The sequence below is a fragment of the Solanum pennellii genome, chromosome 6 (genome assembly GCF_001406875.1).
Source record: "Solanum pennellii chromosome 6, SPENNV200".
Taxonomy (NCBI): domain Eukaryota; kingdom Viridiplantae; phylum Streptophyta; class Magnoliopsida; order Solanales; family Solanaceae; genus Solanum; species Solanum pennellii.
Genome location: NC_028642.1, coordinates 52184480 through 52235123, shown reverse-complemented (window position 1 = coordinate 52235123; position 50644 = coordinate 52184480). Strand labels below are relative to the sequence as shown.

The following is a 50644-nucleotide window of genomic DNA, read 5'->3' as shown; positions in this document are numbered from 1 at the left end:
TCCCATAGTAGTTGTCTTCTTTACTATACCCAACAATTTTTTTAATTTGCTCTCTAAAATTGTTTTAGATTCTTTTTTTCTTTCTATTTTAGTGTTGTTTTGAGAGGAGGAGGAGGGAGGAGACTAGGAGAGGAAAAAAGAAAAATTATAAAATTTGAGTGTTTATATTCATTTTTTTTGACGAAAAATGTGAAATTGAAAATCGTCTTTTTTCATACACTCTATATTTTTTTTGTGCTTTTTTCTTTTCTTTTATTATTTTTCTTTGTTTTTAGTGTTGTTTTGTGGAAAGAGAAGAAGGAGCGATCAAATATGAAATACGGGTGTTGGTATCTATTGACCCTGCAAAAAAGGTAGAGGGATGTGATAGTAAATTTTTAAAAAAGCAATACACTGAAGAAGAAGAAAAATGACTTAAAAATGGATTTGATAAAAAAAAATTAACCTCCATTGAAGGAGTTTAAGCTTGAAAAAGTGGTGGGAGGTGGTGACATGAAAATTAGAGAAGAAGAAAGGAAATAAAATAAAATCATATTTTTCTAAATTGTATCAAATATATTTGTACTTTAGAGAATTATTAATTTATAAAATAAATCGGATCATATATTTATATAGGGGTATTTTGAATATCTTATTATCTTATCTAAATGGGTGATTTTTTTCATTAGCCCAAGTCGGGACTAGAGGAAAATAATATCTTAGAGAGATTATTAATTTATCGAGTATCAATTTAATGAAATTTTACTATAAACAGTTTCGCGTGATTTATGAACGATATTTAGAATCCAAGTTAATTTCCAAAATTTCACTAAGTTAAGCTAAAATTTATACGGGTGCCATCTATGGCTTTAGGAACTCGGTATAATCATGAGTTTTTAATGATGTCTTTTGGTTTGACTAATGTTTCGTCGGTGTTTATTTCAATGAAGGTATGAGAAATAGTTGGAGGCAATGAAGTAGATGGACTTCGATACATTTAGAAATTAGATAGAAGAATAAAATATTTATTTTTAATAGTATTCTGTTAAATAAATAATTCATTTCATTAAGATAAAGAATAAAAAATAGGCACTTTTTTTTAAAAAAAAAAAACAATGTAAGTTGTCATAATTTAAGTGAATTGCTCTATTATCTCATCACTTAAATTGTTATAATATTTTATTTTTTAAAAAGAAATTTTAAAATTAGTTCAAAAATCAAACAAGTAATATGATAACTTTGTGATATTTCAAAATTTGCTACTAACGAAAGTCCAAAAGTTGCCAAGTGGTGGAAAACCTACAAAATATCAAAGACACACCTTTTCGTTTGTCGAACAAAAAAAGAAAAACAATGTAATGTATATCCTCAATTTTCTCCTACTCCAACTCCTAATGGGAACGTGCTCTCTTTCGTGTTCCGACCCTTTATAGCCCCCAAAGGAACAAACCCTTCTTCTTCTTCAGGTTTTAGATCTACCGCGTGTTTTTTTTCCTTAATCGGGTATTTACAAGTCAAGAAACCCCTTTTTCTTCATATTTGTTACCCTTTTATCTTTTGGGTCTACCCCAAAATTCAACTTTCGCTTCTATAAGAGTTCGAATTTCGAATTTCCGATCCGTTTCTTGGTCAATTTCTCCATATTTCCTCTATAAAGATTGAATCTTTGGTCCTTATATCGAACTACCGCAAGAAGTTTTTAAATTCTGTCCTGTTTAAGTGATGGGGGTTTCCAATTGTTCCATTACTTTGCCACCGACCCAGCAGGTTCCACTGCCTAAGGAGTATGGGGTAACGAAACCCTTGTCTCTAGCAGGACCTATGGAGGCTGATATTCAGCGTACCAAAGAGTTGGAAAAGGTTTGATCTTTAAGGTTCCTTTTTGTTTACTATGTTGATTTTTGTGCTTCAGTATACGATGATGATGACTGTGAATTCTAGTTCTTGGGCGGTGCTGGACTTTGTGAAAGCGCTGAGGAGGCTGCTAAGAGAGAAGGAGTTCTCTGCCAGCTAAAGCAGGTAATTTCTCTTTTCCTTTTATGTTTTGGTGATTAAGGAGGAATTCTGGGAGATCAGAAAAATTAGGATGTTGGTTGAGACTCAAGGAATTGAATATGAAGTAACATATGATTATGAGACGGTGGAGTTTCAATGATTCCTGAATACTAAGTGTTCTAATAGTGAAATTGAATTGGTCCAAATGTATATTGAGAATTCATATAGCTGATCTAACTATTTTGTCTCAATTTGCGGTTGTAATTGCTGATGTCTGAACATGGGATGAGTAGGCTGTGAATGGTAACTGCATACACTTTGAATTGGTCAAATATTGGATGGTGGTTTAGATTTCAGCAAAGAGAGAACTGATCATTGCTGTGTTTTTTTGGGAATTTCTTTTATCTTACTGAACTTCGTGAAATAGAAAATAATGTATCCCCATTCACCTGCATTTATTAATTGTTGACCATCCACTTGATGCTTCTTTGTTTTTCCCTGTTTGGATTTCTTAGTCTGATTCGGCACTAGATTATTACTCACTAATTTGCAGTAACATTCGATGTATTAAATGTAACTGTTTTCTAACTCAGCAATGTAATATCTGATCACGAAATATTTTCAGTTTTATCTGCTCCAAAGTTTCCTTCTTTCCAGTTTAGTGGTGGGATTGTTTCCCTGATCTCTCAATGAACAAAATGATGTCATTGCGGATGTCCTTTCATGTTAGGCCGTTCTAGGCTAATAGTTTTTTTTTTGCCTTACTCTGTAGTATTCATAGGTTAATACCAGTGTTTTGGAGGACGAAAGGCAACAAGGATCTTGTGATGCCAGTAAATACCAAAAAATTAGAATAGTTAATTGCATATATAAACAATCAAAATCTCAATAGCAATAACATGTTAGCAAATATTTCAAGTTACAAACTGAAAATAGATAGTACATACTAAAGTCTAGAACTTGAATGAGGAAAAACAGAACAAAAGTCAAAACATCGAGAAAAAACACAGTGGTAAAAGTAACTCTGAGCTCTGAAGAAGAAGAAATATTTATTGGTTGGACTTTGGATTCACCGGAAAAATTTGGCTGGTTCCGGAGAAGTCTTGTTGTGTCGATTGGTTGGAGCATCTGTCGCAGTCTAAGAATGCAACTGGACATATTTGGAAAGAAACCCCTAAAATTACCTTTTAACTTTTAAAACCCTGAATTGGTCGCCTCCTTTAAGAGATTGCAAAAGACTATGTTTTTCTTGCCACGGCATCGCTTTTTGAAGATTACCGCGCCACAAAGCTAATAGGCGATGAATGGCGTGAGACCATCACCTTTAACAACACTTTTTAATACTAAGATGAAGGAAATCAAATGATATTCCTTAGTCGATGGTAAGGAATGAGGATCACGGGGTGGGTGTTGGGGGGGGGGGACTATTTCTCTCCTTTATATTTTTTTGTTTGGGTTAGTAAAATTAAAATAGAATTTTGTTTTCAGTTTACCCCTCAATGTCTTGTGGAAAGAGTGGAAGGAGTAGCCTTAGTTTTTAGCTTGTTATCTTCTTATTTCCTTTGCATTTCAAAATTTTCGTTTTTAGTTTTTTCTCAACCCAGTCTAGTGACATTTTTGGATCTTTACCTTCTCAGATTGTGAAGGACTGGGTGAAAGATCTTACTCGACTGAGAGGGTACAATGATCAGATGGTTGAGGATGCAAATGCTGTCATTTTAACTTTTGGTTCTTATCGACTTGGGGTAAGCAGCTTCTTTCTGAAGTTCCCTTCTTGGACAGTATATGTTTAATGTTTTGCTCAGATATACATAACAAGAAATTTAATTGCAGATCTAGAAATAGTCGGAAAGTTGTTTCACCGTGCCACCTAGCAAAGTCCTTGGTGTTATTATATTATATCACAAGATGTGAAATTAACTGTATGCAAGCATGAAATAGTTGGTTTTAATTGTTAACAGTTTTTGGGTCAGAGTGGTACAAGTATGCCACAAAAACTAGAATAGTGTCCAAAACAAGCTTGCGTCTCTGGTCCTAAATTGATGCAACTCATGCATTATACTTGTTCTTCAGACTTCTGAATTTTGTATTTGTACCAAGCTGATCGTTTTTCACACAATAATATTCCCTTTTGTGACTATTCTCAATTTTCAACCCAAACATAACTTCACTCAGTTGTCCTTATTGTTATTTTTCGTTAAGATAGATTCTTCTACAGGAGCTCTTTGCTCAAAAACACAGTTGGCGCCTGTCATTGGGAGGAGTTTTTTTTTGGGTGGATGGGTGGGTTGGGTGGGTCTGCAGTGCTCTATGCTGTTTGTTTTCTTGAAGCTGCACCTGCTCCCTTAACACATGTAATTACAATTATGTACTATTAAGCTTTACAGTTTGCGGGGAATGACCGATTGTTTGATGTCCCTGAGCAACTCTATTTGACTAATTAAATATGATTTCTTTTTGTAGGTGCATGGTCCTGGAGCTGACATAGATACCTTATGTGTTGGACCATGTTATGTGAACCGAGAGGTCCTTTTGGTTTCTGGTTTTCTTTTCAAGTTTAAGTTGGCCATTTTATATTGCATCTAATATCAACCTTGTTTTCCAGGATGACTTCTTTTTTGTATTGCATAATATTTTGGTGGAGAGGGAAGAAGTTACTGAACTACAACCAGTCCCAGATGCACATGTCCCTGTTATGAAGTTTAAGTTTGATGGGATCTCAATTGATCTTCTTTATGCAAGCATTTCTCTTTTGGTTGTGCCAGATGTAAGTGTTACATCTTTGTGAAAGCTGCCATTTCCTTTTGGCCTCCTCCTTATAAGGGACACCTTTTCTATAGATCAAACTTTGCTTCAGAAGAAATTTATTTTCCCACACCAACATTTTGTTCTGGAAAAAGGCCCTTATTTTTCTTAGACTTCTGCTTGTACTCCGGATGCTAATTCCTTTTCACCTGCAGCAATGTGAATTTCAGCTTAATCCTTTCTGGATTCAGGGCTTTTACATTGTTGAATTTCTTCATTTGTTATATTCATGGTATACCTGACCATTCCTGGAGCTTACCAAGTCATGGGATCCAGACAAGACTGGAATACGTGAATGCTCTATTTTCTCTAAATGGAACTGACATTTAATTTTTGGCATCAATCAGCTGCTTCGACCACTAATTATAGTATGCCTGATGTTTCCTTTTACATCTTCTTGTGACAGGACTTGGACATATCCAGTGAATCCGTGTTCTGCAATGTTGATGAGCCAACTGTAAGGAGCCTTAATGGCTGCAGGGTGGCAGATAAAATCCTTAAAGATGTTCCAAATATTGAGGTGATGGTCCCCAACCAAAAAGGAAACAGAGGGCCAGTAAATTTTTCGATATTCTAGTTCTTGCTAGTAATAACCCATTTGTCTTCTGCAATGCAGTTTTTCCGGATCACACTTCGATGTTTAAAGTTTTGGGCTAAACAGCGTGGTGTTTATTCAAATGTAGGTTCACTTTTCTTTTGGTACTCCCTCCTCTCTGGCTTAATTAATGTTTGCTATTTTCTATGACCTGTTCGTCTTGGATTCTTTTTTAGGTGACTGGATTTCTTGGTGGAGTTAACTGGGCTCTTCTAGTTGCTCGGGTTTGCCAACTTTATCCAAATGCTGTTCCGAGTATGCTGGTTTCTCGTTTTTTCCGCGTATATACACAATGGCGCTGGCCAAATCCTGTGATGCTTTGTCAGATAGAGGATAAAGAATTTGGATTTTCTATCTGGGATCCACGAAAAAATCCTTGGGACCGGACACATCAGATGCCAATTATTACACCTGCCTATCCTTGCATGAACTCTAGCTACAATGTCTCTGCAAGTACTCTTCGTGTTATGACAGAACAATTTGAATTTGGTAACAACATATGTCAGGTATGAATTATTCCCCTCTGTACATTATGTTGTGTAATTAGCTAGTACTGGCTTTTACTCCTTTTTGCTTTTCCATATCAGGAAATTGACCTCAATAAAGCCCGGTGGACTGCATTGTTTGAGCAGTATCCTTTCTTCGAAAGCTACAAGAACTATTTGCAAGTTGACATAGTTGCAGCTGATGTTGATGACTTACTTGTGTGGAGAGGCTGGGTCGAATCTCGGTTAAGGCAGCTTACTTTGATGGTAACATCTATACTTTTTGAAATAAGTGATACTCAGGAGGCTCTGGTTCCTTTGTGTTTGAGCCTCTACAGAAGAAAAAAGAGAAGGTAGCAAGTGAAGCAGATTTTTACCATTTACTTATAATTCTTGTTCTATCCTTGCAGATAGAGCGGGACACATCTGGGAAATTGCAGTGCCATCCTTATCCCCACGAGTATGTGGACCCGTCCAAACAGTGTGCTCATCGTGCTTTTTTCATGGGTTTGCAGAGGAGGCCAGGGGAGTTGGTTCAAGAAGGTCAGCAGTTTGATATTCGTGGGACAGTTGACGAGTTTAGACACCAAGTAAACATGTATATGTATTGGAAACCAGGAATGGAAATGTTTGTGTCCCATGTTCGTAGAAAGCAGATTCCCTCTTATGTTCTATCAGATGGTTATAAACGAAACCAAACACCAAGGCTAATGAGTGGGCAGCTGGGAGAGAAGCCTGTCACTATTATTTTTAGGTCAAGATCCAGAGAAAGAGGAGGTTTGGAAAGGAAAAGAGAGCTTGAAGGTGTGGAAGAGAGTCACCAGAGTTTGGACAAAAGACCATCAATTAGCCCTCCAAGAAGGGAATCACCTTCGCCTGAACTTATTGTTGGTGAGAGAAGTGGCATGTTGTTACAACAGTGTTTCTCGACAGTTACTGGAGGGAAGAGAAAGAGTGAAGAAATTTCAAATAATGTGACGAATGATAAAATGCAGTTTGCTATTCCTGACAAGGATGTTAATATTGAACAAAGGAAGTCACGAAGAGCACAATGTGTGGAAAGTGAAGATGGATGTGTATATCAGTCTAGTGGTGTCACAAACCTTGTTGAAGCTGGTACCTCTAGAGCTCCTGCGCATGAATTGCTCCGACTCGGCCATGATGGTTATGCAGCGGGCAGTACTGGTGGCAACTCTCTCCGTTCCTCTCAGGGTGACTTATACAGAGCAGAGTCCAAGTCTCTTTTGAATAATGTATGTGAAAATGGTTCAAGATTTTTAGAAGATGCGTTGCGGGAGTTAGAGGTTTTGAATCAGTCGATTTTGCCTCTTTTATCTTTCTGACGTCATTGATTTTTATAATTCATACTTCCATTTTTAGCTTTTGCCATAACTTTGACCAGTTCTATTCTTTTTGTGTTTCATGAAGCCAAAAGCTGCTCGTGGAGTTTTAACATCTCCGGATAGCATTGGATCGGAGTCTGTACAAAAATCCTCTACAGGGCATGTTTCACGGTTTGATACTTGGCACTTACTTTTTGTTTTATATATCAGTCCTTTTGTCTTTAAAGGTGCTGTATTTTGGTTCTCTTTTATGGTTTGTCTTGTAGGTTAAGTGTTACATCAACAGCTTGAAAGAAGTGGAGTCGCAGCATTGAGGGATGAAAAGCCAACGCAACATGGTAAGTATGATGTTACTTGTTGGCTGTCATTTCTCTATGTTTTTCTATTCCAGGCAGCTTGCATGTCAAACATTCAGAGGGATATTTTGCGGAGAGTTGGACTCCTGTACATTTCAGTTTATATATAAAAAGAAAAAAACACTCGAAACACTGCTGAAGAAGATTGTTCTTCCTACACTCAATTGATCTTTAGTTCATGGAAAATCTCAATTGTAATCGGCTTATTGGAGAGTTTCAGTCTCTTAATTGTATTTGTATTCCGATGACAATTAATGACACACCATATTTCCCAATTTCCTTTTTTCCTTTGTGCGTGTGAATTAGGGTCATTGGTACTTGATGTTTGTAATAACATCTCCTGTGAAATCCCAGAGTCTATGCTAGGCAGAATATATGCAAATTTTACCACTATCTTATCTTACGAATGTAGAGATGTTTCCTTGGTGGTAATTGATGTCTTTAGGATCATGAAAACTGCTTTTCATTAATTGCTCTTTTATTGTTTGTTAAATTAATAAAATAATTTTCGTTTCATATTAATGCGACTCTATCCAATTTTAGAAACTTGGACGATTTATAGAATCTGAAACACTATTAAATCAATAGATTTATCAATCAGAGAATATAAGACTGAAATTTGAATTAATATATTTGGTTGATGGAACACGCAAAAATTGATGGTGCCTATGAAAGGTCAACTATAAATTGGTTTAGTGTAATTTGTGTGTGGTCAAAGTTATAGAAACTCTTTTCTTCTGGATTAGTTGTTACAAATCTATTGAATTAAGTGAATTATCCATTAAGCTTATCATAAATTTTTTCTTATCATGGATATATCTTTTCAAGGTGATATGATTTTTTTTGGTATAGAAATGTATCTAGTAATGTGACATTAAACATGGTGACCTTTTAGTTGATTTATCTACATATAAATAGAGATATCATTCACCATTGTAACATTTACTTAAATAAGAAGAAAGTCTTCTCCTACAGCTACTTCTCTTGTCTTCTTCCTTTATATTTATATTAGTTCAAGCTTAGATTTTATAACACGTTATCAGCACGAGTCTCTAGCCAATTGAGAATGAGTTTTAGTTTTTCTTTAACTCATGTTTTGGTTGATCTCGTTATGAGAATCAAGATATTATTTGTATAAAATCAGGTATGTATTTTCTAAAATATTTTATGATTTAGAATAAAATAGTATCCAGTCACTCACGATTATCAGGAACCAAAGGCATATACAACTATTTGTTGAATATGACATGCTATACAAATTAAACTTCTTAAATGAAAGAAGGTATATATAAAATTTTAATAGCATGAGTGAGAATATTATTTTGATTGTTTTGAAAGACTCAAAGGGCAAGTCATATTATACTTAGCTCTATTATACCGTTGGTTAAGGTAAGACGACGGATTCAAGTTTCATCGCACCAAAAGGGTAAGACATCAGGTTAAAGTCCGGATGCACCATAATTGAAAAAAAAATGTTTGAGGATAAGATGGTAGATTCATGTTCTATCGCACCAAGAGGGTAAACATCAATTTGAGTTTTGATGCACCATAATTGGGTTCAAGTCCCATAGAATTATGACGTAACACGCTTTATATGGGTAAGACATTGAGTTTGAGTCAATGCACCACATTGATGATAAAATGATGACTAAGGCAAAAAATAATATATTTTTAATGAAAATTCTTGAAATTCGTCTCATGAATTTGCTCCATTCCCTAAAACGAATGTAGTAACAGTATATGATAAGTTTGAAATTTGCCCACCTGCTCCATTCTATCATACGAATTTGGTTGCAGTGAATAATAAGTCTGAAAGATGACAAATGATTGAATGTATGAATAAGGGCGTGGATGAACAAAATTATAAGTCATCAATATGACTAAATGAAGAACACTATGGGTTCTCCAAAGAGTCCTTCAAAAATGTGAAGTTAATTTTTATTATCAAAATGGTATGAAAGGTCATTGGGCTTGCGATCTTGTCGACCCAATATTTGATTAGTTTTATAAATCATCCATCAAAATAAAAGAATATAAATTGGTGGTGCACTTTTTCTTTCAAAGTGATGTTGAGGTGTGTCATGGAAATATGATGAATTTTAAAGCCATGACAATGTGTTTATAATGCAAATTTATGAAGTACATATAAATAATTAGACCATTCATTGAAGAGAATGTGACTTGTGATGAGTAATCGTGAATGCTCGACCATTCTATAAGAGAATGGGTCAAGATGTGATAAAATCATTATGGGTTGGATATATGCCACAACTCACCTCTATGGAAGGTTTGAGAAAAAATGATATATGCCACATCTCATCTCTACGAAAAGTTTGAGAGAAATAAATAAATTTTATTTGTCATGAATGGTCAATGGTCGTGTGCGTTTATACGTCATGGATATTATGGTATGTTTGTTATGAACTACCGAAAGGATAAAAAGAAAGAAATAATTATTGCCTATAAAGGTTGTAGTCATGATCAAATATACTGTGTGACAATACAAATTTGTCATTGGTTGTGTACCTATGGTACAACAAAAGTAAAGCAAGAAGCATGTCTTGATTGTAATAATTTTTGACCATGACAATAACAATATAGTTTTCTCTTTGAAGGAGATGTTCATCATTTGGATGGCGTCATGAAATATGTGATAGTACACGTAAATTAATTACATGCTCTAACGAGTTGTGATATTGCCAGAGAAATAATATTGGGGTACGATTGTAATAAGTCTCAGAAGAAACTTTTTAAGTTTCGAATGAATTGAAAAGAAATATTGAGACTATAAATTATAAAAATGTCAGGATCTGAATTTGTTATTATAGTTGTGTATTTTGATGACTTGAACGTCATTAGCACTCTTAAAGAGCTTTCAAAAGTTGTTGAGTATTTGAAAGGGTGAAAAGGTATTGGTAAGACAGAATGTTGTCTTGACCTGCAGATTGATAAATTGACAAATGAAATATTTGTCCATCAATCAACATACACAGAAAAGTTTTGATGCGATTTTTATATGGATAAATCACATTCATTGAGTACTCCAATGATTATGAGATCGCTTGAAATAAATGATGATTCATTTTGATCTCAAGAGAAGGATGAAGAGCTTCTTGGTGATGAAACTTCATATCTTAGTGCAATCAGGATAGTAATGCATCTTGCTAACAATACTCGACTAGATGTGTGTTTTGCAGTAAATTTACTGACAAGATTCGATTTCTCCCCAACAAAAGGACATTGAAATGGTGTTATGTATATACTTAAATATCTTTGAAGGACCATAGACACTGGTTCATTCTATTCCGAAGAATTCAAGTCAGAGCTGATTGGTTACGCAGATGCAGAATATTTATCTGATCCGCATTTGTTTGCATATGGAGGCACAATAATATCTTGGCGATCAATGAAGTAAATGTTGATATGCAGAAATAAAAGTCCTCCATGAAGCAAGTCAAGAGTGCGTCTGGTTGAGATAAATGACACACCATATTCAAGAAATGTGTGATTTTTCTTTGAAAAAGAATATACCAACCACAATGTACGAAATTGGAGACATCATTGCAAAAAATTAAATGACATTTTAATCAGGGGAGTATAATACGCGTTTAATAGAATTAAATGTCATTAAAGCAATGAGGATATAACAAGTTTTTAAAACTGACTTTCTTGTCGCACTTTTTTTAAAACAAAAAAGAAGCACAATCAAGGAAAATATGAAAAACATTAAAACTGGGGTGGGTGTTCATGCTCCTATGCCCTCAACCGATAGAGATTGATGATTAAATTTTGGTCAACCTCCAAAGTTATCCAACACAACAGAATACACGCTACAAATAACTCTTTTCTTTTCGAAAGGAATTTAAAGAGTTAGATTGACTTATTTTTAATATAAAATAACTTTTACGTATTTAGATAAATTAATTTTTTTTATAACATATATAAAGATAAATATATTAAAATTAAGTCACAAGTTAAAGCTCATATTAATTTATTTCTTTAGTTCAACCATTGAATCATTAATTTTGATTTTAAAAAACTTATTATAATCTTAAATACACTAAAGACTGAATCTTTTTGCAATTAAAGGACTTGATGATGTTGGATTGAAATCCATATGTGTGTGAAGAAGGGTGGGTACTTCATCTGTCTCTGCCGATTTTCCCTCATTCCCTCACCTTTATTAAAATAGTTTCCTCCTTTTTCTCCTTTTTTTCCAATTAATTAATCAAATACATAATCTTGATCTGATCTCATTTATTTATAAAGAAAGAACATTATCATTACTCTAATAACAATCCTTAATTAATCTGTAATTTTATACGATTTCGGATAATAAGGATGAAGAAGGCGACGGTGGGTGCGGTGGTGGTAGGTACAGCTGCGGCGGTAGCTGTGGCGGCGCTCGTCATGCGCCACCGCATGGGTAAATCGAGCAAATGGGCACGTGCCAGGGCAATTCTGAAGGAATTCGAGGAGAAATGTGCCACCCCAGATGCCAAGCTGAAGCAAGTGGCTGATGCTATGACGGTGGAGATGCACGCCGGACTCGCCTCTGAAGGAGGCAGCAAGCTCAAGATGCTTATCAGCTATGTAGACAATCTCCCTACTGGGTTTGTTACTCCTCTCAATTCCTTTATTTATCTTTCTTCAAATAGAATTTAATGTATTTAAAAACTACAATACATCATAATCATTCTTTATGTTTGGTGTTAATTAAAGAAATGATTTCATTTGTTTGATTACGTTTTTCTCTTTATGTGTTATAGATGATGACTGATTGAAATGTTGTAAAAGGTTGATTCTTTATGATATAATTTGTATGTTTAAGCTTGGGAGTTATGCTATGTAGATACCGATTACCTGAATTTGTATTGCCGCGTTCATAAGACCCTCCCCTCTGGTCTTGTTTTGCGTGTTTTCGGTGTTCTAACTAGCTACTCAATCTAGAACAATGTTCGGAAAACTAAGTTTGTTGAATTCATCCGTAGCATCAGAGCTGAATATGGTGCAGTGTATAGGTTGCTGCTCAGTTCGAATGATCTTGTTTTGATTGTATTCCTGAGTCAAATTCATGTTGGATGTACTATATTATGATTATATGGTCTAAAGTAATTTTTTTAATGATCAATGCATTGAAGCTTCATTCCTCTCTCTGTGCTTGTTGGACTGCTCTTTTAGGCAGTGCTAACTTTATTAAGAATTGTTGTAAATAATGCTTGTGGAGAGGAGTGATTTGATTATATTCCATGTAATGACTGTACTATGTCATTGGTAAATGTAAATATTTTAATATTTGTTTCTTTGGTACATTTTGTATTTAGTGATGAAGCAGGAGTCTTTTATGCATTGGATCTTGGTGGAACGAATTTTCGAGTATTGCGGGTACAATTGGGGGGAAAAGATGGTGGGATTATGCATCAAGAATTTGCGGAGGCATCAATTCCTCCAAATTTGATGGTTGGAACTTCAGAAGTAAGTTTTTGTCCACTCAAAATGTTGCTCCCTATTCTGTTATTTAGTTTTGCGTGGATTTTGAACTTTTGAAATTTCATATGTTTCAGGCACTTTTTGACTATATTGCGGCAGAACTTGCAAAATTCGTAGATGAAGAAGGAGAAAAATTTCATCCACCTCCTGGTAGGCAGAGAGAATTAGGCTTCACCTTCTCGTTCCCAATAATGCAGACTTCAATCAATTCTGGAACTCTTATCAGGTGGACGAAAGGTTTCTCCATTGATGACACGGTATCCATTTCCTTCCCAACTACATCTTCTTTGTTGCTTTTCTTAGGCAGTTGAAGTTTGATTTGTCGGAAAGACAACGTTCAGATAATTTCAGTTTGAATCACTCGTATGCTTTTCCTGTTGACCTTTCTTTTGGTTAATGGGTTTGATGATAGAGCGTGACATCAACCATGCTTACCTTTTGATGCCACTGGTTTCTTGTTATTCGAAACATTGAATGTAATGCATTCTTTGATGGTACTCACAGTGTTTCCAATAAAAGAGAAGTAATTTCAAGCAAGTTACAGCAGTTGATTTTACAGCAACTATGTTAATCTATTGTAATTTTATTCTCAGGTTTTTTTTTCTTATTATATTTAATGAACTGAAAAATAAGATCTCACAGTTACTGGATGACAGGTTGGCAAAGATGTTGTTGCAGAACTGACAAAAGCAATGCAAAAACGAGAAATTGATATGAGGGTGTCAGCGCTTGTAAGTTTGCTTGATGTTACTCAGTAATAACACTCTTTTTGAAGGGTGCTTGAATAAATTGTATGTATGTTGCCTAGCTTAGTTGTAAAAGTTTGATTTTGAGTTACTTGTTGATGAAAGGTGAATGATACTGTTGGAACATTGGCTGGTGGTAGATTCACAGATAAGGATGTATCCATTGCTGTGATATTAGGTACTGGGACAAATGCAGCATATGTGGAACGGGCTCAGGCAATTCCCAAATGGCACGGTCCTCTGCCTAAATCTGGAGAAATGGTTTGGAACTTTTCAATGACTATCGATCTTGTTTTGATTCTATTTCACTTGTTTGGTGATCAACCGTGGAATAGTTGTTGAAGTCCTTTCATGTTACTTTCTAGGTGATCAATATGGAATGGGGTAACTTTAGGTCCTCCCATCTTCCCCTGACACAGTATGATAATGCTATGGATACCGATAGTTTAAATCCCGGTGAACAGGTAATTGCTTATCCACTTGTATACCTTTTGTTCATTTAGGCTAATCTCGACTTTGCAATCAACTCGATTAACCTGAGAGAGATCTATTTATCCTCACAGATATTTGAGAAGATATGTTCTGGTATGTACTTGGGAGAAATTTTACGCAGAGTTCTACTTAGAATGGCTGAAGAAGCTGGCATTTTTGGCGAGGAAGTTCCTGCAAAACTCAAGAATTCGTTCATATTGAGGTATTTCTTACTAACTATAGAGTTATTAGTGATCATCTTGTGCAAAACACACTTGTTAAATGCCCAAACAACTGCTAGGTAGTGTTTCTCGGGCCAACAAATTTGCCTACATTCTATTGCTGTTCTGGTTGTCAGTTGATCAAGCTTGAGTATAGTAATATTGCTCATGCATTTATGAGTTTTCATTACATTTTTAATGCTCTATATAATTGCTTTGGCCGCCATACACAACTCACACATCATATCAAATTCATTGTCTGTTATGACTTGCTTGGTAACATGTTTCACTCTCTCCTATTTACTAGCCTATTGTTTATTTTTCGCTTTGGAGTTGCAATAAAAATAATTTCATCCAACAACTAATATGCTACTGAGGAAACATATTTACATACGCCATAGTATATGAGGACCAATCAACTCCAGATAATGGAATTTTGACAAGAAAAAGAGTACTGAACAACTTCACCAAGAAAAAGAGTACTGAACAACTTCACCAAGAAAAAGAGTACTGAACAATGAGAGCTGTCGATATATGACCGTAGTTGAAGCAATTATAACTTGATTGTGTGAATTTCTAGTTCTTAGGCTACTCAGTCTATAAAGAATGTGCTACATTATATCCCTTCTTTAATGACGTTCTTTGCTGTTTTAGCAAATGTGCTACAGTCACACAATCAAGCTATAATTGCTTTAACTAAGGTGATATTGTTCACACCAAAAGTCGAATAGTCGTTTGCTGTCCGCTTGATGTCTGTCATGTTTACCTTTTTATATTCGAGCAGATGCTCTCATAACAGTTGAAAAAAATATACGCAGGACACCTGAAATGTCTGCTATGCATCATGACACATCCTCTGATTTGAGAGTGGTTGGCGACAAGTTGAAGGATATCTTAGAGGTATTTAGCTCTTCCCCTTTATCAATACCTCCTAAGGAAAAAAAGAGAAAGTTATGCCTTTTGATTTGGTGCGGCTATTATTCTTTCTACAAAAGTTTGCACAATATCATTTCTTTGGTCATTGTTTTGGAGCAAATAGAGAAATTGTTTTAATTAGGACTGATGGCGACAAATCAAATTTAAATTTTGGATCTCAAGGAAGTGGAAATCAAACTGTTGATGTTTTTCTCCCTTACAGCAATTAGTTTTACTGTTAGGATTTGATATGATGATACAACCTGAATTGAAACTAGATATTCTGTTCATCCTATTTCAGATATCCAATACCTCCTTGAAGACAAGGAGATTAGTTGTTGAGCTGTGTAATATTGTTGCAACACGTGGCGCCAGACTTGCGGCAGCTGGGATCTTGGGCATTATCAAAAAGATGGGAAAGGATACACCGAGGGAAAGTGGTCCAGAAAAGATTGTGGTAGCCATGGATGGCGGATTGTATGAGCACTATACAGAATACAGTAAGTGCTTGGAAAACACATTGGTTGAATTGCTTGGAAAGGAAATGGCAACAAGCATTGTTTTCAAGCACGCGAATGATGGTTCTGGCATTGGCGCTGCACTCCTCGCGGCCTCCAACTCCGTGTATGTTGAAGACAAGTGAGAGTGATCAAAATGATATTTAGCTAGAGGAAACTCCATTTACCTTTTATATTATGTTTTTCCTCTAGCCTTTTCTTTTTTGGATTCTCTCCTTTTTTGTTCTTCTAACAATTATTTCCAGATTTTGTACTTGTTTTTCTAGGATATTATTCCTGGGAATGCCAACATATTTCTTCTGGAAAAGGGTGCAAAGAAATTATATGGAACTCAGCAACTGCTAATTCTCCCATTTGGTCTTTAGTTTTCCAACTGCAACTAAATTTTGTAGGGTTTAATAAAATGTTGTACTTTTTCATTGCTAGACTTATCTGTTTAACTAACATGTTAGTTTAACCCGCAATCGAACATGGAGGGAGGGTGCTTACTATTTAAGCAACTCTCTCGTATATGTTGTTGCCTCTTCTTCTTTATGGGCCAATTTCAAATCGTCGATCTGCTAAAGCTCCAAAAAAACATACAAGGATAGAGTTACGTAAACCTCATTTCTATCTCAAGTGTTTTGAAGGACCTTGGCTCAAGTACAACAACGATTCTTGTTAGTTTTGACTATTCTTTAGAGGTCCTAAAAACACCTATCGAACCAAAACAAGAACTAATGGTAGGTATTGGTGCTGTCCATTTTGCTACATTTTCCATCTATACTCACAAAATAAAACACAAATTTATATAATTCACAAATTAATATCAAAGAGAAGATTTATTTAATAAATCGACATTTGATATGACAACTTAAATTAGAGTGGAAAAAGTCTTTCACAGTTCATATACACATGGTAATTAATATAACTCAAATTTAATCATGATATATTAATTAGTCTGCATCAAACATCGAAGTAAACGATAGCGGGAGTTGTTATCAATTTATAGATAAATAAAAAAGACAGCGATTGATTAATGGCTGAACCAAATTTATCGTCTCATCTTTAAAAATAAAGTTATAATTTTGTGGTCCTTTGGGGTCTTAAATATGGATGGATTTAGACAACTCTACTTTACTTTATCTTTTTTTAGAGTATGCACCAAAATATATATTAATGTGTAAGCATTACTATTTAGGTTAATAAGATTAGATTACACGATTTTCAATCGTACGCCATCGAAAATTAATAACGAAAGATCAACTAATAATATCTTTAAGGTTTAAGCTTATACTTATAATAGATAATTGACCTGCCATTCTCTCTCTCTCTCTCTTTTTTTTTTAAATTATTATAGAATAATATAAAAATACTTTTTTTTTTTCAAATAGAAGTCCAAATCTACTACTATTATAAGTAAAATATAAGGGGTGATTGCAGTTCAATGAGATCTACAGTATCTGAACCAATTAAAGAAAGATTTTTTTTGAAATTTGAAAAGATAAGCTCTTATCTTTCAAGTCTGAGAAATCGAGAGTTCCACCATAACTAACTTACCATTTTTACTACCTGTAAATTAAAAGTTTATCAGTTCACAATTCTAGCCTTCTAAAATTAGTGTTAAAAATAATTTATGAATATTAGATTATATTTTAAAACTAATAAATTATTTGGACTAAACTTCAATTACCTAGATCTCTAATTTTAATCCAGATCCTAATGAATCGTTTGGTAGCGATAGTAAAAAATAATTCATGTACTAATTTATGTATAAAAGTTATATGTTCTCTGTGCAATAATAATTGTTAATTATTGACTTGACATGTATCTTAATAAATAATAAATAATAGATATAATATTATTGTATTAATCTTTGAATGTATTTCCTATGATTTTTTATTTGTCACATATTTCTATGATAAATTTTTATTTTTAATTATAACTTTTAACGTATTAAAAAAAATCATTTTCTCCATATTTTTATCAATTGTAAATAATTATTCTCTAAATCAGTTTCCAATACCTAATACTAAGAGTCTGTTCAATATTGCTATTAAAAACTGCTTATTTTTAGAAGCGTTTTTCAAAAATAGCTTTTCAGTAAAGTGTTTTTTTAAAAAATAAATAAAAAATAATTTGTGTTTGGCAAATTCATTTGAAAAATGTACTTGATAAGTAATTTGTGTTTGATTAAGTCTTTTAAAAAAAGTACTTTTTTTAGAGTCAAATTACGAAAAATGACAAATATCAATGTGCTTTTAATATTAAGTTTATTTTATAAAGATAAACTATCTTAAACATCTAGTACAAAAAATGTTAATTACTTTTTTAACTTAATTAATTAAAATGTACATATCCAAATTTTCAATCAATCTTATTGAAAAATATTGAAAAGATGAATCATTTTGTTATTCGTTACCTATTTTTTGGATTCAATCTTAATTATTATCCTTTTTTTTTGTTATGATATTCTAAAAATTAAAAATTCAAACTAAAATAAAATAATATGTAAATTAAGAAAAGAAAAATGTACTATTTGTTAATTTTTTTTGGGAGGGTCTATATCTTTAAGTGTTACTTTTTCTCTTATAATCCTACAAATTATTATTATTATTTTATTTTAATTTTGTAAAATTACGAAAAATAGCATACACAATATAAAATAATAATAATAATAAAAAAAATAAAAATTATCATATAAATATTTTAAATATATATATATATTAGATATTGACAGTGTTTAACAATAAATTGTTAAATAGACACCAAAAAGTAAATTATTTCTTAATTTTCAAACTAAATAAGTATTGTTAATAAATTATTTTTAATATAGTGAATAAGTAAAAATGTATAAATGGCTAGTTATTAAGTTATTTATGTATAAACAAATGTAGTATTATTTGTAATTTAGAATTTCACGTAACCGATGCATTTATATGCTAGGGAAAATATATACTATTATTATTTTATATCGAGATAGACGATGTTTTAACTATTACTAAAAAATCAATAATTTATGGAGAATTTAGTTATTTTATTTACAACATATCATGTAAATGCATTCAATTTATATATATGTATTAGTAAGGCAAATTTTGTATAGCATAAATAATCTCATATTAATTTCACGTAGATTTTACACAAATTTTATAATACTAAAAGTTAATTACATCATATCTATATTCTTTTTAAATTATAATTTTTTTCTAAATTTAATAAAAATTAAATCCATTTTAAAACGTTATGATATATCACATTTCAATTTTGAACACATCCTTCTACATTATAATATATCGTGTTTCAATTTTAAATATATCATTCAATAATACATCACGTATATCTTGATACATCACGTAAAATGAAATATCCAATCTATACAACACATAAAATAACGTCTCGATACATCATATGTATTTAAATACATCATGTTAAGTAACGTATCCAACTTGTGTATCACGTAGAGTAAAATATCCAATCTATACGATGCATAAATGATGTATCCAATTTATACATGGCATAAAATAATGTATTCTACTAACTACATACAGTAGAAACTTCTGTAATTTTTTGGAGAATTTTATGAAACATAGTGAAATACGTTATGTATTTAGATATTTTTTTTCTGGGTGAATAATATACATTTTAATGAGCTGCTATATGTGGCTTCAAAACGAGCTACAAAACAACCCCTAATACCATAGGCTGCTGCTCAATTCAAAATCCCCGGATTTGTAGGAAATTTGAAAAAATAAAACTCCTCTATATACCACCTCAAAACAATTAACCAATTAATTATGTCCAAATAATTTGAGTGATTATATAAATGTTTTCACACTTATATATATTTTTACTCCTCGTCTTCCAAAAATATACTTAAAAGATAACAGAGAGATCTGCTCTCTCCCCACCATTTCCTCTGATTTTTTCAATGGCAGAGTTTTCTGAACAAATCGTTTTAAGTCAATGAAAAAATCAGCTGCTGATACGGAGACCCATTTCGGAAGGATCTTTTTTCTATTAACACCTATTTTGGCTCGTACACAACTCAAGTGATCAAATTTCAAGCTAACATTTTTGGTAAGTGCTTTTAATGGTGGTAGTGAAAAAAAAAGATTAATTCATTTTGGGGTCTGTTTGCAAATCCTGTTTTGGATGTTTCTTTTTAAAAGCTCAAGAAGAAGAAAGCCTCATAATGGGTCTCTGTTATATCCACAACAAATTCACGGGGGTTGTGTCAGCCGCTGAAAAATTTGGTGGTGGGGTTTAATGGGGGTGATGTATTTCTTCATTTTTATTTTATTTCACGTTGCTCCAGAAAGTTAAAGAGAGAGAGAGAGTAAAGTATCTTTGAGATTATTAAGGTAAAAAAAAGTGAAGAAAGTTTGTTTCTTTTTTTTTTTTAAAAAAAATCTTTAATTCAGTGGGCTATAGAGAAATTAACAAGATTGTTTTTTTTGTTTTTTTTTTTGAAGTTTCATGCATTTTTGGTGATTATTACTACTTTTTGCAGTTTTGATGATTTTGTCTGTTAAATTTGAGTTTATTTTGACCAAGAAATGGGGTTGGGGGTGCAGGTAAATGATTATGCTTTATGTAAGTTACTTGAGTTTCTTACTGGTGGAAGTTATAATACCTTATTTGAACTGCAGGAGGAGGCAATAGTTTGAATCAATTTAAAATATTGTAGTTCAAACTTTATTCAATGATTTTTTTTTTAATTTTTGGGTCTGTAGTTTATTGTTTGTTTGGTGGTGAAGTTTCATTCAATCTTTTTTGCCCCCATTATATAAATATATTTTTTTAAAACATATTTCTTGCTGCCACACCTTTTTGTCTTGTTTCTCAGTTCTTCACGAGGTCGTGTCAGTATGAAATTTTTTCCCCAAAAAAAAAACCCAATCTTTAACCCAAGTATTAATTATTATATACTGTTTGATACCTTTTATTAACTTTTTCCTCCACACTGCAATGTTCTGTTCTCATCACTTCGTTGCTCGCAACATGTAAAGTTTCTGTCTATTACTCCTATATATCTCTCTTTTATCACATTTATTTTCTTCAGTTTGTAGAGAATGGGGAAAGCTTCAAGATGGTTCAAAGGGTTGCTTGGGATGAAGAAAGACAAAGAAAATGTAGACAATATGTCGAATTCTTCCGAGAAGAGAGATAAGAAAAGATGGAGTTTTGGTAAATCGTCTAAAGAATCCATCGGTGTTGGTGAGAATCCGGTGAACTTTCCGGGAGGCGTGCCGGCGGTGGATTCTAATTGGCTGAGATCTTATATTTCTGAGAATGAGAAGGAGCAGAGTAAGCACGCAATTGCTGTGGCTGCAGCTACTGCGGCAGCAGCAGATGCCGCGGTAGCTGCAGCGCAGGCGGCTGTTGCGGTGGTGAGATTGACTAGCCAAGGCAGGGGTGCTATGTTTACAGGTGGGCGGGAGAAATGCGCTGCTGCTAAGATTCAAACTGTTTTCAGGGGTTATTTGGTAAGTCATTAATGTTGAAAAATTTGAATCATTTTATTTAATAAGTTTTTTAGGGTAGCTTAAAATGTCAGCAAAGTACCTTCCGAACATTCTAATCGAACAGTACTATTGCCTTTGATTTTCATGTTGGTCTATGAAATTATTGTCTTCTTTTTTTTTTACCTATACAACATTTATACTTTTCCCTCATTTAATGCCATCCAATAAATTTGAAATTTGAAATTGTAGTAGTAGTATTTGAATTTGGTCTTTGGAGTGATGTTGAAGTTTCATTTCACTTTTCACTTTTTTGTTTTGCTTTTATGTTTGTTTCATTGTCTTAAAAGTTGTTTAATATACAAGATCTAATTCTGGGCTTCTTTTTTTTTTTTGCAGGCTAGAAAAGCTCTTAGAGCTCTCAAAGGGTTGGTGAAATTGCAGGCTCTAGTAAGGGGCTACCTTGTGCGAAAAAGAGCAGCTGCAACTCTTCACAGTATGCAGGCGCTCATCAGAGCGCAGGCTGCTGTTCGATCTCAAAGAGCTCGTCGTTCAATGACTAATGACACTAGACACCAACCCGAGACCCGAGCTAGGAGGTCCATTGTAAGAATCTAGTTCCCCTGGGTATATTTTAGTTGTGTGAATTGAGGAGTTCTTCATTAGTTAATGTTGTTCTGTTTTGGTTTTGGTTTGGCAGGAAAGATTTGACGAATATAGAAGTGAATTCCATAGCAAGAGGCTTTCAACTTCGAATGATACATCGTATGATGGATTTGATGAAAGCCCAAAAATTGTAGAAATTGACACATTCAGGACCAAATCAAGGTCGCGTAGAATGAACAATGCTTGTATGTCTGAATCTGGCGATGAGCAGCATTCTCAAGCTATGTCATCACCACTCCCCTGTCCACTTCCAGCTCGTCTATCAATCCCAGATTGCCGTCATCTTCAGGATGTTAACTGGAGCTTTCTAGCAGACGAACAATGCAAGTTTGCCTCTGCACAAACTACTCCTCGGTTTGCAGGTTCTGGACGGTCCAACGCACCACCTACACCAGCCAAAAGCATTTGTGGTGATGGATACTTCCGAGCTTATGCCAACTTTCCTAATTACATGTCTAACACACAGTCATTTCGTGCTAAGCTACGGTCCCATAGTGCACCAAAACAAAGACCAGAGCCAGGGCCAAAGAAGAGGCTGTCGCTGAACGAAATAATGGCATCAAGAACAAGTTTTAGTGGAGTTAGAATGCAAAAGTCATGTTCTCAAGTGCAAGAAGAGTACTGTTTCTGAAAGTAATATTTGGGTTTGAATCATAGATTATAAGATATTGTTGGATGTATAGAGAAGAAAGATAAGGTTGAACTTCTCTAGTGACAAATTAGTACTAGGATAGAATGAATGGTGTGCTTGTGTAAATTCTTTGACACTCTTTTTATGAATCAATCGTTCTTCTTCAATCCAAGTGTTTTTTTATCAATCTTCAGCATTCTAACATTGTTGACTCACAAAAGTTGTTAATCCCAGTGAATCTTGGATTATGAAACGGCCCGTTTGACTACACCTATTTCGAAAATCAAAACTTTGAAAATACACCTAATTAAATATATAAGGGCGTCAAAACCCTTTTTATGCCATTTTATTTAGGATTGCGTTCAAATTGAAGTTTTAACATGTATTTGGAGTTAAAGTTTTAATTGAATAAAAATATTGGATCCAATTTCTCGTGAGAGGTCCCGATTACATAGACACAACACACCCAAAAATGGAATGAAGTTTTCTGAGTGGTAGAATCAATACTATTACTTTTTTGTTAAAACGAAAGTGTTTTACACTATTAGGAATTGTGAATTGTAGCTCATTTTGTTTACTAGGTTATATATATATATATATATATATATATGTATATTTGAAGTTTATGTAAATTGAATCAGCACAATTATTATAAATTAACTATTCCCTCTCTTTTTAATTACTTGTCAACTTTTAAATCGACAGATCTATTAAGGAAATAATTATTAAAATATTAAATTTATCATTTTAGATCTATTAATTATAAAGTTAATGAATTAAAAACTTAAGATTTCCAAGAATTTTTCAAACTAATAAATTAACGATATAATATGTAAAAAAATTTATTCTTTCTTAATTTTTCAAAATGAAAAATAATTATCTTTAACTAAAAAAAGAAAAATAAACAAATATAGGGTCAAATATGCCCCTAAACTATTCGAAAAGGTCTAGATATACCCTCCGTTTAAAGTTTCGTTCACTGATGCCTTCGCCGTCCAAATTTTCGCCTAGATATGCCCTTATGGCCTATAGTGGGTATACCGGACATATGCAGCTCATTTTTTATTTTTTTAAATGTCACATGTCATTTTGACATTATCACATGTCATTTATATGAAAATGGAAAGAGATCAACTATGCCCCTAAAAAATTCAAACACATAAAAAGAAAATATGTGTTTGAATGACAATTTAAATCAATCCAATTTTAAATAAACTATCCGACGCATTTTCAACAATTTTGTTTAATTTTTATTTTTCTCGATAAAATTCGAAAATGCGTAATTGATTAATCAAAAAAGAAAATATGAAAAAAATATAAAATTAACACCAAAAATTCATAAATAAATATGGTAACCTTAAATTCAACAATTTTAACACTTTTTTTAAATATATTTCTTTTTTCGATAAATCTCAAAAATGAATAATTGATTAATAAAAAATATGAAAAAAAAGATATAAAATGAACATCATTCAAAAATAAATATTAACCTTAAATTCAACAATTTCAACATTTTTTTAACTGAATTTTTTAGAGGCATAATTGATCTCTTTCCATTTTCATATAAATGACATGAGGTAAGGTAAAAATGATATGACAATTTCATGTGCTATTTAAAGAAATGAAAAATGAGTTGTGATATGTTCAGTAAATCAACTAACGCTCATATAAGCATATCTGAACCAAATATAAGTGAGCCAAACTTTAAACAAAAATATATCTAGATCTTTTTAAATAGTTTAGATGCTATCCTTTCCCCGTATAATAACTAAAATGTATGGAAGAAAATATTGTTTAGGTCGATGAGGAGTTTGTGTGTTTGTGGTGGGGTAAGGTGCATAAAAACTAAAAGGCATAAAGTAATAAAATCTACGTCTTGGAAAGTAAGATGCATGTTTCTAGTATGGAAAATTGTGAATACTTTTGACAAATATGTTTTTTTCCCAAAAATCTTATCTCAAAATACTTTATCTATTTCCCATAGAGTTAACCTTCTAGCTACCTTCTTATTAGTCCTTGCTCATGTAATAGAAAAATAAATATTCTTATATTTTAAATTTATTTATCCATATTCTTTTAAAAATATTTCTTAAGATATTACTTCTTCTATCCCGTATTACTATCTATATTATATTATTGATCAATTTGTAAAATCTAAATAAAAATTAACTATTTTTTTCAATTAATTATGTTTTAAAATGTATAAAGTTTCTTCATTAATTGCAATTTTAATAAATAAGCACGTAAATAGAGCGTATTAAATGAGATAAATAGGTAATCTGAAAAGATCTCTAATTTTTAAGGTGGGCGTAAAGAAAATTGTAGTAGTATTACGTGTCTACTATTTCAAAATTGGATTTTCATTTTTAAGATATCAAAAAATGCTATATAATTTTTCTTACATTCTCAATATTAATTACTTGTTTTTTATATAAACTTTCAAAATCTAAAGTTTACATTAATTAACATAAATTATGTAATAAAATATATTAATCATTATTTTTTAAGAAAGTTGATAATAATTAAGTAAATACAAATATAGAAATAAAAAATACTTTGAAATATTTATTTTTAGAATTTACGATAAATAATTCAAAATAATGAAAATTAACAAATCAAGCAGGCAGGCACTGTTCTCGATCCATTATCCATTGTTTATGCAACCAAAAATAATACTCCTCCTGTTTTACTTTTGATAATTCGATTTTGACTTACCACAAAATTTAAAATATTAATAATTTTTCAAATTTTGTGATGTTTAAATATAAAAAATGTAAATTGTATAAAATGCTCTCTAATATAATAATCTTAAACATATCATGTATAAATTTAAATTATAATAATTAAACTAAAAGGTTCTAAAAGAACATTTACTCTATTATAAAATAATTTAAATATATAAACAAAACAAAAAGTTAAAATCGACCGATTAAAATAGTAATTATGTATTTGTGATTCGTTTCTTCAAATTTCAAATTTATTCCACTGGTTTTGGACAAGAATATTCCCTAGTGACATCATGAACAGAAATTGAAAATATTGAACACTGTATTTTCATCCTTTCAATTTGAAGTTTTTTATTAGAATAATATTTTGGCCCTACCTTACCTCCCCAATTTCTGCTAGATTTGCAGAGATATATTATACTCACTTCCAAAATAAATTATTTTAAATGGACCCCCAACGTATTTGTTCTCTGCTCATCTTGTTCTTTTTATTTTATTTTAATTTAATACTGAGATTCCTTGTTGTAATGTTTTTTAGTATTTGAAACTCATTTATATGGGGTTTACATAGGCAATGTAAAATTTCATAACTGTAATCTACGTGTCGCAAAAGTACATTTTTTTGTTATTCTTCATACCACCTTTTCATTTGCTAAAAAAGTTATGTAAAGGACTAAGAGCCTGTTTGGCTCAGCTTAAAAGCTGGTCAAACTGACTTAAAAGCTGATTTTTTATTTATTTAGCTGTTTGGCAATACTCAAAATAGCTTATTTTAAGTTAAAAAAAACTTATTTTAAGCCAAAAGTTAAAAGCTGGGGTAGGGGTGCTTTTTTTTTTTTTAGCTTATAAGCTGTTTTAAGTTGACCACATTTTTATCTTTTTGCCCTTAATATTTTTATACAATCTCCAAATTACCCACATAACCCTAACATCTCTTTCTTCCATTTTTCTCTTTTCACGTTCGGCATAGCAACTTCAGCACTTTTATCCAAACACATAACTGCTTATTTTAAAAATAAGTTTCAGCACTTTCAAAAGTACTTTTTTAAAGCCACTTTTATTAAGCCCATCCAAACGGGCCCTAAGATGGCCCTTGTTTTTCATTCGCTACATATATGTATTCAAGGCGGAATAATTTGAAAGAATCATTTATTTGATTTTATTTGTCAATTGAATTTTTTTATTACTTTGTTAACAAAACCCTTAAGCTCAACAGAACACACCATTTGATTAAATGAGAAATGATGTTTGTTAAGGACCTAAACATGTTTAATTAGGGAAAGACATTACATTAAAAATGAACTTTTAGCAATAATTAATAAGCAATTGTTGCTAAATATGTATTTTTAGCGAGAGTTATCATTCTTTGTATATGTTTCTAAAAACTTTAACACATATTTATTTATTGTCGTTAAAAGTTATTTTTATTATAGTAAAAAATGATCACCAGCAAATATAATGTAACGAAATATAATGTAACGAATGAAATTATTATCCTCTTGATTTGACTTTTTTAATTTCGATTCAAAGGATTAAAACATATAATCTAAGTAGACAATGTTTTTTTCCTTTAATGAGCATACATTAATTGAGTGAGTTAGTGAGTATCGAATACGAATTACTAAATCAGTAAATAAAGTAGTTATACTTCACGAAAAAGTATTTGCTTACTTAAATATAATAAAATTGTAGGTGTGCGGAATCTTATACCAAATGAAAGATTATCACAACACAATATTACTTGTGATTTAAAGAATGCAATTTTTTGAAAAAAAATAAAAGCATAGAAAGTGTTCAATGGAATCTAAAATCCAGAATTTCTAATCAGCAATGATTAATAGTTGATTTGATGGATAGTTTTGGCCTTTGGTGCAAAAAGGATAGTTTAGTCTTGAAACTTGTACCCCATTGCATCATCACACCCTCTTAATTCTTCCTAAAAGACATCATCATTTTTAAGAATATAGGAGGAAGGGTCTTTATGTAATTATCTACTCTTTGACTGTATCTACCTTTGTGCAAAATCATTATTATTATTATTATTATTATTGTTATTATCCATACACACCCAATTTTTCCCTCCAATTATATATTACCTAAGAGACAATAAATTTGAATAAGGATCTAAATATAAAATTAACAGTGGTGAGTCAAGGATAATGAGATTTCATATTTAAAATCTTTTAGGGCTAAATATGGAGCAAATTATTTATTATATCCACGCACACCTAGTTTTTCCTTCCAACTATACCTAAGATATCATAAGTTGAATATGAAATCAACGGAAATAGTCGAGAATCATTAAATTTCATGTCTAAAATTTGGTAGGGATTACATAGAATAAATTATTTATTTTATTGGTCGATAAATAATTATACTCGTTTATTAAACATATATTTTCTTATTAAAAGTGTATATATATCTAAAAAAATATACATTTCTTGATTACTATTTTGTGGATAACTATTTATGTCAATTTTTTACTGAATTATTATTCATTTCATCTCAATTAATGTGACATTCTTTCCTTTGTAGTTGGTCATAGATTTTAAAATGTCTAGTTTACCTTTAATAATGAGATTACTTATTATTAATAATAAATAACATATTTTAGATCACAAATTTTTTCAATTTTTTTTTTTTGTAAATTTTGCTTCAAGACAAATTAACCATTACACACACATGTATATATATATATATTTGACGACAACATATATGATTTTTTTTTCTATTTATTTAAGTTATGATGAAAAAAGTTATTTGATATTAATGCAAAGTAATACATATACGATGAAATTAATTGACACATATGAAAACTGAGCGGTAATAAGAGAATGAATAACCCTAATTAGTTAGCATGTCCGTTAAGAAGTGGTAGAATATATATACACATGTCAAGTGTAAAGAAGAATGACAAGAAGAAAGACAATGGACATGTGAATTAGTTGCTGGAAAATGCATTGCTTTCGTCACATAACGTGGTCCTCGTCCTATACTATAATAATTTAATAATCTTATCTTAGGATCTATGGTAGTAGGTTTGTTTATTCATTAACTTACACGAAAAACTATGTTTACTTGACATAGGAGTATATTATATTATAGTCTAGTCCCATAATCCTCGTAATAACATGATTTCAAACTTTGAAATTTTGAAAAGTGATTGTGTTAATGTGGATGAATTAAAACATATAATTTTAAAGAAACGGCTCATTTGTTGTTTAGTCAAATGATTCATGAAATACAGTCTGTTTTTCCATTCACTTTCTAAGTAATAGTTTCGATGAAGTTTTTATGAAATAAAAGACAAAAGTTCCACAATTTTGACCTTCCAAGAGAATGGATCGATTCAATCAAAACCAAAAAGGGAGAGAGGGGGCCAAAAAAAAAGAATTAGAAAATACTAGTGTATATGGTTTATATATATTTAAACATGTGCGATAAAATAAAAATTTATTTGTATCGGATATCTATTCCCATCCAATAAAGACATAAATAACATATAACTGAAGATATAATCAAGATAAATAACTTAATCATAATGAACAATTAATACATGAGCATAACTTAATAGAACTAGTTAAAAAGGTGAAAGATTCATGAGTTGTCCAACTCCACTTGTTATTTGGGCTCCAGTTTACAATGAGAATGTCCAAATTAAATGAGTCAAAGGCAGCCCAAAATGATATAGGAGTGGCGTCATTTGCACTTTTACTATATTGATAAAAAAAAATCACCGACATAATATTTCACAAGTCATGTTTGGTACCTCTAAAAAATAGTTTCATAAGTTATGTTTGACGCTTCTAAAGAATATACGTTTTGCTAGAGATGATCAAAATTTTGAAGTGTAAAATTTTTAAAATTTAAAGATCAATCTATCCGGAAAAGTAAATCGTGTTATTAATTTAAAGGGAGAGTGATTGAAGGCCTAGCTAACTGTAAACATTAAACCCACTTGGATATTTAACATATTGAATTACGAAATTGTAAAGCATAGTTCCATAAAAAGAGGTGTGACAAGCGTAAATTAGTAATCAATCATGATACCATGTCTACAAAAACCATTTATTAGTTAAAAAAGGAATAATTTAAGTTAATATGATAATTAAGGTGATCATATATCTATTTAATTAGCAAAACTAGGTTCTTTGTACAGGAATTAGAGGTGGCCTACTCCTGCTTATAGAAGAATTTGGCCTTTTACTAGCATAACAAGACGATAAAAATGAACTCCTTGAAGCTTTCTTGAACATGATTGTCTTAGGAAGTGTATATGACTTGTATAACGATTTCTTCATTTTCCTATTACAACGATTTTCCTTCTTTGGAAGATCTTCTAAACTTGTAACTCTTCCCAAACATGTAAATGACTCCGATTTTCCATCATAATACTCCGAGAGCCCTTTCCTGCATTCACAGATCGTAACACGTTACAATACTAACGGTATAATGTCAGTGTATATAAGTTAAATTATTACAATTTAAATCGCTTACTTTATTGGCAATTGAGCCATAAGAGTCGATAAATCGGACAAAGCCCCATCCGAAGATGCATCATCCATTGTATCTAGTGAAGAATTACAATTTAAACTCGAAATCGTTGACGACGATTCTCCGATCGATGAAGAGGATGGACTATCATTATCACCTTCATTGATCATCCATGAAGAACAATTTTTGTCCTCCAAATTATTACCACATTGAAACAATTGATCTTTAAACATCTCAATATTGCTATCACCCATTTTTCGTACTAGAAATAAAGTGAAAAGAAACAACTTTTTGGTCGATTAAGGTTGGAAAAAAAACATGGGATTTTTTTGAATGTTGAGGAAACATATATATATATATAGGTGTCTATGCACAAGAAGATAATGTGTGGATTTAGTTGAATTTAAAGATCAACATTTAAAAAAAAAGATAAAAGTACACGTGTCAAAAGCTGAATAGGAAAGGCAGTCTAAATAGTGGGAATTTTTGATAAATGAAAAATAAATAAATTGAGAATTGAATATGTCCTGCCTGCTTGCCTTATCCTAATATTCGATATTATCTTCTTTTTTAGTTGGTTGGTTTCCAATGAATGCCTTCAATATAGAGGATAAACATTACCATTTTATTTACTGATTTATTGCCTTGTATACATTTTTTTACGTTATAATCAAGTAGTAATTTTAATTTAATATGACACGTAATCAAACTTTTTAAGTCCAATTTAACTCCTTTTTTTTCTTTTATATGAAAAAGGTTATTATTAATTTGTATCTATTTATAGAATAATTGTATATTATAAATTAAAATGATTTTATATCATCGACACGCAAAAACTTAAAAAGTGAATGTATCGATCATTAGTATGAGTCTGGAAGATAGAAAGGGAAACCATCCATATCCGTGTCAGTGTCTGTCTTGGTCTCTTAGGCCCTCAATTAGGCAGACATATATATTCGAAAAATTAAAAAACAGTTCGAAATACAAAGTATTTCGTATTAATATAATTAAAAAAAATATAATTTTAAAATATAATTTTTTATAATATAATTATTACTAACTGTTTTCACGATTCAATTCATAATTTATAAATTATATGAAGATAATTTTATCGTTATTTTGAGACTTCTCTTTCTATATGAAAAATATAAAATTTAATTATTATTTCAAATTGTTATCAGAAACAATGGTTCTACATCAACTGATCAACACCACTGACTTGGGAGACGAGAGAGTATTACTTTAGTTCTTCTTTAGAGACCACTCAAAATATGATAAAATATAGTAGCAAAGGATGGGAAAATAAATATGAATATATCCCTCATAAGGAAATGGGTGAACGTAACGCTTACTACTTCAATTTAAATAGAAAAAACACTTTAAATTTATAATATTGATGTAAAGAGTAATTTTTTAAATCTCAAAACGTTCTAATTCTTCGATTCAATCATATAAATAACTCAATCAAAATAATTCTCTCCAAAATAGTAAAAAGTATTGTAGTTCTTCGATTCAATTATATCAATAACTCAAGTAAAAAATTTCTTGTCAAAATAAGAAGTATTGTAATACTTATACAATACCTTTTGTTTGAACAGTATATGCCTTGTTTCAACATTTTATTGCGAGTTACGTTGCATGTTATTTTGAGATCTTTTTATGTATAATTACATAATTTCTTAGTATATTATATATTAAATTAAAATTAAATTCATGTTTTTCCTTTACGTTTCATGTCAAGTGTTGCAAAATTTTTTGATCCTTTTTCTGTTTTGCTTTGTATAGATAGATAAGGATGACAAAAAGGACCAAAATATATGATCAGCTAATTGACGCAGCCACTTGTTTCTTTATATCACCGCCCAACAATTGAGACCAGAAGTGTTCACGAGTTGATTTAGATCGGTTATTGATTGAAATTAAAATTAAAATTAAATTAATTTAATCAATTTAAATGTATCAAAATGAAATAAAATCAAATATAATGTATATTTATTAATTTGATTGTTTTTGGTTCTGGTTTGATTTGGTTATTCGATTATTATCCATACATAAAAATAAAAAGAAAAATATTCTCACCTTGAATCATTTTTTTTTCACACGTAAATAATAAATAAATTTGATGGAACATATATAAAAATTTTAAATTATTTATGAATATAAATATTATCTATGTAGAGTAATAAAATTTATGTATATAACTTGTTGATTCGGTTCGATTATTTCTTCAATTTTTTCGAACAAAATCATAACCAAATCATATATTATCGATTCTTAATAATCTAAAATAAAATCAAATCAAAATTCAAATTAAATCGATTTGATTTAATTTTTATCCAAATCATAAACATCTAAATGACTTATAACTAAAATATTTCCCAACATTGATTTTTTTGAAACCCAGGCCCAACAAATGTATGAACTCTTCGATAAACGAAGAATATAAATACGATGAAGATTTAACAATATAAAAGAATGCGATCAAAATATGAAATTTCTTCTTATAACAGATCTGAAAGATTATAATCTGTTTTGATCTTTTTGAATTTTTATTATTAATGTTGTTGACTCTTTTGCCACTCTTCAAAGTAGAGGAAAACAGTGAGTACGGAGCCTAAAGGGTACAAAATATTAACAAAAATTCTAAAACGGTATATAAAATTTTATATTAACCAAAACGGCAAAATCGCTGCATCAACAGCGATTTACTTCCCCGGAAAAAGCAAAATCGCTGCCGAGGCAGCGATTTTGCAAAATGTGAATTTTTTTTTTAAAAAAATGAAATCGCTACCTAGGCAGCGATTTTAATTTATTTTAAAAAAAATCGCTGCCTAGGCAGCGATTTATAAATTTTAATTTTTTTATTTAAGGAAAATCACTGCCTAAGCAGCGATTTTTAAAAAAAGAATTTTTTTTTTTAAAATGCGGAAGTCGCTGCCCAGGCAGCGACTTTTAGAAAAGAAAATTTTTGAAATGTGCAAAGTCGCTGCCTGGGCAGCGACTTGTATAATTTTTTTATTTTTTTTTTAATTTTTAAATTTTTTTCTTTAAAAAAATGTGGAAACAATGTGGAAATTTAAAAAAAAAAAGATTTTTTTAAAGCAACAATTTTATAAGATAAAAAAAAGTTATAATTTTTTTTTTTATAAAATCGCTACTTTAAATTTTATTTTTTTAAAAAAATTATTTGTGGAAAATCGCAGCGATTTACATATTTTTTTTAAAAAAAATTATAAATCGCTGCGTAGGCAGCGATTTAAAAAATTTATAAATTTATAAATTGGTTAATATTTTTGGAAAATCGCAGCGATTTTCATATTTTAAAAAAAATTATAAATTTTTTAAATCGCTGCCTACGCAGCGATTTATAATTTTTTTAAAAAAATATGTAAATCGCTCAGCGAATTTATAATTTTTTTTAAAAATATGAAAATCGCTGCGATTTTCCACAAATAATTATTTTAAAAAAATAAAATTTAAAGTAGCAATTTTATAAAAAAAATATTATAACTTTTTTTTATCTTATAAAATTGCTGCTTTAAAAAGAATTTTTTTTAAAAAAAATTTCCACATTGTTTCCACATTTATTTTAAGAAAAAAAATTAAAAATTTTAAAAAAAATTAATTATACAAGTCGCTGCCCAGACTTGCACATTTTAATTTTTTTTTTTTTATAAAAGTTGCTGCCCAGGCAGCGACTTCCACATTTTTTTTAAAAAAAAAATTCTTTTTTTAAAGATCGCTGTCTAGGTAGCGATTTCATTTTTTTTAAAAAAAAATTCACATTTTGCAAAATCGCTGCCTCTGCAGCGATTTTGCTTTTTCCGGGGAAGTAAATCGCTGTTGATGTAGCGATTTTGCCGTTTTGGTTAATATAAAATTTTATATACCGTTTTGAAATTTTTATTAATATTTTGTACCCTTTAGGCTCCGTACAGTTCACTCCTAAAAAAAAAGAAATCCAATTAAAACATCTTGTTTTATTATAAGACGTGGTACCAATAAAAAGTCTAAAAAAGTGATCAATACACAAGATTTAGTTCAGTAATATAACAAAATTAATAGTAACTTTTAGGTTAGTTATTTTTGTTTAGGAAAAAAAAACACTTCAGTGACTAGACGAAGAAGATCAATCATTAAAATACAAAAAAAGATTAACTATGGGATTTATGAAATTTCAATAACCCTGGTCAATAAGGTAGTCTCCAATTTTCTCAACAACCATGTTACACTGTCCTGGAGTCACTGGTTCTTCATAGATACCAAAAATTAGAGCTTGAACTGTTTTCTTGATTGTTATTCCACCGGCCCCCTACATAAAACACGACTACAATTAATTGTCGCTGAAGATAATTATAAATTTAACCAAAATTAAGAAGTACTCAGGCGCTTTTCATCGCAAAAGATTTACTAGCAGATTTGAATTGATTTTGATGACAAGAGAAGAAATAGAAAAAGTAACAATTAGGGGAGTGATTGAAAATTTCCAGCACGAATATAAATTTAATCAAAGCATTAACATAAATATCAAATATCGAGCGAGAAATCAAAAATTTTAGTATAAACACCTTTTTGCCACGGATGACAGCGCCAGGTTCTCCTTGGATGACCATGTACTTTGCGCCGCTAAGGAATAGCCCAGTGGGAGCAAGAAATCCAGGTTCATCAAAATCTTTCATGATATTAATAATTTCCTCTTGTTTAAACTAAAAAAACAAAAATACAGGACATTAATTAAACATTTATACTCAACAACAATGTCATACATTTACCATAATGTCAAAAGCTACAATTTTTAACAAGAACACATGCAACATTGTCTTTTAAACTAGCAACCATCATGTTCGAAGCCAGTCTTGATATAGACACGATATTAACATTATCTACCAGTTCGCTCCACTCCTCTAACACTTATCACACACAGTATATTTGTTCCAATAAATCAAATTCAACCTTTATCATAATGTCAAAAGCTGCTAAGGCACATCAATTTATCTTAACAAAGTCTATTAAGTAACAATTAACCAACATAATCATAAATGATAGATGTAATTTCACAACAAAAGGATAGATCCATTTCCAAGAGATGTAACATTGTACAAAGAAAAAAAAATAAAAAGAGAAAAATGTGAAACGAATAGATCCACAAGAAGTTACTCGATAAGTTCACTATTAGCCATTGATCCAAATATCACCATTAGTCGATAACATATATATACTCGATAAATTGTTATGGACATTATCTAAAAATCCACAAAACTACATAACACATACTCGAATAAATTGATTCAGACAATATGATTATATAAAATTAACCTTAGGGAATGCAGAGCTTTGAGCCCAAACGCTGCCATCAAAGCCAAGAATAGCCGCTGAGGTGAGGCGATGGCCTTCAAGGTCGCACATCAAGTGATCATCTACATAGGATTGCCACGACATTTTGGCTACTAAAAAATGTTTTTTTTTTCCCCTTAATCCTTAATCTGTTCCTTGAATAGTTTGTTAGAATTGAGGATTTGGTTGTTTCAAAGGAGCAAAAGGGGGAAGAAGAGTATAAATAGGAAAGGTTTGTAAAAGTTGGGAAGTCACTTAGGTCTTAGGTGTTGTGTTTGAGGAAGAGAGAATGATGCGGGGTGTAACAAACACACAGACGGATCTTTTTCTTTTTTTTACTAGATAATCAAATATATATTCTCTTTAACATATATAAACATTTTTTGTATACTTATATACGGTTAATTAAATTTAAATATAAGGTAGTAGATTATAGATATTAGATATTTTAAAACATGTATTCGCTTTTTAATATTTTATACTATTCGTTAGCTTTTTAATTTAATTTAATTTAATTTATTATTTATGGATGTAAAAATCTAATTCCAGCGAGGATCTCAATTTCATGTTTATGGAGAGAAAATATTATGAACAACTAGATGTAGTTATGGGGACAAACCTTTTGCATCTCATTTTTAAAACTGTGACAGCCCTATATATGTTGAAAAAATAATAAATATATTAATAATTTTATTATATCACTCCTAGTTGTCATAAATCTTCTCACATGGATTGAAAATAATTACTAATGTTTTTTTTTCTTTTCATATTTACTTGACCATGTTTAATTTGGTAGACCCTTAAAAAATAGTACTTTTAAGTAAATACTATTAAGTAAAACTAGTATAGCTAGCTGTAACTAACTTTGTGACTTTACCATTCAATGTAACTTAGCATATGCAAATTAAAAAGAACAGAAAAAACATAAAGACACCGTCAAAGTTGTCGTGTATTTGCATAAAGACACCTTAACTTTCAAAGTGTCCTATTACCTCACAAAACTATTAAATATCTTTGTAAATGTGTCATTTTGACCCATTCCCTCGTCTATGTAGTCGTGCGTGTTGCTCACTCCCTATGATAGAGTTCAACCCGACCCGACCCTATTGTTTGAAGAAAAGTCATCTTCTTTTTTTCTTTTCTTTCTCTATTTTGACATGCCCCTTCACTAGACTATCATCAATCTCTCCTGAAAAAGAAATTTTAATTAATTTTTCTTCATTCCGAGTTTTAATTCAACTATGGAGTTAGGTGACAACAATATTTTGAGTGTGGAATTGCTTTTAGTTGCAACCCTTTTGGTAGCAAAGCTCATATTTGCACTAATTCTGTCAAGATCTAAGAAGTGTTTACTTCCAGTGATTAAGGCATGACCTACTGTTGGTGGCTGATTCGTTGCTTAGACAAGAGTATCCAAAGCTTGGGAGTGTGTTTACTTTGAATTTTTGAACAAGAATATCACATTCTCCATTGTCCAAAAGTTTCTGCACATCTTTTCAAAGCTGCACAAATAGATCTTAGCTAACAGTAGTATCTTATTTTCTTGAGGAAGATGATGAAGTCGTCAAAAGAGAGCACCAACGTTGATCTTGCTATGAAATTAATCATGAAATCAAAAAAAATTAGGGCTACAAGTGTTATTTTGGGTTTAATTTGGGGAAGATGACATAAATTGATTAAATAATTAATAATAATAATAAAAAATGACATATGACACTTTTAAACTGGTCCATGACTGTGAAAGCAGTGCATGACACGCCTCATGTGCGTGGTAACAACCTAAATGAGGAAATGGGTTAAAATGACCCATTTACAAAGATATTTAATAGTTTTGTGGGGGTGATAGGATATTTTAAAAGTTAAGGTGTCTTTATACAAATACGGGACAACATTGATGGTGTCTTTATGTCTTTTCTCTAAAAAGAATAAATTAAAGTTGCATCTGGACAGGCCCATTATAAGCCTTCCTCATACTTGTAATTTATTTGTCATCCACTATAGGGATGGGGTACCTATCCTTAATGGTGATGTCATTAAGGCCCCTATAATCAACACATAATTTCAGTACCGTCCTTCTTCTTGACTAGTAAGGTTGGTGAAGAGAAGAGAGATTGACTAAGGCTGAATTACTCCCCTGATAAGCATCTCCTTTACTTGTTTCTCTAACTCGTCTTTCTGATTGTAATTGTATTCTATAGGGTCTCAAACTAACTGGCATGGCCCCAGGCTTTAGTGGAATAACATGATCTAATATCTCGTAGGTGGTAGGGATTTAAGTTCAGCAAATACCTCGGCATACTAATATATCACCTCTTGTACTGCAGCATCAGGAGGATCTTGACTCGCATTCAGCATCATTCTCATCATGAACAAATGAACATGTCCTTTCTTTAGGATTAGATTCATGGAACCACTACTGAACATCTTCAAACTGCCTTTCACTAGAGATGGGAAAACTAGTTTGTTAGGCTTCCTTCCAATAATGACACATCTTTTTTCATGATCAAATATGGGCGGGATTGTGCCTTTTCATTACCAAGTATCAAATCAACCTCCTAAAGGAATGATGAGTAGGTTTTCCATAAATGTCCGTCCTTGTATTTTCCAAAAAACCTTTGCAATTGGTAACTCTCACAGGAAGGCACTCTCTGTTAACAATCACATAATTAGTCACAGGCTGAGCAGATCTAAAACTTGTCTTGTTCCTCTTTTGAGCATCTTCAATTACTAGCTCCTACATCCTAGCCTTTTCAGTCACTATCTTCAATGTAGTAGGTTTAAAAATCTTGACAATAAACCTACTTTCCTCTTTCAATGAGCTTATGAAACTATATAGAAAGTGAGCTTCATTTAGTGCAGGATTTCAAATGAGCCGTAAGGTCCTAAAATCTCCCAAGGAATTCATCAACAGAATCTACTCGGCTCAATTTATTAAATTCCTCAACCACATCTTCCACTGGTATATAACCATAACGACTGATCAGTTCCTGCTTTAACGCGATCTAAGTCACTAGCCCTCTATACAATACCAATGACTGATACGGTACCTCAACCAATTTATTCAAATAAAAAATAACAGTTTTGTTCGTCAAGTATTCTATACTGATCAAAGTATTTCTATATTGATCAAAGTATTTTTCATATTTTCGGATCCATACCTTTGGTTCCTCACCTTCAAAAATGGGCAATTTCTATTTTGGTAGCAAGATTGGAGGTTGTTGGGGCCGATTTTTATAATCTTGAGCTGGATTTGGAAGTAACCCTTCTCCAATGTTTGGATTAGTTGGATCTTTTTCTAATGGACCCAGCCGTTTAGAATGGGCTCCAACGTGTCTTGAATTCCAACTTGTGTATTGCGTGCCTCTTGTTGAGATATAAGTTCCTTCATGACGAATGAGCTTTTCCTCAGTTACCTTTTGCCGAGTCTAATCTTCCATATTTGACAGTAGTGTGCTTTGTCGTAGCACAGTGTTCTATTGTTGATTGTTGTAGTGAGTGTTGTTGTATTTTCACATTATTCGTTATCTCTTCTTTGTGAAGTATATATTTCCACCCCAGTTTGCACACAAGATAAAAATGTTTCTCTTTCCCAAGACTCTAAGTGAGTAGATCAACAAGTTGTTCTTTAGTAGGAACATGCTAAACTTTACCTCAACTGAACTTCTAAAGATGGTGTCTTGCCTCTTTGACTTCAAGAGATCAAGATTCAAGGCACCTTCAAACCTAACTAGGTAACCTTTGACAAACTTAAAACTTTGGTTTGAAGATATTCTGTCCAATTTGAGTCACAAAAGGCCTCCATTGATATAACTGGGATTAATAGGCCAAATTTTAACGCTCCTTACTGAAACTTACACTATAGACGAGAGAACAGAAATAAAAATATTATTCATCAAAAACTAAATCTGAATACAATGAACTATTGCTACTTATATACATATGAACCACTCAACAAACTAACCACTTAGTTGTGCTAACTAACTCTGAGACCTCTAACTAACTAAGTTACATGTGGATAATTAATTAGCTAAAGGTTAATCATCTAAACTGTCATGTTGAATTATTCCCAAGGCCTTAGTCAATACGTTTTCTTTTTAATTCTTTGTATATATGTATGTAGATCTGATTAGTCCCTATTGCACCTTCTCTCTAATAAAGTAGCAATCAACCTCAATTAGCACATTTTTTCTACTGTTGATGTACCTAATCACCCTTAATGCTTCCTCCAATGTGATCTTTTTGAAGTGAAAAATGATTATTTAGGTTGAAAAAAATTGGTATTCAAGTGCTTTTGCTTAATTTGCTTTACCAATAAGTTTAATCAGTAACTTAAGTAGTTGATGAAACAATCACTTAAATAGTAGCTTATTTTTTGATTTTATTGAAAAATGTATTTTTGTCGAAGAAAGAGAACCATTAGTACAAGCAAGACTCCTAGAAAATCTAGAAGAATAGAAGAACCATTGCTTGCCAATCATGCCATAATGAAAAATAATGAGGCAGATGAGGGTTGTAAGGCTTAATGAAAGTAGAGATCCCACTGCTATAGAAGATGATGCCCCTTTTGACAGTCCTTCAACAGAGGTTGTGGTCAAGACCATTAAATTTTTAGATTACAACTTGCGTACAATGATGGACAATCATCCTTTATAGTATGGAATTATTGTTGAGTTAGGTATTATTACTATTCAGTCAGGTATGATATAACCATTTCATGACTTTATAGGGACTCTTGAAAAAATAAAATTAGTAGTGTTTTTCCGATCTAGTATATTTGGAAAGTATCTAGACATGTCCAATAGCAAAACTCGACAGTTTCATATGAATTTGGCATATCATCTTATTCAATGAAAAATTGCTACTCATGAAATAAATGCACTTAAAATCAACTATTGTGGCATGCCAGTTTGCTTATGCATGACATCAATTGCAATTATGACAAGACTTAGACTGTCATATAGTTGTCCAGTTGGAATCATCCGAGTCACTTGAGATTATTAAAAGGCGCGAACTTCAAAGAGAAAAATTGATTGCCTTTCTAAAATCTGAAAAGGTTAAAAAAAACTTATAAAAATCATTGTGATTACTTTGATTTGTGCACACTACTCTTTATGCGCATTATCCATCCTATAATATTCCTTTTGAGTGGATCAAGTTCTGTGCCAACCGCAAAGCATTCTTTACCCATCCATGGTGTCAAGAAAGTTTCAGGACACCATTGAGTATATCTTGAATAATTTGTATCAAATTGGAAAAGGCACCAATCTGTATTGATTTTCATGGGCTTTGACGGTAAGTTTTAGTCAATTTTTTATTCTTATTATTGTTTATTTCATTATTCATTGTTTTGATCCTTGGTGATATTATTTTAAATAGGGTTGCTCATTTGAAGCTATTCCCCATCTTCGGACCCTATTTAAGGATTTATCAAAAGAAGTTACTTGTCCAAGGATTCTTAGATGACTTGATGTGTAGAAAAAAAATGTTTTAGTTAAAATTGATCATTTATATAAACCCCTTACTGAATCAGTAAGTCTCATTTAATATTTATGTACTCACGGCCAATCCGACCTATTTTCAAGGTCAAACGAGTCCCGAAGAGCGCATACCCCCCATTTAGACGTTTTTCGTGTGCTATAGAAAACCATTTTTTGGGTGATCCGGACTCCGATGTCAAAAATTTCAAAAATTTTTGTGGACGTCGTTTAAGACCTTGTCTATGTAGTCGGTTGGCCCTAACGGGCATTCCGTCCCTTTTTCAAGGTCAAACGAGTGCTAAATCGCGCATACCCCCTATTTTAACGATTTTTGTGTGCTATAGCAAACCATTTTTTGGGTGATCCGGATTCCGACGTCAAAAATGCCAAAAATTTTTGTGGACGTCCATCAAGACCTTGGATATGCAGACGATTGGCTCTAACGACCAGTCCGACCCATTTTAAAGATCAAACGAGCCCCGAAGCACGCGCATACCCCCCATTTAGATGATTTTCGTGTGCTATAGCAAACTATTTTTTGGGTGATACGGATTTCGACATCAAAAATGCCAAAAATTTTTGTGGACGTCTGTCAAGACCTTGGCTATGCAGCCAGTTGGCCCTCACGGACAGTCAGACCCATTTTCAAGGTCAAACGAGCCCCGAAGCGCGCATATCCCCCAATAAGACAATTTTCGTGTGCTATAGCAAACAATTTTTTGGGTGATCCGGATTTCGACGTCAAAAATGCCAAAATTTTTTGTGGACGTCCGTAAAGACCATGTCTATGCAGCCGGTTGTCCCTCACGGCCAGTCAGACCCATTTTCAAGGTCAAACGAGCCCCGAAGCGCGCATATCCCTCATTTAGACAATTTTCGTATGCTATAGCAAACCATTTTTTGGGTGATCCGGATTCCGATGTTAAAAATTCTAAAATTTTTTGTGGACGTCTGTCAAGACCTTTTCTATGCAGCCAGTTGGACCTCACGGCCAGTCCGACCCATTTTAAAGGTCAAACGAGCCCCGAAGCGCGCATATCCCTCATTTAGACAATTTTCGTATGCTATAGCAAACCATTTTTTGGGTGATCCGGATTCCGATGTTAAAAATTCCAAAATTTTTTGTGGACGTCTATCAAGACCTTGTCTATGCAGACGGTTGTCCCTCACGGCAAGTCCGACCCATTTTCAAGGTCAAACGAGCCCCGAAGCGTGCATATCCCCCATTTAGACGATTTTCGTGTGCTATAGCAAACCATTTTTTGGGTGATCCGGACTCCGATGTCAAAAATGCAAAAAACTTTTGTGGACGTCGTTTAGTACCTTGTCTATGAAGTTAGTTGTCCGTCACGGCCAGCCCGACCCATTTTCAAGGTCAAACGAGCCCCAAAGCGCGCATACCCCCCATTTAGACGATTTTCGTGTGCAATAGCAAACCATTTTTTGGGTGATCCGGAATCCGACATCAAAAATACCAAAATTTTTTGTGGACGTCCGTCAAGACCTTGTCTATGCAGCCGATTGTCCCTCACGTCCAGTCCGACCCATTTTCAAGGTCAAACGAGCCCCGAAGCACGCATACCCCCCATTTAGACGATTTTCGTGTGCTATAGCAAACCATTTTACGGGTGATCCGAATTCCGACATCAATAATTCCAAAATTTTTTGTGGACGTCCGTGAAGACATTGGCTATGCAGCCGGTTGTCCCTCACGGCAAGTCCGACCCATTTTCAAGGTCAAACGAGCCTCGAAGCGCGTATACCCCCCATTTAGACAATTTTCGTGTGCTATAGAAAACCATTTTTTGGGTGATCCGGATTCCCGCATTATAAGTTCCAAAAATTTTTGTGGACGTTTGTCAAGATCTTGGCTATGCAGTCGGTTGGTTCTCACGGCCAGTTCGACCCATTTTCAAGGTAAAATGAGCCCCGAAGCGCGCATACCCTCAATTTCGATGATTTTCGTGTGCTATAGCAAACCATTTTTTGGGTGATCGGGACTCCGAAGTCAAAAATGCAAAAAACTTTCGTGGACGTTGTTTAAGACCTTGTATATGAAGTCAGTTGTCCGTCACGGCCAGTCCGACCCATTTTCAAGGTCAAACAAGCCCCAAAGCGCGCATACCCCCCATTTAGATGATTTTCGTGTGCAATAGCAAACCATTTTTTGGGTGATCCGGATTTCGACGTCATAAATGCCAAAATTTTTGTGGATGTCCGTCAAGACCTTGTCTATGCATCCGGTTGGACCTCACGGCCAATCCGACCCCTTTTCAAGGTCAAACGAGCCTCGAAGAGCGCATACCCCCCATATAGACGTTTTTCGTGTGCTATAGAAAACCATTTTTTGGGTGATCCGGATTCTGACATCAAAAGTTCCAAAAAATTTTGTGGACGTCCGTCAAGACCTTAGATATGCATCCAGTTGGACGTCACGGCCAGTCCGACCAATTTTCAAGGTCAAACGAGCCCCGAAGCGCGCATATCCCCCATTTAGACGATTTTCGTGTGCTATAGCAAACCATTTTGTGGGTGATCCGGATTCTGACGTAAAAAAATCCAAAATTTTTTGTGGACGTCCGTCAAGACCTCGACTATGCAGCCGGTTGGACCTCACGGCCAGTACGACCCATTTTCAAGGTCAAACGAGCACCGAAGAGGGCATACCCCCCATTTAGACGTTTTTCGTGTGCTAGAAAACCATTTTTTGGGTGATGCGGACTCCGATGTAAAAAATGCCATAAATTTTTGTGGACGTCATTTAATACCTTGTCTATGTAGCCGGTTGGCCCTAATAGGCAGTCCGTCCCATTTTCAAGGTCAAACAAGCCCCGAATCGCGCATAGCCCCTATTTCAACGATTTTCGTGTGCTATAGCAAACTATTTTATGGGTGATCCGGATTCCGACATCATAAGTTCCAAAATTTTTTGTGGACGTCGTTTAAGACCTTGGCTATGCAGCCGGTTGGCCCTCATGGCCAGTTCTGTTGGGTTTTATTTGACCTAAATTTCTTACCATAAATAGGTTTTCCTTTTAGGAAAAGGTTTTGGATTGACTAATCCTTTTTCTGGTAGGAAAAGGTTTAAGACTCTATAAATAGAGGAATGTTCCTTCTAACTTAATCAGCATTCACAATGTAGTCTTAAGGGCTTTGAGAGTTTTGGTTAGAGGGAGAATTTGTGGGTCACAAGCTTGATACGTTATCACTTGTGTGAACCTCCCATGTATTCCGAGTGAATTGGTTGAGGTTGTTTCCCTCTGTATTTTGTACTCTCATATTTATAGTGGATTGCTCATCTCCTTTGTGGACGTAGGTCAATTGACCGAACCACGTTAAATCTTTGTGTCTTTTGATATATTTCTCGTTGTCTTCTTAATCGTGATCTTTCGAGGTTTGCTTTGCTAGCTTCCGCATTTACACCTGCTTATTTTCGGTCCGAACAAGTGGTATCAGAGCCAGATTCAATGATGGAGTCAGGTTCAGTGGTTCGATAATCGATGATTGAACTAGGTTAGAAAGAGGTGTTCATCTTGGCGGGTGTAGTTCAGCCGCAACCATTTTGATAGTAATGAAGATTTTGTTGGAGAAATTGTTTCAGAGAGGTTCTTTGTGTTGAGACATAGATTTTGCAAAGGAGATTATGGAGAGGAGAAGCAAGTTGTTGAAGATTAAGTAAAGAAGGTGGACAAATTTATTTGTCAGAAATTCAGGCCAAGGGGGAGATTTGTTGGGTTTTATTTGACCTAAATTTCTTATCATAAATAGGTTTTCCTTTTAGGAAAAGGTTTTGGATTGACTAATCCTTTTTCTGGTAGGAAAAGGTTTAAGACTCTATAAATAGAGGAATGTTCCTTCTAACTTAATCAGCATTCACAATGTAGTCTTAAGGGCTTTGAGAGTTTTGGTTAGAGGGAGAATTTGTGGGTCACAAGCTTGATACGTTATCACTTGTGTGAACCTCCCATGTATTCCGAGTGAATTGGTTGAGGTTGTTTCCCTCTGTATTTTGTACTCTCATATTTATAGTGGATTGCTCATCTCCTTTGTGGACGTAGGTCGATTGACCGAACCACGTTAAATCTTTGTGTCTTTTGATATATTTCTCGTTGTCTTCTTACTCGTGATCTTTAGAGGTTTGCTTTTCTAGCTTCCGCATTTACACCTGCTTATTTCCGGTCCTAACAAGTTCGACCCATTTTCAAGGTCAAACGAGCCCCAAAGCGCGCATATCCCCCATTTCGACGATTTTCGTGTGCTATAGCAAATCATTTTTTGGGTGATCAAAAATGCAAAAAACTTTTGTGTACGTCGTTTAAGACCTTGTCTATGAAGTCAGTTGTCCGTCACGGCAAGTCCGACCCATTTTCAAGGTCAAACGAGCCCCAAAGCGCGCATACCCCCTATTTAGACGATTTTCGTGTGCAATAGCAAACCATTTTTTGGGTGATCCGGATTTCAACGTCATAAATGCAAAATTTTTTTGTGGATGTCCGTCAAGACCTTGGCTATGCATCCGGTTGGACCTCACGGCCAGTCCGACCCCTTTTCAAGGTCAAACGAGCCCCGAAGAGCGCATACCCCATTTAGACATTTTTCGTGTGCTAAAGAAAAACCATTTGTTGGGAGATCCGGATTCTGACATCAACAGTTCCAAAAATTTTTTGTGGATGTCCGTCAAGATCTTGGCTATGCATCCGGTTGGCCCTCACGACCAGTTCGACCCATTTTCAAGATCAAACGAGCCCCGAAGCGCGCATACCTCCCATTTAGACGATTATCGTGTGCTATAGCAAACCATTTTTTGGGTGATCCGGATTTCGACGTCAAAAATTTAAAATTTTTTTGTGGACGTCCGTCAAGACCTTGGCTATGCAGTCAGTTGGCACTCACGGCCAGTACGACCCATTTTCAAGGTCGATTGAGCCCCGAAGCGCACATATCCCCCATTTAGACAATTTTCGTGTGCTATAGCAAACTATTTTTTGGGTGATCCGGGTTCCGACGTCAAAAATTCCAAAATTGTTTGTTGACGTCTTTCAAGACTTTGGCTATGCATCCGATTGGCCCTCACATCCAGTCCGACCCCTTTTCAAGGTCAAACGAGCCTCGAAGAGCGCATACCCCCAATTTAGACGTTTTTAGTGTGCTATAGAAAACCATTTTTTGGGTGATCCGGATTCCGACATCATAAGTTCCAAAAATTTTTGTGGACGTTCGTCAATACCTTGGCTATGTAGCCGGTTGGTTCTCACTGCCAGTTCGACCCATTTTAAAGGTCAAACGATCCCCGAAGCGCGCATACCTTCCATTTCGACGATTTTTTTGTGCTATAGCAAACCTTTTTTTGGGTGATCCTGATTCCGACGTCAAAAATGTCAAATTTTTTGTGGACATCTATCAAGACCTTGTCTATGCAGCCGGTGTTCCGTCAAGGCCAATCCGACCATTTTCAAGGTCAAATGGGCCCCGAAGCGCGCATACCCCCCATTTAGACGATTTTCGTGTGCTAGAGCAAACCATTTTCTGGGTGATCCGGATTCCGACATCAAAATTTCCAAAAAATTTTGTGGACATCCGTCAAGACCTTGGATATGCAGCTGGTTAGCCATCAGGGGCAGTCCGACCCATTTTCAAGGTTAAATGATCCCCGAAGTGGGCATATCCCCCATTTAGACAATTTTCGTATGCTATAGCAAACCATTTTTTGGGTGATCCGGATTCCGACGTTAAAAATTCCAAAATTTTTTGTGGACGTCTGTAAAGACCTTGGCTATGCAGCCGGTTGTCCCTCACGGCAAGTTCGACCCATTTTCAAGGTCAAACGAGCCCCGAAACGCGCATACCCCCATGTAGACAATTTTCGTGTGCTAATATAGAAAACCACTTTTTGGGTGATCCGGCTTCCAACATCAAAAGTTCCAAAAGATTTTGTGGACCCGTCAAGACCCTTTCTATGCAGTCGGTTGTTCCTCACGGCCAGTCCGACCCATTTTCAAGGTCAAACGAGCCCCGAAGCGCGCATATCCCACATTTAGACGATTTTCATGTGATATAGCAAACCATTTTTTGGGTGATCCATATTCCGACGTCAAAAATTCCAAATTTTTTTGTGGACGTCCATCAAGACCTTGGCTATGCAGCCTTTTGGACCTCACGGATAGTCCGACCCATTTTCAAGGTCAAACGAGCCCCGAAGCGCGCATATCCTCCAATTAGACAATTTTCGTGTACTATAGCAAACCATTTTTTGGGTGATCCGGATTCCGACATCATAAGTTCCAAAAATTTTTGTGGACGTCTTTAAAGACCTTGGCTATGCAGCCGGTTGTCCCTCACGGCAAGTTTGACCGATTTTCAAGGTCAAACGAGCCCTGAAGCACGCTTACCCCCCATTTAGACGATTTTCGTGTGCTATTATAGAAAACCATTTTTTGGGTGATCTGGATTCCGACATCAAAAGTTCCAAAAATTTTTGTGGACGACCGTCAAGACCTTGTCTCTGCAGCTGGTTGGCCCTCATGGCCAGTCCGACCCATTTTCAAGGTCAAACAAGCCCTGAAGCGTGCATACCCCCCATTTAGACGATTTTCGTGTGCTATAGCAAACCATTTTTTGGGTGATCCGAATTCCGACATCAAAAGTTCCAAAAATTTTTGTGGACGTCCTTCAAGACCTTGGCTATGCAGCCGGTTGGTTCTCACGTCCAGTTCGACCCATTTTCAATATAAAATGAGCCCCGAAGCGCGCATAACCCCATTTTGACGATTTTCGTGTGCTATAGCAACCCATTTATTTGGGTGATCCGAACTCCGAAGTCAAAAATGCAAAAAACTTTTGTGGACGTCGTTTAAGACCTTGACTATGCAGTCGGTTGACCTTCACAACTAGTCCAACCCATTTTCATGGTCAAACGAGCCCCGAAGCGCGCATATCCCCCATTTAGATGATTTTCGTGTCCTATAGCAAACCATTTTTTGGGTGATCCGGATTCTGACATCAAAAGTTCCAAAAATTTTTCTGGACGTAAGTCAAGACTTTGGATATGCAGCCGGTTCATTCTCACGGCCAGTTCGACCCATTGCAAGGTAAAATGAGCCCCGAAGCGCGCATACCCCCATTTCGACGATTTTCGTGTGCTATAGCAAACCATTTATTTGGGTGATCCGGACTACGAAGTCAAAAATGCAAAAAACTTTTGTGGACGTCGTTTAAGACCTTGTCTATGCATCCGGTTGTCCGTCACGGCCAGTCCAACCCTTTTTCAAGGTCAAACAAGCCCCGAAGCGCGCATACCCACCATTTAGACGATTTTAGTGTGCTATAGCAAACCATTTTTTGGGTGATCCGAATTCCGACATCAATAATTCCAAAATTTTTTGTGGACGTCCGTCAAGACCTTGGCTATTCAGACGATTGGCTCTCACGTCCAGTCCGACCAATTTTCAAGGTAAAATGAGCCCCAAAGCGCGCATACCCACTATTTCTATGATTTTCGTGTCCTATAGCAAACCATTTTTGGGTGATCTGGACTCCGATGTAAAAAATGCCAAAAAATTTTGTGGAAGTCGTTTAAGACCTTGGCTATGCAGCCGGTTGGCCCTCACGGCCAGTTCGACCCATTTTCAAGGTCAAACGAGCCCCAAAGCACATACCCCCCACTTAGACGATTTTCGTGTGCTATAAGTAAACCATTTTTTGGGTGATCCGGATTCCGACATCATAAGTTCCAAAATTTTTTGTAGATGTTTGTTAAAACCTTGGCTATGCAGCCGATTGGTTCTCACGGCCAGTTCGACCCATTTTAAAGGTAAAATGAGCCCCGAAGCGCGCATACCCCCGTTTCGATGATTTTCGTGTGCTATAGCAAACCATTTTTTGGATAATCCGGACTCCGAAGTCAAAAATGCTAAAAACTTTTGTGGACGTCGTTTAAGACCTTGTCTATGAAGTTGGTTGTCTGTCACGGCCAGTCCAACCCATTTTCAAGGTCAAACGAGCCCCAAAGCGCGCATACCCCCCATTTAGACGATTTTCGTGTGCAATAGCAAACCATTTTTTGGCTAATCCGAATTCCGACATCAATAATTCCAAATTTTTTTGTGGACGTCTGTCAAGACCTTGTCTATGCAGACAATGGCCCTCACGGGAAGTCCGACCCATTTTCAAGGTCAAACGAGTTCCGAAGCATGCATACCCCCCATTTAGACGATTTTCGTGTGCTATAGAAAACTATTTTTTGGGTGATCCGGATTCCGACATCAAAAGTGCCAAAAATTTTTGTGGACGTCCGTTAAGACATTGTCTATGCAGCCGGTTGGCCCTCACGGCGAGTCCGACCCATTTTCAAGGTCAAACAAGCCCCGAAGCCCGCATACCCCCCATTTAGACAATTTTCGTGTGCTATAGAAAACCATTTTTTGGGTGATCCGGATTCCGACATCAAAAGTTCCAAAAATTTTTGTGGACGTCTGCCAAGACCTTGTCTATGCAGCCAGTTGGCCCTCACGGCGAGTCCGACCCATTTTCTAGGTCAAACAAGCCCCGAAGCGCGCATACCCCCCATTTAGACAATTTTCTTGTGCTATAGCAAACCATTTATGGGTGATCCGGATTCCGACATCAAAAGTTCCAAAATTTTTTGTGGAAGTCCGTCAAGACCTTGGCTATACAGCCCGTTGGTTTTCACTATCAGTTCGACCCATTTTCAAGGTAAAATGAGCCCCGAAGCGCGCATACCCCCAATTTCGATGATTTTCGTGTGCTAAAGTAAACCATTCATTTGGGTGATTCAGACTCGAAAGTCAAAAATGCAAAAAACTATTGTGGACATCGTTTAGGACCTTGTCTATGCAGTCGGTTGTCCGTAACGGCCAGTCCAACCCATTTTCAAGGTCAAACAAGCCCCGAAGCGCGCATACCCCCCATTTAGACGATTTTCGTGTGCTATAGCAAACCATCTTTTGGGTGATCCAAATTCCGATATCAATAATTCCAAAATTTTTTGTGGACGTCCGTCAAGACCTTGGCTATGCAGACGATTGGCTCTCACGGCCAGTCCGACCACTTTTCAAGGTAAAATGAGCCCCAAAGCGCGCATACCCACCATTTCGACGATTTTCGTGTCCTATAGCAAACCATTTTTTGGATGATCCGGACTCCGAAGTCAAAAATGCAAAAAACTATTGTGGACGTCGGTAAGACATTGTCTATGCATTCGGTTGTCCGTCACGGCCAGTTCGACCCATTTTCAAGGTTAAATGAGCCCCAAAGAGCGCATACCCCCCATTTAGACGATTTTCGTGTGCTATAGCAAATCTTTTTTTGGGTGATCCGTATTCCGATGTCAAAATTTCTAAAACTTTCTGTGGACGTCCGTCAATACCTTGTCTATGCATCTAGTTGTCTCTCACGGCCAGTCCGACCCATTTTGAAGGTCAAACGAGCCCCGAAGCGAGCATACCCCTCATTTCGACGATTTTCGTCTGCTATAGCAAATCATTTTTTGGGAGATCCGGATTCCGACGTTAAAAATGCTAAATTTTTTTGTGGACGTCCATCAAGACCTTTTCTATGCAGCCGGTTGGCCCTCAGGGCACGTCCGACCCATTTTGAAGGTCAAACGAGCCCCGAAGTGAGCATACCCCTCATTTCGACGATTTTTGTGTGCTTTAACAAACCATTTTTTGGGAGATCCGGATTCCGACGTTAAAAATGCTAAATTTTTTTGTAGACGTCTGTCAAGACCTTGTCTATGCAGCCAGTTAGCCCTCACGGCCAGTCCGACCCATTTTGAAGGTCAAACGAGCCCCGAACCAAGCATACCCCTCATTTCGACGATTTTTCGTGTGCTATAAAAAAACCATTTTTTGGGTGATCCGGATTCCGACGTCAAAAATGCCAAATTTTTTTGTGGACGTCCGTCAAGACCTTGTCTATGCATCCGGTTGGCC

General features: G+C 34.0%; 5 protein-coding genes across 7 annotated transcripts; 3 read left to right on the top strand and 2 right to left on the bottom strand.

The window, feature by feature from the left end:
• The first annotated feature begins 1300 nt into the window (after positions 1-1300).
• Positions 1301-7930, top strand: LOC107023221 (nuclear poly(A) polymerase 4-like). Of its 2 annotated transcripts, none has more exons than XM_015223841.2 (12): positions 1301-1839; positions 1921-1998; positions 3612-3719; positions 4438-4500; positions 4580-4741; positions 5186-5299; positions 5396-5458; positions 5551-5880; positions 5962-6126; positions 6270-7112; positions 7288-7373; positions 7469-7930. In XM_015223841.2, the coding sequence occupies exons 1-12, from the start codon at positions 1702-1704 to the stop codon at positions 7491-7493; spliced, it is 2175 nt and encodes a 724-aa protein (XP_015079327.1). In that variant the 5' UTR covers positions 1301-1701; the 3' UTR covers positions 7494-7930. The 2 variants fall into 2 exon arrangements, with proteins under 2 accessions (XP_015079327.1, XP_015079326.1); XM_015223840.2 differs by having other exon boundaries at positions 6270-7163.
• Positions 7931-11579: 3649 nt separating this feature from the next.
• LOC107021200 (hexokinase-2) lies at positions 11580-16344 on the top strand. 2 transcript variants are annotated; one of them, XM_027918098.1, is made up of 10 exons: positions 11580-11691; positions 11899-12171; positions 12883-13033; positions 13123-13305; positions 13705-13779; positions 13900-14055; positions 14160-14258; positions 14358-14488; positions 15305-15386; positions 15703-16344. In XM_027918098.1, exons 2-10 carry the CDS (start codon positions 11900-11902, stop codon positions 16042-16044), a joined length of 1491 nt encoding a protein of 496 aa, XP_027773899.1. In that variant the 5' UTR covers positions 11580-11691; position 11899; the 3' UTR covers positions 16045-16344. The 2 variants fall into 2 exon arrangements, with proteins under 2 accessions (XP_027773899.1, XP_015077296.1); XM_015221810.2 differs by having other exon boundaries at positions 11679-12171.
• Positions 16345-19591: 3247 nt separating this feature from the next.
• Positions 19592-22847, top strand: LOC107021251 (protein IQ-DOMAIN 14-like). Its single transcript, XM_015221871.2, has 4 exons — positions 19592-19978; positions 20964-21387; positions 21763-21969; positions 22064-22847. Exons 2-4 carry the CDS (start codon positions 20974-20976, stop codon positions 22658-22660), a joined length of 1218 nt encoding a protein of 405 aa, XP_015077357.1. The 5' UTR covers positions 19592-19978; positions 20964-20973; the 3' UTR covers positions 22661-22847.
• A 6531-nt stretch (positions 22848-29378) lies between these two features.
• LOC107021764 lies at positions 29379-30376 on the bottom strand. Its single transcript, XM_015222473.2, has 2 exons — positions 29884-30376; positions 29379-29796 (listed from the first exon to the last, which is right to left on the bottom strand). Exons 1-2 carry the CDS (start codon positions 30132-30134, stop codon positions 29529-29531), a joined length of 519 nt encoding a protein of 172 aa, XP_015077959.1. The 5' UTR covers positions 30135-30376; the 3' UTR covers positions 29379-29528.
• Positions 30377-33889: 3513 nt separating this feature from the next.
• Positions 33890-35450, bottom strand: LOC107021765 (profilin-1-like). The gene is made up of 3 exons (XM_015222474.2): positions 35197-35450; positions 34449-34586; positions 33890-34192 (listed from the first exon to the last, which is right to left on the bottom strand). Exons 1-3 carry the CDS (start codon positions 35317-35319, stop codon positions 34058-34060), a joined length of 396 nt encoding a protein of 131 aa, XP_015077960.1. The 5' UTR covers positions 35320-35450; the 3' UTR covers positions 33890-34057.
• Positions 35451-50644: the final 15194 nt, after the last annotated feature.

Coding starts and splice junctions, on each gene's coding strand:
- LOC107023221 (XM_015223840.2), top strand. CDS start 1,702: ATGGGGGTTTCCAATTGTTCCATTACTTTGCCACCGACCCAGCAGGTT. Junction 1,840..1,920: donor GTACCAAAGAGTTGGAAAAG/GTTTGATCTTTA, acceptor TGTGAATTCTAG/TTCTTGGGCGGTGCTGGACT. Junction 6,127..6,269: donor TAAGGCAGCTTACTTTGATG/GTAACATCTATA, acceptor CTATCCTTGCAG/ATAGAGCGGGACACATCTGG.
- LOC107021200 (XM_027918098.1), top strand. CDS start 11,900: ATGAAGAAGGCGACGGTGGGTGCGGTGGTGGTAGGTACAGCTGCGGCG. Junction 13,306..13,704: donor GTTTCTCCATTGATGACACG/GTATCCATTTCC, acceptor ACTGGATGACAG/GTTGGCAAAGATGTTGTTGC. Junction 14,056..14,159: donor TGCCTAAATCTGGAGAAATG/GTTTGGAACTTT, acceptor GTTACTTTCTAG/GTGATCAATATGGAATGGGG.
- LOC107021251 (XM_015221871.2), top strand. CDS start 20,974: ATGGGGAAAGCTTCAAGATGGTTCAAAGGGTTGCTTGGGATGAAGAAA. Junction 21,388..21,762: donor CTGTTTTCAGGGGTTATTTG/GTAAGTCATTAA, acceptor TTTTTTTTGCAG/GCTAGAAAAGCTCTTAGAGC. Junction 21,970..22,063: donor CCCGAGCTAGGAGGTCCATT/GTAAGAATCTAG, acceptor TTGGTTTGGCAG/GAAAGATTTGACGAATATAG.
- LOC107021764 (XM_015222473.2), bottom strand. CDS start 30,134: ATGGGTGATAGCAATATTGAGATGTTTAAAGATCAATTGTTTCAATGT. Junction 29,797..29,883: donor ATGGCTCAATTGCCAATAAA/GTAAGCGATTTA, acceptor CTGTGAATGCAG/GAAAGGGCTCTCGGAGTATT.
- LOC107021765 (XM_015222474.2), bottom strand. CDS start 35,319: ATGTCGTGGCAATCCTATGTAGATGATCACTTGATGTGCGACCTTGAA. Junction 34,587..35,196: donor AAAGCTCTGCATTCCCTAAG/GTTAATTTTATA, acceptor TTGTTTTTTTAG/TTTAAACAAGAGGAAATTAT. Junction 34,193..34,448: donor CTGTCATCCGTGGCAAAAAG/GTGTTTATACTA, acceptor TGTTTTATGTAG/GGGGCCGGTGGAATAACAAT.